Source organism: Sardina pilchardus, chromosome 2, assembly GCF_963854185.1.
Source record: "Sardina pilchardus chromosome 2, fSarPil1.1, whole genome shotgun sequence".
Lineage (NCBI taxonomy): Eukaryota > Metazoa > Chordata > Actinopteri > Clupeiformes > Clupeidae > Sardina > Sardina pilchardus.
This window is the reverse complement of record NC_084995.1, coordinates 34,523,870-34,594,546: the sequence shown is the minus strand read 5'-3', so window position 1 is coordinate 34,594,546 and position 70,677 is coordinate 34,523,870. Positions and strand designations below refer to the sequence as shown.

At 42.7% G+C, this 70,677-nt stretch overlaps 6 protein-coding genes across 10 annotated transcripts in view; 4 read left to right on the top strand and 2 right to left on the bottom strand.

Annotated features, from left to right (window-relative positions):
- The first annotated feature begins 11,321 nt into the window (after positions 1-11,321).
- LOC134102369 (homeobox protein Mohawk-like) lies at positions 11,322-19,001 on the top strand. 2 transcript variants are annotated; one of them, XM_062556465.1, is made up of 7 exons: positions 11,322-11,538; positions 11,673-11,916; positions 12,756-12,915; positions 13,267-13,420; positions 13,623-13,952; positions 17,869-17,902; positions 18,169-19,001. In XM_062556465.1, exons 2-7 carry the CDS (start codon positions 11,741-11,743, stop codon positions 18,368-18,370), a joined length of 1,056 nt encoding a protein of 351 aa, XP_062412449.1. In that variant the 5' UTR covers positions 11,322-11,538; positions 11,673-11,740; the 3' UTR covers positions 18,371-19,001. The 2 variants fall into 2 exon arrangements, with proteins under 2 accessions (XP_062412449.1, XP_062412441.1); XM_062556457.1 differs by having other exon boundaries at positions 18,166-19,001.
- Positions 19,002-21,642: 2,641 nt separating this feature from the next.
- rab18b (RAB18B, member RAS oncogene family) lies at positions 21,643-27,461 on the bottom strand. Its single transcript, XM_062528253.1, has 7 exons — positions 27,312-27,461; positions 26,449-26,504; positions 26,183-26,244; positions 25,638-25,710; positions 24,338-24,456; positions 24,142-24,208; positions 21,643-23,380 (listed from the first exon to the last, which is right to left on the bottom strand). Exons 1-7 carry the CDS (start codon positions 27,377-27,379, stop codon positions 23,199-23,201), a joined length of 627 nt encoding a protein of 208 aa, XP_062384237.1. The 5' UTR covers positions 27,380-27,461; the 3' UTR covers positions 21,643-23,198.
- Positions 27,462-28,867: 1,406 nt separating this feature from the next.
- On the top strand, positions 28,868-33,643 carry LOC134099458 (patched domain-containing protein 3-like). The gene is made up of 4 exons (XM_062552337.1): positions 28,868-28,894; positions 31,207-31,334; positions 31,851-31,996; positions 32,091-33,643. Exons 1-4 carry the CDS (start codon positions 28,868-28,870, stop codon positions 33,641-33,643), a joined length of 1,854 nt encoding a protein of 617 aa, XP_062408321.1.
- A 272-nt stretch (positions 33,644-33,915) lies between these two features.
- On the bottom strand, positions 33,916-44,499 carry yme1l1b (YME1-like 1b). 2 transcript variants are annotated; one of them, XM_062528234.1, is made up of 18 exons: positions 44,362-44,499; positions 43,487-43,609; positions 43,085-43,265; positions 42,864-42,962; positions 42,621-42,724; positions 41,435-41,585; positions 41,108-41,191; positions 40,695-40,868; positions 39,997-40,149; positions 39,769-39,901; positions 39,579-39,641; positions 39,371-39,483; positions 38,193-38,348; positions 37,773-37,924; positions 37,172-37,298; positions 36,504-36,577; positions 35,897-35,983; positions 33,916-35,665 (listed from the first exon to the last, which is right to left on the bottom strand). In XM_062528234.1, exons 1-18 carry the CDS (start codon positions 44,392-44,394, stop codon positions 35,522-35,524), a joined length of 2,151 nt encoding a protein of 716 aa, XP_062384218.1. In that variant the 5' UTR covers positions 44,395-44,499; the 3' UTR covers positions 33,916-35,521. The 2 variants fall into 2 exon arrangements, with proteins under 2 accessions (XP_062384218.1, XP_062384227.1); XM_062528243.1 differs by having other exon boundaries at positions 40,695-40,847; positions 44,362-44,479.
- Positions 44,500-46,980: 2,481 nt separating this feature from the next.
- Positions 46,981-60,133, top strand: diras1b (DIRAS family, GTP-binding RAS-like 1b). Its single transcript, XM_062528223.1, has 2 exons — positions 46,981-47,094; positions 54,381-60,133. The coding sequence occupies exon 2, from the start codon at positions 54,414-54,416 to the stop codon at positions 55,008-55,010; it is 597 nt and encodes a 198-aa protein (XP_062384207.1). The 5' UTR covers positions 46,981-47,094; positions 54,381-54,413; the 3' UTR covers positions 55,011-60,133.
- A 2,805-nt stretch (positions 60,134-62,938) lies between these two features.
- The window catches only part of gng7 (guanine nucleotide binding protein (G protein), gamma 7), a 24,773-nt gene continuing 17,034 nt past the window's right edge, over positions 62,939-70,677 (top strand). The window contains exons 1-2 of one of the 3 annotated variants that reach the window (XM_062528201.1): positions 62,939-63,024; positions 65,494-65,539. The gene's annotated coding sequence lies outside the window, so the exon portion shown is untranslated. Of the gene's footprint in view, positions 63,025-63,292; positions 63,359-64,566; positions 64,592-65,493; positions 65,540-70,677 lie in introns of those variants that run through there. The other 2 variants (XM_062528193.1, XM_062528210.1) reach the window with 2 other exon arrangements.

Sequence of the window (70,677 nt, the reverse complement as noted above, 5' to 3'; positions counted from 1 at the left end):
CAAATGTCAGCGTGTGTCTGCGGAGTTGTTTTTCTTTTCCCCTTCCTGGTAATTGATTTAAAAGCATCGGGAAGAGAAACACAGACTGAAAGAGAGCGAGAAAGAGAGAGAGATTGACAAAGTCTCTGGGAGAGATGTGCATGCTTTTCTCCATGTATAGCTGGGGGGTGCGGTGGGGGGGGCGGGAGAGGAGGGGGTAGCACCATGCTTAGTGATTTTAACAAGGGGTCAGGACTCCCTCACGAGTGATGTCATCCCCAATAAAGGGCTATCTGCGCAGCGAGCTGGGAGAGTGTCGAGCAGACGCGGTCGCTCCGCGCTGACCGTCTCGCAGGTCCGAGTGATATATGGGCTGACCAAACGGCACAGGGCAAGTGAGTGGGGAGGAAGAGATCTCTACAGGTTGGGCTGGGAGCAGTAGGACTGGGTGCGCATGTGTTTGCAGTGATGTCAGTTGACCCTTGGTGTTACGGTGCTGGTGGTATGCCCAACAAGCAAGTAGTAAATTGGTGGGAATTGGTGTCAGAATAAAAGGACTGTCTGTACTACCCGAAACAAATACTGGTTGTACAGACGTGCACATATTCGTTCCAAAATCACAGTGTGTGTCTGACTCTGAGCTAAATCAAAATGTCCAAATCTTCCTTCTCAAATATTCCACCTCAAGCTAAGGCACCCCTGTTTTTCAGGTGCATCACTAGTAACCTGCGGTTTCCAAATGTCCATGTGAAACTATGGTAATCCTCTCATCCTGCTCCCACAACAGAGCTCAGTTCAACTGCAAAAGTCGATTCTGGAAACTGGGTATACTTGAGAACAGAACACAAGGACATGAGATACGACACAAGGAGTTTTTCAGAAACAAAAATGGTTTATGGGAAATGTCTCCTCTCCCCCATAAAGACTGGAAAAAGAGGCTACTCGTAAAGGTCATATTTTAAAAATATATAAGTGTAGTTGTTTATCCATCTCTCCATGGGGCAAATCTCACAGCAAAGCATTTTGTAGAAATGGCTGCACTCTGTAGTAACTCTTTTAATAGGCCACAAAATGTCCAAAAATGTTTTCCTATGTTAAGTATTTGACTATGTGGATGGCTGAGGCATATTAAGTTGGATCTGAACAGTCATTTATTCATATAAAGTTATGGCACTTTGAGTTTACAAAAGAATTTACTCAGCAGTATGCCACGCCAGATTTCCAGCTTTTATACAATGATTTGTTCATGTTGAGTAACAAAAAACATATACGAAGCATAACTCATGGATTTTTATAAATACAGAGAAATCAAGAATTAAAATAATAAGAGGAGGAAAGTTTGCTTACCACCGGCCTCCAGTTACAAGGCCAAGCTTGAGTGACGGGGAGACACAGGGCTTTTTGTGCCGTCAACGGGTTTTTATTTAGAGCTGCACGGAGCCCCGCTCCGCTCCGCTCCACCCCACCGTGGTTCTGCTGGCTCAAGGTTGAGTAGCTTAAACAATGATGAACACTAGAACTCCTTAAACGTAGAGAGGGGAGCTGTAGGTAGACTGTGGAGGTGGTTCCAGGGCGGCTCTCGAAAGAACGTTGTCTGTGATGGAGACTGTCTGCCACTTCATGTGTTGGTGTCTGAATCTAAATCTTTGTTGGGTCGACCGATGTCCGCAGGTGTTTGTCATATCTTGCTTCAATGTAAAGTTTTCCTTCTTGTTTGTTTGTTTGTTTGTTTGTTTGTTTGTTTGTTTGTGTGTTTGTTTGCTTTATCCACCGTTTGCCCTGGCTGTGTTGGCTGGAGACAGGAGAACACCCCTTCAAAACGTGTAGTAAGCCGTAACAGCAGCCACCTAGGCAGCCTCTCTCTTGGCAGAAGGCACCCAGTTGAAAGCGTGTGATGACTCGGACAGCTGGAGCGCTTTAATGAAGTGTTATTTATGAGGGCATGAAGTGCAGGAGTCACACAGAGGGAGCGGAGTCTCCAAACAAGAGGCCCGGCCAATCACAACAGATCCCCCGCTGGGGGAGACCCTCAGTGGCGTGGCCCATTTGGGGCGGACGAGCGCTCGAAATCTGGAAAAAGCCGACCGCTCGACCGCCGCACCGTGCCGTGCCGAGTTTTGCCTGTGTGACAGGAGCGAAGGGCCCCCGACGCTGGAACGGGCCTGGGGACAGCATCTGTTCGGACGCTGCGTCCAGTGATCAATATTCCACACTGGCATGTCTGACGAATGAGTCACCAGAGTGTCCTAGTTATGCGAGGGGAAATAATCTGTCATTAAGTGAATCTTTATGATGCTGGGTTATGTGTCACGCACACATGCGCCTGTGCACACACGCAATCACACACACACACACACACACACACACACACACACATAGCTTTGCGGTGGAACTGTACTCGGAATTTCCAATTGGATGCTGACATGAGTGGGCAAAACACATACTTCCACTTCCCATAATCCTATCGAATTAGACTAGCAGACTGTGATCCTTGTGTATTACTAAACATTAAACAACACCTCCACAAATCCATTGTGACTACTGTGATATATACAGTATTATATTTATATATATATATATATATATATATATATATATATATACTGTATATATGGCATGTATATCTTTTGCTGCTTGAAAAGTATTTCACCCTCCGCTGGTGAATAAGAGAACTGCACCCATTTTCTTCTACTCGACATTCCTGAAGAGGTCCTGAAAAGCTCTACCACCAGCTGGGCCCCGCTTTTTACCAGGAGCGCTCCCACCTCTCTCTCTCTCTGTGTTCTGTCTCTCTCTCTTTTTCTCCCTCTCTCTGTGTTCTCTCTCTCTCTGGCTCTCTCTCCCAACAGACACTGCATTGTTCTTTCTCCTACGCCGACCTCCACATTGCCAGCGGTGGTGTGTCTGTCTCTCTCTCTTTGCAAGTAATATTGAATAATAACACCGAAATATGCTCATCAATCAACCTTCTCCAAATAACCTCTGCGTACCAGTGCAGAGTGATCAGTGGCCCTCAACACGCTCGCGCTCACGCTCGCGTTTCACCTCCTCCAGGCCTGCACCTCCGCGGCAGCGCCACAGGAACAAACATCTCTTGGCTAACTCGTTTTCGCTGTTCCTTTTTCACATATCCTCAGCTGGTGATTTATGGCGATTTCCGATCAGGTCTTATTAATGCTGAACTTCCAGGGCAACGTGTGCATGTGTGTCTGTGTGTGAGTGTATGTGTGTGTGAGTGTGTGTGTGTGTGTGTCTGTGCTTTTTTTATGGAGCAGAACTGGAGGGAGCGTAAAGGGCCTGGGAGACCTGCCGTTCACCTCTGACCACAGCGCTCACCGGGCCCTCTGGCTCCTGGCGTGGGGAGTACAGGAATGTGTTTTCCTTACTGTACCTCAGGACCTGCCCCCGTGTACTGTACTGTATGTATGGACTCCATAGGCTGCACGGGCGGCGTGTGTTTGCTGCTGCTCATCGGGGACTGAGCAGAGTGGGTGTAACAACAGCAGGATGCTGGTCCCCGGGTGACAATGATGGAACTCATTTATGTTATGGGACAAAAGCAGAACACTGTGTGGATGTGTTGAAAAAGAAGTCGTAGTAATTGGAATATTGTGGTAATGATAAGGTGCACACTGCAGTATTGTTTGTATATTTTGTATTTTGATATAGTATTCAAGAGGTAAGAGGTAAGAAAAAAAAAGAGCAAAATTCCAAGAAGGAAAACAGCTCAACAGAGAAGAAAAACAACATATTTTCCAGAAGTACATAATGGATTCTTTTCAGTTTATGACAGAGATTTCTATCATAATGCCTTGTTTTTGATATTGAACAGCAACAACACAAAAACACAAATAAGAACACTGGAAAACTGAGGGAAAAGCAAAGCAAAATATGAGTCAGTTGTGTCACGTTACCTTGTGAACTTGACTGATTTTGACACTTTTACTACACATTTATTGTTATTGCTTGCGCCGTTATTTATCCATCGTGCCTTTGCCAGCGACTTCATTAAGTCGCAAAGGGCTGCAGGGAAGACAGGAGGGATGGTTATTAGTCAGAGCACAACGCAAGATTTCGACTCTGGCACGGCGAGCGGCCCAGAGCAGCCAACAAGGTCAGATGTGGCCTACAAACTCCGCAAGCTGCGTGGAAGACACGGAGGTGGAAGCTGACGGTAGCTGATCCTCCATGGGAACACAGACACTTGAAGATAAATGGGACAGTCTCACCGAGGAGACCAAAATTCTGTACGGGGCAACCACGGCTAAAACCAACCATGGGGTTTTTTTTCCTGTTTCAAAAGAGTTGCAAGGTTGCAATTAGGTCCCTTTTTAAATAAAATTTCCCCCTAATGAGTTCTATTTACGTATAGAAGTTTATTGCCAAGTTAACAGCCGTCTATTTAAGGCACGTCCTTTCCTATGAACTTTGTCACAGCGCCTTTGGCCACTGTGCAGACTTACACTTCAGAGGTTTTTCCAAACACCCAACATTGTGTGTTTTTGTGGTGGTGCTTTAATTAACTGGGAACAAACAGATGGTTTTAAAAATAGAATATTTCCTCTGAATATGCCATAGTCCACACTGTACAGTATGTGCTCAAAGAAAAAAAAAAAGAGGTGGGAGCTCACAGGTAAAGCGTAACACTGTAGTGGGCATCAGACTTCATAACCCCCCATCACATGCCTGTCACTGACAAAGGCAGTTCACTCAACACTCACAACCTCTGGCTTTTTTTGGGGGGGGGGGGGGGGGGGTGATCCATTCCTTGCCGTCTAAGTGCTGTTCTCTGAGGAGGTGCGACTCCTTGCATGACTTCAGTGTTTTTTGGACCTCGAGGAACTCCCATCATGGTGATTTAAGGATGTTTATTTTCCTGCGCAAGGAAAGGGTTAGTGGCCATCTGGACCGATCCTCACTTGGGCATTAATTCACGCCGCCCCGTTAGCGAAATGGTACAGCCCGTGTTTACACTGCGCATCAGGAGCTTGGGAAGTTGCTGAGGCCTGCCAAGACCGGAGCGGGAGTTTTTATGCGCGAGGGCTGCAATAATTTAGCCAATCAGGGTTTGATACCTCAACTGAAATCAGAGGGTGTGAAATGCCGCTGCAGTCCCAAGCAGAGGTGGAAAAATAAACTTGTTTCAGTTTTAACACGTGTTGTATAAATGGTAGATTTCTTTGCAGGATTGTCGAGATGGAAAATCAAGCGAAATAAATCTGCTTGAAATGAAGGCCAGTGAGATGAATGTGTAGGTTTTAATTTGGTCTGTCACAAGTTCCATGAAAGTGGATGCCTGGGGTGAAGGCATGCACTGCACTGCAGTGTGAAAGGTCTTTCTTTAATTAAATGTGTTTGTGTGTGAAAATGTTGTTTATAATCAAAATCATTCATACTCTATTGTATTCAATTAAATATACATGGATTCATTACCCTAATCATTTCATTAAATCCTAAGTGGTAATTTATTGTGTTAATCCCCAAGTACATTAATTCAAGTAAATGTGACAATTTGTAAAACAGGTACAAGTAAAAGTGATACCTATTTTAACCATTTTTGTGATCTCAACATGGCTAAAACATCTCTCTACCAGTTCACCTCCAGCAACATTTGACCGCCGCATGAAAGCACCTGTGAAAGAAACCAGTTAAGATGGCGGCATGGAGCCTTGGCTTTCTTGTGTTGTCACTGATGAGTTCCATACGCCGAGAGGCAGCAGCTGGGTCTAGCAGGCGGGAGCAGGGCCATGCTGAGGTGGCAGCTGTGTCACACGTGGAGACCACTGACACACTAAGCACGGTGACTCATCGAGGGCGCCCGCCAGGGAACCCTAATTCCACTGATGCCCTCATTAAGGCCGACGTAACCCGTTACGCCCCATTAGTGTCCACTCACCACTCCGCCGTCGCGCCACTCCGGTCAGGGCGGAAAGCGCGGTGCCGATGTCAACAACGGCTACAATTATCACAGCGGACGTCGTCCTGACATGCTACCTGAAAGCGTGACAGATCGTTAGCCAGGACCCTTCCACGGGCACATTAGCAATCAATGAGTATGAGAAACAACTGTTTTTTGGGGAGAGCCATCTCCTGTGCGTAAAGCAGTCAATTAGGTGTGACTGGCGTTAAAATTGGCCATCACCTGGACTAACGAAAGTCATGGGACCCCAGCTCGCTAAGGAGACGCCTAATGTTCTACGAAAGGGAATTGTGATGTACAGCAGGGCCTGGAGTTATTACTGAACATAAACCACACGGACATAAAACCTCAGGCCTCCACAGAGGGCCAGCCTCATAGGCAGGCGGGTGTGCGGAGAAGATGGAGCTATTGCCTGTCAAATTAGATTACCACGCGCAGGGACAGAGGAGTCTGAGGTGGTGTTTACAACACGTGGTCATGCTGCAGCTTGCGTCAGCGGAGCAATGAAGTCAGCGAGAGTCTCCGACTCGGAGCAGATTATCAGTGATATCCCACCCCAACAAACATGACCCAATGGATGAGGCCTCCAAAACATGACAAAGGCCAAACAGAACCCAGGATCCCTGCTGTGCACTGCTGAAGGACTGGGTGCCGGGGGAAAGGCCTATGGAGGACAACCAGGGCTTGCATGGCGCCGCTGGGCAGAGAGAGAGAGAGAAAAGAGAGAGAGAGACATATGGGAGCGATTTGTTAAGTTAATGATGCATTAGTGTGAGATGGTGATTGATGGCAAAGTCATAATTAGATGAGAGGCACTACGGTATTTAAACACCCGTAGAGTTTCACAGCAGACGTGGCACAAGCACAGCTCATTCACAAAGTGATCGATCAAGGACAATTCAGCCTGGGCACTTGAAGCAGCTCTCCGGCCCTTTCTGACCAGACTGAACATTTCAAACAGAGTGGGTGAGAAAATGTATTGTTTTTCAGTGGAATACTGAAGACAGGTGGCACATTTAAGATCAAATTAGTACATACAGAACTACAAAAACTACCGACAAAAGGTCACACTATTACCAATGTTACTGTAGGTGAAATTATTAAACCCCATCTGTGTACCTTTTCCCAAAATAACGTTAACAATCCTCTCTCTATCTTTTTATGATGTTTACTGGCAGAGGTATAGCATTCGGCTATAATCCTTGGATGGATTGCATAAGCATTCAATAAACTTGTAGCTGCAGGCCTTTACACTGGTACCTTTTATACATCGCATGTTTGGGACAGAAAAAGGTGGCTTCGGACCAAAAGTCAAGTGACATTTGGACACTCTGCACAGTCTCTGCCGCCAGGAACCGAAACAGTGAGTCAAAACACAGTCGTATAAATTAACTGTACAGCAGAGAGTTCTGAAGGCACCCTCTGAAATAACAATTCCACAGAAAAAAAATTATAACGATCCCAAATAAAAAAAAATAAAAAAAAGTCCCCTCCTCGTGTTTACTCTAGAGAAGAAGTCGAAAGCCTCCATTTGAAAGAGCAGCATCTTATAAGTATTGGAAAACATGGCCATTTAATGTCTCTGAGCGGAGGCTGGCCCATGGTAACGTCTGTCCCTGGCTGTTTTTTAAGAGCGACAGTAAAGGAGTGGGTCTACCATTCTGCTGGGATGGTTTCACTGACATGCAAAAGGGTTTCAAAAACATCATCAAGTCGCTGGGTCCGGTTGAGTGACAACATAAAGATCCCGACAACACATGAAACCGAAACGGCAGGAAGTGTCAAAACCCCAAACTCTCTTTGGTGGCGGGGGCCCTGGGGTTGGTTCACGAGGTCATCTCTGCTGAAAGGCTTCAGAAGGCGGGGTCCTGTTCTGTTTTTCTCCGATGGGTGACCACTGGGCCAAGGGTGGAGGCACTGAAAGGAGCGAGTGACTTCCAAAATCATTAAATTCCAAAAGTGGGAATTGTGTGATGATTTATATGAGCGTGCTCCAATGACACGCTACTTTTAATGAAACAGATTCCATAAACAGCCTTTTAATCCTTTCACACCTGTTTTTCTCAGTGGTAGGTATATACAGTACACTGTACTATGTCAACGACATGACGAGGTGATGTCCTATGGCAGACTGGCCAGTGGCACACTTTTCGACTGGAGAGCAAACTGGAAGGACACTCGGAGAGATTTCAGACCTCCTCCAAGGCTGAATATGCAATCTTGCAATGTTAATGAAAGAAAAAAGTAATTTATGGACCTGCCACCAATTCAGATCCGCTTCAGAATTGAATGGATTCTTCCTTGGCGTATGCTGAATTCCTCGCAACAAGTTTCATAAAAATCGAGCTGGTAGTTTTTCAGCCAAACAAAACCGACTAGAAAACTTAACCTCATTGGCCATGCTAATGAGGTCACTAACCACCAACCACACTGAGGAATAACAAGCTTGTACTAAGGTAGGCAGATAGTTGGTTCCTTTGCCAAGGACTTAGTACTTGTCCCAATTTCTGAAGATCCTTTGCATGAGTGTAGCGCTCTGCTATTTCCATTGCAAAAGACCCTTAGCAAGGTGGGTCAAAGGGAAAAATAAAAGACTCTGACAATTTGCTTTTGGTGCCATTAATCTCATCGTGTAGTTCCTGTTTGGCGATGTACTGCAGAAGACCAGGGCAGCTGTGCTGCTCCTGAGGTGAGAAATGAGGTGAGCTGCTGAAATGAGGTTTGGACCCTGTGGAGTTAGCCACCAACAAAAACCCTGGACGGAATTAAATCTGTCCCACTTAGTGTCCTTACCCTCAATACCTCAATAGACATGCCAGCAGAACCTTCTCAAGGAAGGAGTGGGTCAAAAAAGGAACACAGACCACTACTCTGTGGTACTATGTGTAGGCCATATATTTATGATTATTTTGGGTAATCATTCAGCTCCAACACACATATGAGATATAGGTCAAAGCAGAGACAAAAACAAGTTAATAATCCAACTTATTTGGTCTTCTGACTCTTTTCGCAGAGAGGGATTGAATCTCACTATCTGTTTGGGGTCTCTCAAGTTGATGGACTAAACAGCATGCAAGGATGACGCTCACATTGGTGTGTCATCAGGGTCAATTTCATAGACCCCACAGAGATCAAGAGTCCTTGGTTGACTTGTTAAAAGAGCAAAAAAATACATGACGTAAAAGCCCATCCTAATGGGACTAAATGCTCTGTTAGTCATGGAGACATATTGATTAGAGAGTGTTTAAGTAATTATGACAGCAGACAATGTTAGGTTTCTTGGTTGCACACATGGAAATCATATTGGTCTTGTGATGCGGCTGGCATAATACTTTTGTTCACTTCATACAGCATGTCAAGTCTCCTACGCTTTGGCTCATAGTACAAAAATGATGAGCTCTTCAGAAAGCATGAAAAAAGTGATCAAAGTGCCTCTGTGTAGTGGTGCCTGCTTAGTTTTCAGTGGAGAACTGATGTTTGTGTTCACTCGCTAAACACCTGGTAGGAGTGAAAAATCGCACTGGATCAAAATCCTGCTTTGGCTGAGGTGTAAAGCTTTTGTGCAGTTAGGCTGTCACTGGTGTTTCTCCCGCAAGTTTTACAGCTTGTCAACAGACAAAATGCAATGATATTGTTATAACCATTTTTACAATAGCCTATGTAAAAAGTCCCACTGAAGATAAGTTGTGCTGTGATGGTTTAAATAAATAACATTTAATATGTCAGTGCCAATTTGCCGTACATATCTATGTCTAAACCAATGACAAGCTAATCCGTATGTTTGGCATACGCCATGAAGAAACATGATAGTCCCAGGCATGCTGGTTATTTAGATAAGACACATGGATTTGGTTAAGGGTCTCAGAAACAGTCTGTGGCAGGGTTAGACAGCAGCTGATGATGCTTCTTCTGTAGACCAGAGAGAATATTTGACTGACTCATTGTGTGTCAGAGATAAATCAAGTCAGACTCATCACCACTCACAGTGATTAGACTGTGACTAACCCTCTCTTCGAAGAATACATCGTATTCACCTTTGAAAACATTTTACTGTTTACCTTTGTTTCGAAATGGAATCTGGATTGTCATAAACAGGTCTTTTTTTAATATAACGACTGAAGCTCATCCAGATATTTATTAGAAATGGAGGTTATGCCAAATGTAGAGATGACTTATTTTCTTTGACTCTGTTATTGAGTACTGAAGCTTAATGGTGGGTAATAAACATGGAATTTCAAGGTGAGACACATTTCTTGAATCAATCAGTTTTCAAGGGAGCATTTTTGAAAATGTCTGTTGAATCTGGATGAATGGTGTCCTTGTCTGAGAGTATCAAAGGAAAGACACAGACCACATGATTAATGGTTTCCTTACTCTGTGCAAACATATTCAGCTCTATCAAAATAGGCTTGGATTTCCAAAAACAAGAGGGGAAATCAACAGTTGCCCATCATGTGGAACGCTTTTCAATTTCAGTGAATACACGAAATGCAAACAAACCTAAACCTGAAGGTTTTCCTGAAATTGTCTCCTGTGCAAGTCATACTGTGCATGGTTAATATCAACAAGTGGTAAGGCCAGTGGATCACCAAGGGAGAGTAATTTATGATGTGTGTGGTTTGTGCCGTAGCCTATGCCTCTACCAGTGCAGTGAACTCGTTGGAGTTTCAGGTGTTATGGGGGAAGTTTTATTTAACTGAAATACAAAAGACCTCTGCCATAGCCACCACTACAAGTCATTTAATGTGAAATGCGTCGATTGCGCGTGCATTGCAAACATTTTTGTTAAACGTAGGCTACCACCATCAGATCATTCAATACAATGTTTTGATTAAGTGGGCCTTCAAGCAGACGAGCCATCTAGCCTATACCATAGAATAATGAATAGACTGATCTCACACTGTGTGGCTACCACTTATGGGAATAACCTACATGGAAATCTCTTCCAGGAAGTTGGACATATACCTTTTTGCTCTCTTTCAGATGCTGATACAGTGCAGTAAATGTTACACTTGCATTTCGAACGATGCCTGCCATTTTCATCGGCACTTTATTCCCTTGTCGACCTGTTGGAACTGAGCTGGGCTGATGCTGTCCCGAAATAAAAAAAAATGTTCTTCATAAAATAAAACTAGGACTAAGTCTCCCTGCTGAATTGCGAACGCTCCCCTGAGCTGCTAATATTTGGCCGAACTCCAGCATCCTAACAGCCAGACATGCAGTAGCTCGGCGATACTCGACTCCCTCACCTGTGCCGCGGAACACGCATTCATCATTCTCATGTAAATTCGGAGGCTGCTCATTTTCGCTGGGAAACATGAGATGGGCACCGTATTCATATTCCGGGGCGCATTACCACCATCGTTATGTTGAATAAAGTAGAGAGACTGTCGAAGATTGCACAGTACACGCACACTACCACTCTGACTTCACAGAGGGAGGATGTTCAAAGGGGGTCTGACCGCGCGCTAGGACTCAGTCCGTGACAGGATTACATTCAGCTCATTCTTCAAGAGAGATGAACAGTAGCCCATGTTGTGAACTACCCTGATTATCCTGGAGTACAAATCTTGCGGATTCTATGGGATGTGCCAAGTTAGAAATTGCTCTGATGAATTTTCAACGTTTGTGAACTGAAGGTAAAAGTTGGTAGACTTTTATTAGGTACTGAGCATGCTACCTTTATTTGCCCTCTGTTTGGCTTAGGCGCACAAACGAAAATGTAAAAATTAAAAATACGTTATAATACGTAAATTATCTCTCTCTTTCGTAGGCACGCAACCTGGAGTGTGACACAACTTTCCATCTTTATATAAAAAGGCTTTGCATTTTGATATCAAAATGAGTGCCGTGGTTTTCAATAAATTTGATAACCACATTATGTTTGAAAAGAATGCCAAAGAGGTGGAAATGAAGAGTCTAAACTATTTGGAAGTTATCGAAGGACAGCATTCAGATTTGTTGTCAAATCACAAAGTTATTGATGATGACCCTTCTATCAAGCACAGGAGAAATGGGTATGTAATGGATGCTGTTGTCATCTTCAATCAATATGTGGTAGCTTAATGCCAGTTTCAGCATTCAATGGAGAACAGTAAAAAGACAGAATGATGTGTTTTATACAGGCTTCTTACCATTTTCTTGATAGAACTGTTTGTTTTAATTTTGTTTTGATTTGATTTAATTCTAAAAAAGTATGCACATGAGTGTGTGAGTCTGTGTTTATGTGTGTGTTATTCTCCATGCTAAATGTCAAAAGGGTGACTAATGTTTGCTATAAGGGTCTGCCTAGCAGAGACTGTAGGCTACGTCAGGTTACAGTTTCAGTGGTGCTCTGGGAGGGTATGAAAGAGCCAGCAGACTATAGATTCAGCCAGCAGAGTATCTCCATAGGTGGGCATGCATTAATATAAATAGATATGTGTGCCAAATGCTTTACATGAAAGTAAATGGTCTTCAGGCTGTGCATACAGATCAGGATTACAAGGCAAATATTGGCAGAGTGGTGACCCCTTGGCAAGCCAGAGGTGGAAGGGAATGTGTTGCATTTACATAGCATTGTGTTGCAGTCAGAGCACCAAATGCCACAGCAATGTGCATGGTGAGCTAGCTCCACAGCGACCTCTACTGATCATCTAACATACAGAGGCAAAGTCATGCACAAGCAGCTCTTATAAAAATAAGTTTGAACAAACATCACTCTCTCATCACTACAAATGTTGAACACTTTTGCAGAGCAAGTGTTGAAGTCTGGGTAATCAAAATTATTGACACAGTCTCTGAAGTAAAACCTAACTGAAAGAGTGACATTTTGAGAGGAGTTTGTGAAAACGAATGCCATCTGCACTGCTCACAGGTCGCGGTCGGGTGCAGGGAAGGTTCGACACAAGCGTCAGGCTCTCCAGGACATGGCCCGTCCCCTCAAACAGTGGCTGTACAAGCACAGAGACAACCCTTACCCCACCAAGACGGAGAAGATCCTGCTGGCCCTGGGCTCCCACATGACTCTGGTGCAGGTTGGTAGGGATGTGGGTTACGTGGGCATGGCCACATCTTCACCCCCTTGAACACTCTCTGGAGCATGTTACACAGCATGAAACCACCTTGTGGTCTTTGACATCAATTTTCAGAGAAAAGAACAAAATTGTTCACGGAGGCTTTACACATTTAAAGGGTGATCCCATGAAAGGGGTATTATGTTTTATGGAGACACTCTTGAAAATGAAACTGAGAGGGAGCTCTTGGAAATGAATGGCCTGTGTGCATTCGGCACAGTTCAGCATATGCCTGTATTGGTATCTTGCATCTTGTGCCATGTTTTTCTAGGTGCATGTCATCTGTGTTTATGATACCCTTTTATATTGCAGGTCTCTAACTGGTTTGCTAATGCACGACGAAGGCTGAAGAACACTGTGAGGCAGCCTGACCTTAGCTGGGCTCTACGCATCAAACTGTACAACAAATACGTGCAGGGCAACGCCGAAAGACTCAGCATCAGCAGTGATGACACGAATTCCGAGGGTAGTGTGCGTGTATGTTTGTGTGTGTGTGTGTGTGTGTGTGTGGTAGTGTTTGTGTTTATGTAAGGTTGCAAGTGCACTGGTTTAAATCAACTTTGGGTGACTGTGTACATTTGTGTGTGTGTGTATGTGTGTGTGTGCGCGCATGGTCATCTTATGTACTAGCTTAAGATGAACATGTCCTGTCCCGTGCCGCTCCTCAGATGGTGAGAACGCCTCTCGGATGCCGTCCGGCGACGGCGAGTTCAGCCGGCCGTCGTACCAGAGCGTCATCCAGCAGGACAGACGGGTGAAAGGGGTGGGGCTCAGGACTGACCCCGCCCTTTGCGACGACTACGTCTCCCCGCCCAAATACAAGAGCAGCTTGCTGAACCGCTACCTGAACGACTCCCTGCACCACGTCATGGCGTCAAACAAAGTCCTGGACTCCCGACGGAGGAACCACTCAGGGTCCTTTAGCTCCAACGAGTACGACGATGACCTTCTCTCGCCCTCATCATCTGAAGTGGAGGCTAACGGTGTCTACAGAGCTGGTAAGCGCTTTCGCTGCCCATAGCAGGTTGTGTGTTTTTTTAAAAATACCTTTGAGGATTCAGGGAGTTGGCTGACAGTGACATATTGATGCTGTTTGCCCTCTGACACTCTTGAGTTGGTGGGAAATGGCGCGCTCGGCCTCAGGTGCTATGCGCCTGCTTTGAGTGTGGAAAGTTGCTCAACGGCCCAGCGTATAGGAACACCTGCTGGTGTCTGACGACCACGAGAGTCCCTTTTTGCCAAAATAATTGGGCCTAATTTATCGTTTGCATAATTTCCACCCTAGCAGCTTAACATGTTCCCCTGTCTGTTGGTTTTGTACTCCTGCCATCATGGAACTGCCCTCTTTAGGGACAATTAAGGAATGCCTGAGATTACTATTTTCCACTGCCAGGTATAAGCTGCAAATGGTTTGAATCACCAGCACCTCCTGTACCAGTGAGCCAGGGTAAGCAAGTCAGGCAGAAAAGAAAAAGCTATAAGTGGCAGAAACACGCTTAACACTAAGACGTGTCATTAGCCATTCGGACCTTTTTTAGCTGAATGCATTGGTGTGTCAACATTCTTCTTGCATCCACAATTATACTTCATGGGAATATGCATTACATGCACTCCTGATTGGTGCACATTACAATCAGTTGTAATACAAATGTATGGTTAATCCAATAGAGGATGATGCAATGTTATACAGGTTTTTATTGAAATTGTTAAATACTCACTGTGAGAATAGATTTTTGAGTATGTTACGTACTGTATAATACATATTGAGCATATTATTCTAATAAGAATATTGTCAACTTAACATAAAGAACACTTCACGCTGCCCATTCAAATAATCACTGTAATGATTATTAAAAGAAAGACTGTTGGCAGTTGTAGGGAATATGACGTTTCAGAGATATTAGGTCCTTTTATAAGTTGCTGTCTGTTTGTTGGGGCAGTGTGCAAAGGCCTTAAGACGGTTGTGTGTTTATGTGTAAATATTTTTCAACTGTATGAAAAGAGGCAAAGACTGAGGCAAAGACTGACAGACTGGTAAGCTGACTTGACACATTACACCAGTCTTTCTTGTGTGTGGCATATCCCTTGTCACTAAATAATAGTAAAAACATAATTATGACTCTTGGCACTAACAGATACAGACAACCAAAGACTTATCATTAAGTTTTGTACTTAATCGCAGCAACACAGTGTTAAGAGTGACACTGTTTGGAAATGTGTTAAATTAATACTAGTATTTGACTGGGCTACAGAGACTTGTATGCGGCATTCAAATTTGGTTGCTGCTTGGCAGTTATTGAGACCTGGGGTATTTTTGCCATTGCACTTAACCTGCTAAAATTTCATCATCCCGGAATGTCAGTGGAAACATTTTACTCGAAGCAGAGTGGAACTATGGCACAGGAGAACTATGAAAACTTTCACACTGTTTACTCCAAGCATTTACTCTACTCCGGGGTAGAAGGACCGTAAAGAGACTTTCCATATATCTGGGACAGCAAATGTGTTCTGTTGTGCAAGCATGTATGAAATTAGGACTGACACCACACAGACACATAGTTTCCTGTGTAGCATTTGCGCATGGAAATTTCTGAAGAAGGATGTTGTTGGAGACAAGAATTTGTGAATTCTTCACATTTCCCAGCTGACAACTTATGCTTGAGATCATTTGAGAGTCCATTGGAAGCCAGTCCCTCCAAATTCAGAAAATGGAGTGAGTAACGATTTTGAAAAATGAACTCTTTTGTGTCACCTACATGGGTCCACCCAGGTCTGGACCCAGGCTCAGTTCTGCCCTTTTATTCATAGGCTCCTACTGTCTGAGGAGAACAAGAGGGCCACAGACAGCACTTCAGAGGAACAGAGTAAACCTGGAGGTGCAGAAAGCCATTTAGGGTCATTAGCGAGCTCAGGGGAGGCAACACGAGACCCCACAATATGGCCACTGTTTAGTTAAGGCAATAGGGTGTGAAACTAAAGGCCAGGTCAGGTTTTGTTACGTGCTGTATATGCTGTGGCGTGTGTGTGTGTGTGTGTGTGTGTCTGTGTGTGTACCTATGCTTGTGTTGGATTGTGTTCAGAGGCATTCCTACTGCACCACTGTTACCACTGTCAAAATCAACTGTTTTTTAAGTTATTCCCTAACAAGGGCCTTTGTTTTTAAATACGGGAGATTGCCTAAGATTGCTCTACAGAACCAAAGAACAAATAAAGCATTTTATTCATGTTAATTTATTCAATTAAATATTCATTAAAAGGTAAAGTTAAGCAATGAACTGGAGGGAAAGAAATCTTTTTAATCTTGAAATTGAAGAGGAAGTTTATTATGTTTTAAAAAAACATTGTCTCTTCCCTGTGCCCAAAGAAATATTTTCCCCTCCAAGTAAAGTGTGGCTGAGGTGCAACAGAGCTACAGATATTTAGTTTGATCTGTGAGGCATTCAGTAGCTCATAGAAGCAAATGGTAAATGATTTATTAATGGTTCACAGTAGTTCTTGGCAGGACAGATGTTTTAAGAATCTGAGTTGAATGTATTTCAGGCGAAGAATATTGAAAACTCTGTTTTGTTTTGTATTAGTTTCCAGCTTTTCTCTCTATGGTTCCCTAAAGATATTTTCCCCTCCACCGATCTGGATCGCTCTCAACCGAGCGCAGAGCTCTGAAAATCAAGGAGCTTAGTGTAGCCTGGCCCCCTAATTGTATCCCAGCCAAAGAGGGGGCTCAAAACGGTTAGTCTTGCATGGCAGTGCATATTAACCACACACTTTGAAGGACTTTGCGGGTACAGAAAGGTTGAGATTAAAGGTAAAGCCATTGACTCCGTGTTAAGTTTTTTACCTGGTGGCCGAGTTACATCATGCACAGTGACCCTAGAGCAGTGTGTCTAAGCTTTAAAGCAGGTGCAAGTCACCAGAGCACACAGATGCTCAGCAGTGCTCAACACAACTGTATCAGAATACACTGTCCTGTCCTGACCGTATTCCTCATTCAGCTCAAGGTAGAGCATCCTTCCCAAGTCAATAACTCATTGCATTTAACGGCTTTACCATGGAGAGGTCAACAGTTACCGCTATTAGCAGAATACAAAAAGGACAAAAGTGCAATCTAGCGTGAACATTTTTCCCACATTAATGTGTGCAAATTTTGCAACACTTGAACTGTGTTCTGTGTATATGCAGACTTCATTAGATGTGTATTACATGTACACTGTCTTGCTGTGTTTATATTTCTCAGAAGTGCTGTCTGTGGCCCTCTTGATATATATATATGCCTATGTACACATACATACATACATACATACATACATATGCATATGGAGCTATAAGTGTGCAAGTGTGCGTGAGTTCCTCTGCAGAGCCAAAGAGTGAAGTGCGCCAGGCTTGGCTGGACTCAGGAGCTCCCGCCAAAACAAATGCAATTATGTTTCTCCAGTGCTTTAGAGATGGAAAAATGATATCTGCTCTGTGTCAGCAACACAGGCATTTTGTTCCAGCGCTGCACAGCTCATTTGCATCCCTTAAGTTATTACAACATTTTTCTTCAAGCCGAAATCTTTTCAACTCTTGAGTCCTTTGTGCGCTGTAAAACGTCACCAGTGAGATGCGCGCTGAGAACTAACTGTCCCTTATTTTTCCCCGCTGTGTAGTTGTTCAGGAATTATCCTGACGTAAGGCACAGCCACCTGACATTAGTTGTTAAAAGGCCATTCTGGGAGCATTCTGGCTGACCAGCTGAAATAACTGAACCGCTAATGTGTATTGATTACATTATACTTTGAAATTTTCTGTAAGTGATTTCGCTCTTAATGAATAGTCCGTCTCCCTTAATAAAAGCTAACAAATTAGACAGAGGACATGTTCACGGAGCCAAATCTGTATGCAGTAAATTTAATCACTCCTCTGTTTCCTCCACAGAGCCTTTGGACTGCAGCTCTAACAAATGTGACAGGTGAGAGAGAGAAAGCATTGCGTGTGTCATTCCCATATTGTCCAGAACCAAAATCCAGAGATCCTCTCCAATGTTCAGTGTCAACTAGGCATTTGCCCATAGTTATTGATTTAGAGGGTAGAGCACAGCAGATCATTTGGATTAGTGCAAGTGTGCAAGATGTTGAGATAGCTGTTTGTTCCATATTAAATTGGTTTACACTGTATAACATGAACCCTAAGTGATGTCTAACTGGAGTGTATTGTATTATTTCCTGTCCATAGCAGTAATAAGCGAAAGGAGGGTGGGAGAGGAAAAGACGAGACGTACTGGAAGGAGATCCACGCCGCCATGGCCTTGACAAACATGGCCGCCCAGGGGAAGGAAGGAGGGACAGCAGCAACGGGGACAACCAGCTGTATCATCCAGAAGTCCTCTCATATAGCCGAAATAAAGACCGTCAAAGTGCCCCTGCTGCCCCAACACTAACTCAGCCCTGTCTTGGGGAGAAGACAACTAGAGAGAGGGGGAGAGATTGAGAGAGGAAGAGGATTTCTTCTGCACCGCAAAAAGTCTTTACAAAGGGATTCTTACAGAAAATGAGAGAGACAATTCCCTCGGTTCTTTAAATAAGATTAAGTGACATTTTTCAGAGACTTGACTTCCTCAATTCCTCAAATATGAATTTATTATTATTACCAACTACAGTGTTTTTATGAAAAGCAATAATTTTGTGCTTGACATGCATTGCATTCACTGGCGTGCCTTCCCATGACAGAGCTCAGAAAGATGAAGAGGTTTCTTGGGTTTATTTTTCTTGTTGGTCCATTTGGTCATCTGAAGTTTTAGTCATCAGTGTTATTGAACCTGAATGCACAGCAGCTGACTCGTTGGAGGAAATGTTCATCTGTAGAACCTTTTCTCTTTAATCTTATGGTCATTCATCATACATGAACACGAAACCTCATGTCTGTGGTCGGAAAATGTAATATATTCTTTGAATGTTCACCATTTTCATAAGTTATATGACATTCAGTGTTGGTACGGTAGACTCTGGATTTTTGTCCTATGACTGAATGCGTAAGACATTTTCAAGTTTCATCTTTTGCATAAAACCAATGTTCTTGTAAGTGTTCCTATTGTGGATAGATTAAATTGTGTTCATGTCAATTTCATTTCCTTTAGTCTGATGTAGCACTATATTCTTGCAACATCCAGTTCTGTTAATATTTCTTTGCCTATTTGCATGAATACCGGTCTGGAAATAACCACTAACCACATGTTGCTTTGATAACTGCTGCTCCTCTCCAAAGAAAAGTTGAGTGATCTCCAAGAATGACTACTCTGTCTCTCCTAAGTATGTCACATAATGGGGACTGGAGTGTTCCATTTTGGACACTGTCACTGTCAGTGGTCAGGGCTTCAATATGGCTTTGGTTCCTTCGAGATTTCACTCCCGTCTTCCATAGCCACTTTTTCCAGAGAAAACAATTGTCCTAGATTTACACCACTAGCCTTGCTTGTGTAAGAATGTGTTCCCACAAGACTTGCCACTGGAGAGACACCAGTGTTGTGGACGGTTGCATGGAAAGGGCTAATTATTTCCACTTTAAATTTAGTTACATGTAATGTGGAAAATAGAGAGCGTGCAGGACATTTTGAGTGGTAATCTAGGAAAAAGCCACTTCCAATCTGATAAACTGCTCATACTGAAACAGTTAGCCCCTGCTATGTCTGAACAGCACACTGACGCTGGTATGGCCTGGTCCGGTATGGGTTTTGCACCACCGCTACATCTAGGCTGTTTCAAGCTTATGTTACTGATCTACATCTGAGCAACACATTGTTGGCATGGCCAGGTCCACCAGGCTGGAGTTGAAGGTATTTCCATCTGATGTTGCAGATATCAGATATGATTCACTGCCGTAAAATGGTCTTCCATATGCTCATCCAAGGCAGTTAAAAGGACAGTCTCCAAGAGATAAAGTGGGTGGAAAAGAATCGTCGCACCGGAGCTGGCTATCATCAGCATCGACTTGTCACCTCTCCTCACAGGACTCTTTGTGTTCTCATTGTCCTCAGAAGAAATCAAAGGGGCATCACTCTCACTGACCCCTTCCATGCTGATAACAAGCAGTCACCATTCACAACCCTGTCAGTGATGAAGCACCTGCACCTCGGTCACACACCTGCAGAAAAGCGACCACTAAAGTCATCAACCTCTATCATCATCCTTCATAGGATCAGCCCTATACAGTGAAACAACGAACGCATATCACATACTCAGTTCAGGTGAGAAGCGTTAGACGTTTGAAGGTAAAGGCAGTGAAGCAAAAATCCACAGATGGATGTGATTTTACAGACACAGAACACCATTCCCAAATGCTGTAGTCTTGTGGTGGACTAAAGAGTATGGACTCCATATCTGATCACATGTCTTGGACTTACAACCTTCACTATGCAGGAAGTATGTTCCACCACTTACGTGGAATTGATCAACTCAATTTCATACAAAAACATGTATCCATATTACACTCATCCATCTTTGGGAAAGGCTAGAAAACAGCTTAGTATGTCACCTAGTAAAATAATGGATTAGGCAAGGATAAAATGATTTAAGATATGAGGGAAACCTCTGGAAGAGACAAATTACAGATCTGTAATTTTGTACATGTTAAAGGGAAGTTCACTCAGGAGGACATACAGATCTATTTCATGAACTTTTTGGGTGTCTAACAAAGACAAGATCAGGCTCCCGAAAAACATAAATAAGCTCAGCTGTGTTATAGCAGACAGGAGGTCAACCATAATATCACATTTATTTTCTTACGGCTAACATCATCTAATCACCGTCTTATTAACATTCTGTAAATAATCAATGGCAATGGAACTCCTCCAACATAAATTCAAGGAGGAATACCAGCTTTGACTGACTTCTTCTACCCTCATTTAACAAAACAGACAACTCTAATGGGTATGTTTTCATTCTGTCGAGAAATGAAATATGAAATCTGGGGGTTCTCTCTTTGATGAGCGGAATGACGGATGACCTTCTGAAAGAGACACTTGGGTGTGTGCATGGGTGTGCTGCCTGTGGCGTGCCACACATGACTTCAATAACAGAGGGCGCACTGGAACATGAATAGCTGTACTCATGTCACTATTTATTTCTCTAGCATGGCTGGGTTTAGGGTCACTCCTGAGCTTGTTGGCCCAGTAAAATGATACTGGACACACAGTATGGGGTTCCTCTGTCAATCGAAATAATTGGTTGTGAATGAAAAGGCCCAGTTCTCACTCTGGTGAGTCCTACTGGTTCGGAGTGCATGAGGCTTAACGTCGTGAGAGCCGAGGTGCACATTCTTCCATTGTCCAGGCATGTATTAGACACACTGTATATCAGTGTACTGTAGGTATTGTCAGTATTGTATCTGTTATCTCAGCATTAACATCTGATGGACTAGAGGAAATTGTCTTCATAGCTTCCAGAGAAAAGAAAAAGAAAACAATGTTCTCTAACTGGTGCTTGTCACAAATGAAAGGTCTGGAAAGAATTACAAGCATGAGCAGGGATGGCACTCTTTGTTATGTTAGTAACTCAATCATGTTTTTCAAACTTTCAACTACAAGACAGGCCAAAAGGTCTGTGATGCCAGGTCCCAACTAACCGCTGACATGATTGTGGGTAAGAACAGAATTCAATTACACATCCCTGATCATCAAACATCATAGAACTGCACAAAACAACGACAACTGCCTGGTGAACATCAACATGTTTTATTGCAAAATAAAAGAGCTGATCTAATGTTCCAACAAACATTGTTTCCGGCTTACAATCCACATCCAAATACAGGAATGGTTCAATCAATACCTTTCTTTGACAAGCCAAGGCAAGTATTTTTACAGCATTGGCCTGAGAACCCGCAATTAACGATGCCTCCATTTTATGTCCAAACTGCTCAGTGAGGCAAAAGACACAGATCCATAATCTGTTCAGACAGGAAGAAAGAAAGTAAAAATCAATCTACTCTGAAAATGTCTTTGTCTACCACCCTTCCTAGCACTGATGCTGTGCCATTACGTGACATCAAGTGGTTGTAGTGATACAATGATTATTATGTCACAGTCAGACGTTAAGGCATAATTGTTTTAAAGAGTCAAGTATGGATGGAGACAACTCAAACAAAAGTAACAAACAGAGAATATTGCTTTAAATAGGATGTGCATATACGCATGAATGAACACCTCTGTTCAAATCATCTCTAACTCAAAAGATTAAAGTAAGAATTTGCAAAATTCATGAGTACGAAGTGTCTATGAAGTATGGAGACAATATGGAAAGGCTTTTGTTGTGGGCACAACTATTTAGATGCTTGCCTTGAGTAACTATGCCTCTTCTTTATAATACTGTATGCTTGGGGCATGAGCTCTGACAGCCAAAGTGGCCTGACAGAGGTATTCGTCATGATATTTTATCTACAGGTCCTGGATATAAGAATTGATATGTTTCAAAACAAACATTGTTGAAATGCAAACATTCTTTTGAAAAAAGGAAAAAAAAAAGAAATTATGCTCTGACATGAAAGGCATGCAAAATACAACAGGCATGTTCCTAGAGCAGAATGCAAGACAGCACGTTTTTGTGCTTGCTTAGAAAAGTGCCTATCATAACAACTACATATTTAAAAATCTAGACAGAAGAGGCAAAGTATACGGAACTAAGGCAACGCTTTCCAATGCCGAGAGAAGCATCGATAAGCAATATATTAAAATGGATGAAAAGCAGGCACTCTCATAAGTCAGTGAGTGTGTATGCTGTATCTCTGCAGTGATGTCACCTGACCTAAAACTCCCTGTCTACTGCTTCCCCATTCCCTCCTCTCACTGGCCTCAGGGCTGGAAGGTACAGGCTGTATGTGGAAGAAACACAGGAGATGAAGCCACCGAGCAGTGGCATCCACGGCTGACTCTGGAGATGCAGGGACACGACAGTGAAACTGAAACTACACTGTACATGATCTATTTAATACCGAGCATCCCACAGGATTGTAGAATAACAAGAAGCCTGTTTTTGTTTTGTTTTTAAATAACACCGATAAAAGAGAAGAACAAGAGGCATGGCCCATACAACGTGATGTGCTAGGGATTGAAGTGTGCAAACAGTAGAGCCCCCTCGCCTCGGCACTGCGCCTCAGAAGGAGCAGATGAGGGGAGGAGGGGAGAGGAGGGAGGTGGACACACGGTCCGTCTCAGTTTGTCTTTTTTTTTCTTTGTTTGGGTGGAGGTGGAGATGGGGGGCAGGGGGGTGAGGGGGTGGTTAGAGGACGGAGCAGTACCCCCCGCAGCTGCCGCCGGCGCCGCCGGCCGCCTGGTTCTGGTCCGTCAGGCGCACGCCCTGGTTCTGCACGCTGCTCTCCCACAGGCCCGGGGTCTGCAGGATCTTCTCCACCAGCTCCTCGAAGGCACACTGCACACCGTCACGCGTCTTAGCACTCGCCTCTGGAGCAGCCAGACAACACAGGAGACAGAGAGAGAGAGAGAGAGAGAGAGAGAGAGAGATAGAGATAGATAGATAGATAGAGAGAGAGAGAGATGAAGATGAATAAACAAAAATAAGCAGACAGCAGACGGATACATGTCTCAGTCTTACCTTGCCTACTTGAACATGAAAAGATGGTACAATTAGGACAAAACTTTGAGAGCGTCTTGGAATAACTAGTGAGAAATGAGATTTGCTAAGTGAAGGAATTCACTAAAGCAAATGATCTGTTAGATCACTACCCTTTGTGAAATGCAAACGGTTTACTTCAATGTAAACGTGGACCTGCTAAACGTGCACCTCGAGTTTGCACTGATGTACTGGCTGACACTGTGTCAGAAGAGAACGTCCAAATATTGTGAGAAACAACCTCAAATGACAGCTCATGTCAGGGCAGGTCATTTAAACATGATGAGAGAAAAACAGTGCATGCAGCAAAACAATATAATGACTGGCTTTAACTAGCATGTAATCAGTGTCCAGCTCTAAACTTGAGTAATCTAAGAAGGCGTATACTTATATGGCTATAAATAACTGAGAGACCTGTGATTATTTTTATGTCACAGGACATGTGAGCCACGAGCCATTAACCAGATTTCATTTAAAGTGTGTGGAAACAAGGAGAGCCAACACAGACAGCCAACAGGCTGACAATGTCTCAAAAACAAAATCCCATCTGCACATGCTATGCATTTCCTGAAAGGACACACAGCCGACTTACCTATGAACAGCATTGAATGTTTCCGTGCAAACTTAAGGCCTTCATTTCTGTCGACCTCACGATTGTCCTAAGACAAAAAAGGGGAGTCAAACCACAGAAGTGTTCCAGGGTGAACAAGGTCAACACTTGGGTATACATATATTTTTTATTAATTCATTAATTAATTAATAAATAAATAAATAAAAACTGAACAAACCTTATCAATCTTGTTTCCAACCAGCATTTTCACAAGGTCATTACGTGTACAGTATGTCTCCAGTTCATTCAGCCAGTTTTCCAGCCTGGTGAAAGTGTCCCGTTTTGTAACATCATACACTACAAGAGAGAGAAGGCAAATATGGTGAGACCTCAGGAAACATTAGGAATTCTTCTGGTTTGATGTCAGACACTAAATATGGTTGAACAGCAAGTCAGAGAGAGTGGGAGAGAGAGAGAGACTGGCAGTGCAAGTCTTTTAGCTGACTGGCTGGCATCAAACGAGTAGATATTTGGCTCAGGCCTTTTGAAATCTTGAATATTCATTTCAGTTCTAAAGAAACAGACTGCCAAGGAGTATCAGCTTCAAACATGCATGACAATTACCCAATAACTACAGACCGCAGAGGTTTTGAATTTTGTGTCTAGCTTAAGCTGTTCATGAATTACAGCAACCGAAATATGGAGTCACTTTTTTGCTTTTGAAAGAAACACATTCCAAATGATGTAGGTGCTAAAAAGAGCTTCCTTTCACTTCAGCTAGTCATTAGTGTAAAGAGTCAGTGCAATCCATTTTGATAACAAAAAACTCTAATTTGGGGACGAAGCAGTGAAGCTCTGTAGGCATTCATTGTGTTTCTACCTTCTCTTATTAGTTTGCATTTTCTAAGGCAGCCCTTCAAAGAGCATGGTAAAAATTTAGACATTTATCACACTGAGGAAAGTCCCTTGATTCTTTTTCATCAAGTTTAATGTCTCAGAGTAGAGTTCCAAGTTCAGCATCCTATGACATCAGTTTCTGTCAAATTCACATTTTCTGCCACATGCGTGCTTTAAGTGTGTGTGTGTGTGTGTGTGTGTGTGTGTGTGTGTGTGTGTGTGTAATTGGTATATGAACTGTGCATAAACACACTTTCATTAACCAGCAGAAGTTATCCACTAGAGAGATGAATAAAGCTAAATGTAGCAAAATGATAATCTGCACAATAATTTCTTCTTTACTATTTCAAATTAGCACATCATTCTGAGAGCTCAATATCAGCAGATATAAATGTCAATAGCGGACTGGGAACTCAACAAAATGACATATGTAATTTTCCAACTACAGTACATAATTATGTTAGAAATACTGTTAGCATCATAAATGCATCAATGTGAATCAATCTGCATGTTAACATATCTGTATGTATGCATGCACCTGTTTGCAACCTGCTGAGGGAATTAATGGCACACATCTGTGATACCAAATACCTAATTTCCAAACAAACTGGTTTTCTGAAACAAGTCAGAGCTGAACTCACCCAAAATAACTCCTTGCGCACCCCGGTAGTAGCTTGGCGTCAAAGTCCTAAACCTCTCCTGTCCTGCGGTGTCCTGCAAACCATGACACCAAGAAGAGAATTTGTTTAGAATTAATATTACACAGAGACATACTCCAAAATAACCTAAATATGTTGATAATGTAATAAAATGGTAGTGCCATATTGAGAAAACGGCGGTCACCAGATTGTCATATTAAAAATCCTGCACTGTTGGAACTGGTTGAAAGGGAACAAACCCTGACACAGGCCTACTATTTTATTATATCAGTGGTAATTTAAGCAATACAGGGAAGAAGAGACGATCTGGATCTTGTAAGACGATCTTCCAATCAGTACCCTTGAGAGTGGAAAACTGTGTTTTGGCGCCCTCTAATGACAATAGTTAGCTGTGGGGAATGTGGCCCACCTTATTGCTCAACACAGTAGGCTACATGACATCATGCAACTGAGTCAGACAGCTGACTGATGCAAGTGCTTTATAAGTCTAATTAATGAGTTAATTATGGCGGATATGAAAGACTTACCCATATTGCCAGCTTTGCCCTGTTCCCATCAATCGCAATTGTTTTCACTTTAAAGTCTACACCTGCACAAATTCAACATATTAAGGTTACATATAATGTTGTCATGCTGTTATCTCTGTCCACAGCTATTTTAAGTCACTACAGGTAGCCACATTTACATGACATCACATCTTCATTACCCTAAATAGCTTAATTTAACCTACACATGTATTCAGGCCATGTTATTCTTTTCAGTTGTTTGACTCAAAAACATGTTTTTAACTTACCTATAGTTGCTGCCAGCTCAGGGTCAAAGGTGTCATCAGTAAATCTTAGAAGAAGACTGTTGCAAAGAGGGGGCGCAAGGTTTAATGTAAATGGATAGTGTTAAGCAACAGAGAAACCAAAGTTTCTTAGAACAATAGTTAAATACTTAGATAATGTTAGTTGACGACCTTCTAGCAGTAAACCAACGGTGTAAATGTCCTGAATTGGCTAAGTAACGTTGTAAATTGTATAGCTGCTACGTTGTAACTTACATAATATCTTCACAACACAAGGCTTGTGATTATGGTAAACACCACAGCAACTGTTCACGTCTCAAGTTCAACATACACAATATTGACTGTTGACATCATGAAGATATGTAAGTTAACGTTAATTCATAGGACCTATGCCTTCTTACGTGGCCAGAAACGTTGACGTTTAAACTCCAGACAGCCTGCTTTCTAAATAAGTCAGCCTTTGGTCCTGATGCACTGAAAAATAAGTTAGCTTGTAAGGTAACGTTAACGTTTTGATAGCTAAGCTAAGTCACATAGAACAAGACAGCTATCTCAGGTAACGAGTTGTTGCATTGATTACACAATCCAAAAAAATGAGGATTGAGGTGATTACACGATGACACTAAGATATCAGACACACGTGTAACCATTTAACTGACTGTCAAGCTATATTTTAGCCTACATGATGTCCGAGGACCAATTTACTAGCCAACTACATTCCAGACGTTAGCTATCGATAGCTAGGTGGGACAGCAAAGGGATAGCTAACGTTGGCCAGCTAGCCACCAGATATCTCCGTTGTTCTGACAATGTTTGTCATGGCAAAAACTAATGATGATCAAACAACATATAGGAAAAGTACTTACCTCGACTTCCCAACACCGCTCTCTCCGATAATTAATATTTTTAAAGTTGTTAACACGTCGTCGTCCATGTTCTCTCGCCTGTTTACAGATGTCTGGTTACACGCTGCTATGCTACTGCTGAGACTTTCGGACCAGAAATGTGACGTCGACATAAACCCGTCATCACCACCAGATGTGTTGCATAACAGGGATGCTGATGTTAAAGTCTGAATCCAAACCAGAGAGGCCACATGTAGCCTGGGCCTAGTAGAGCTAGATATATGTATTTTGTGTTTTCTTCATTGTTTTATTTATTAGACCAACCATTAGCCTATTTGTAGCCTAATTATTAACTCTGTTAATAACTCTGCATTGGCTTCCAATAGAAGCCAGAATTAAATTCAAATCCCTCAATCTTGATGTGCACCTTGCTCTTTTCTGATCTAGCTATAGCTCTAGCCTACATCAAACATATAACTTAAATAATGAATGAATTATCTTACAGTTATGTGAATGGCTTTTGATCATATAAAACTATAGGCTACTTTATTACTTTATTATTTTCATTATTGATATTTGATTGATTATTATTGATATTGTTGACATTTTTACCGCTATTATGCCTGTCTTTTCCACCTTGGGGTTAGGTTTATGCAGATGATTTAATTTTTGTGTCTCTATATAGTTCTGGCCTAGAGTGGCTATCACCATATAAGCTCAATCTTTTAAGATTGAACATTAGTCTGGGGAGTCTGCACTTTAATTACTGCACAAGAGGCATGATCAATGGCATAGTTCAAATGACTTTGTACAGTATGCTTTTGGATAGTCCTTCAACCAATCAGACCAATGATCCGGGGGCACCTTGGATAAGCTAGTTTGTGATTGGTCTCAGAAGATGGACAGGAAGCAGGAGATGTGCAGGTTTCCAGCCTGAGCTGCAGGGCAAAATCCAAATCGCTGGCAGATCAGGTAGGGTTTTAACTGCTTAGAGTCTTCTCAAACTATGATATCAACTTACTTAACAAAAGTTAAGCGTATAGGCCTAGTTACTAAAGAAAAATACCTGGGCCACATCATCAGGGATGATTTCTGTGATGACAATGATGATGCAGTGCCAGTGCAGTAAATTATATGGACAAGCAAATATGCTGGCACGCAAATTTCATATGTTATGGTTATGGTTAGGCTATAGCATTTCTTTGTCCAAAGAGATATTCAAATAACGATAGTTAAATGTAAACAACTCAAAAAGTTGGTAAAACTACATTAAGGAGAATAGCAATAACAAACACAAATGTCCAGTCAATATGTGTGAGAAATGAAAACATCTCTTTTCAGTACATGCAGTACTGTAGGCTACTACATTTTCTACAGCTCACCTATGGTTAAGCTACAGTAAAGCAAAGATAAATAAGATATGGTGCCATAAAGTGATGCATTTGCAATCCTGTTGAAGTGTCCAAGACGGACCATTGCTATAGCCATTTGTTTGCGATGTGTAATGTTACCAACCCTGTACCAGACATCCCAACTCTGGAAACACTGAAACAGCTTTGGTATTGTGGTCAAACTGCATGGGCACCATCAAAGGTGTGCCCAATGTACGAGCTGTATGAGGGACCCCCGGGATAGGTTGACCACTGTGCGAGGGACCACAGAGGTGGGTGAAGCACTAGTGTGAGGAGCACACTGGGATTAAAGAAGTGTGGCTGGTGGATGTGTGAAGGACGCTAGCGTGCATTTAGCGTGTGGACATGCTTTCCGAAGGGGAGGGCAGTGTGACTGAGGGCTGTCACAGAACATGCACTCTAACTGCCAGAGCCTGGGTCTTTCTTTTGGTGTGTTTAGTACCCTGGAGACCCGAATTTGACAGTGGAGTCCTTAGCCTCTGTTTTCAAGTCAGCAGAATGCCTTCTTTACTATCATTACTGCATTATTGCTGGCACCCCCTTCGTTGTTGTGTATATTACTTTAGCGGTTGCCTGCTGTTACTGGTTATGGTTTTATAATGGGAAGAGTAAAATTATATGATCATTTGTTCTCACTTCCTGAACTTGGTAAATACAGTCATGGTTCCTCTCTCCATGGTACTAAAACTAGATACTTCAGATCAGATTCCAGATATTTCAGAAACCCTTACCAGTTAGACTAGCATGTGTTCAATTTATAGCATACTTGCCACCGTGTAACTGAGCATCTACATTTTCAGGCATTTAATCCACTTGTGAAAATGGGAGACACAGTACTTACAGCTCATTAGAGAAAATAGAGAAACATTCCAAAATCAGTCAAATAAAATAAAAAATAATTATTAAAAAATATATAGCCTATATATGTCATATATATAAAAAATATATGTCATTCCATGTTATTCCATTCACATAATAGGCTACAGAAGTATCAATGAGCATCGTAATTAATCTTCTTACACCTTCAGGCACATTTCTCCTCCTTTGCCTCATAAAAGTGAGGAAAAAGTGAGTTGGAGGTCTTTTTTAAATGAGACCTGCAAATAACTAAATATTATGGCTTTGCCAAAAGATATGTTCGATAAATAGGTTCAACCCACTGAACATTTGGTTTAGAGAATTAAGGTTTAGTATTAATTGGAAATAGGGAAAACCTATTCTTAAATTTCCTTCAGATCATTGAGTGAGCAGCATCTTTTCCTCAGCTGTGGAGGATGAACTGTTTTCATTCAGTATTGTCTAAGATGAGTTGCCTGTAGGCAATGGGAAGACAAGGGGTAAATTACAGTGTTTTCAGGTAATCCTATATCTTTTAAATAGCAGCCCTGTGATGATCAGGAAGAAAAGACAGCCTCCCATCTTCAGTCTCACTCTCCCATGCCATGGCAGACTCCTGTCAGATAGGCCTACTGCTTTGAAACATTTTTCCAAAGAAGACTGGGTAGATAAATAGAACAAGGACGTATTGTCACTGGATGTACACTAGATTTTTTTTTTTTTTTTTTCAAAATAGCCCAATGTGTTATCAAAGCTCAGGTGTTTTAGACAGTAGTAGCTTAAGGCTAGAGGCACTGAGACTGGAGGAGAGGAGGAACTTACTGCTATCAGTTTAAACATTGGAAAAGAAGAACTAACATAGCCTATCTGGAATGATGGCCATACAAGTAGATTTCATCGAACAACCTGTGCGCTTTTGTTTTGGGATAATGGGCAAGTTTATCGGGAAGCATCCTTGGTATTTTCTTTTAATTCCCTTGTTTTTGTCGGGAATTATGGGAGTAGGATTCTACTTTATTGAGGAGAGCAGGTCAAACGACATTGAAAAAGAATTCACCCCTCTGAATGGTGATGGGAAACGGGAGAGGAAATATATCCAAGAAACGTTTCCTGAAAACGTGTCTATGTTTTCAAGTGTGCGACTAAGCACAGAAGGAATTTACGCAACAGTAATACTTACGCACGAAACAAACATTTTAAGCAGAGATTCATTGGAAGAAGTCATGCGCATCGAGCGCAAAATACGTGGAGTGGCAGTCACGTCTGGCAACAACACTGTTATCTACAGTGATATTTGTGCTAAAGTGAACAATAATTGCGTTTCAAATATCTTACTTGATATGGTCAACCCGAATAATGTCGGATCGATTCAAATCAAATTTCCAGTGCATCGTTTTGAGAACCGTAGCACTCACATGGGCTATTTTATTGGAGGTGTGAAAGTGGACAGTGACGATGTCGTTGAAAGTGCAAAAGCGATACGACTATTTTTCTATTTACAGGATAATGAAGAGTCAGATACATGGCTGACTATGTTTAATGGTTCACTGTTCTCTGAGTCGTCTGACACGGTAGGTGGTAAAATCATTTAGCGTTAACTTAGGCTACGATTATCTGGATAAAACATTATTAAACTTAACTTAAATGAACTATCTTTTTTTTCGTAGATAGGCCTATCTTACTATACCACAAAGTCAAGACAGGAGGAATTTGAGAAAACCTCAAATGATGTCATCATATTCTTTGCCATTGCATATGTAATTGTCATCTCATTTTCAATAGTTGCTTGCATCAGGTTTGTACATTTTATTATAATAACTGCATTAAATATGAAAATACAGCTAAATGAATATGTTCTATACCTGCAAGAGAAGCAACCCTTATCAGAACCGTCATCAGAACCCATGTTTATTAGGGAGATTTGTTTGGAAACACCTTGGGGGTATTCCAAGTATGTGGCTGCAAGTAAACTTTAACCGGCTAAGCTGGGTGAACCTCCTAGAAGAGCTGTACCGCTTTATTCTTCTAACAAAACAATGTCATTGGGCTCTTGTTGTATAGGAGGTTACTCTGAGTTAATTTACCTAGGTTTGTCAGTACTTACTATACTCCTCTATAGGTTAGAAGTAAACTATTCCCGAAAACATGTGAGTTCAACAAGACCTCCTAATTTATACCATATCATGTTTTGTCTGGGCACTTAATGACACCATTTCTGTGATAGGCTATATTAAACTCATAACATTTTGGATTACAGGGCCTCTAATAATAAAAGAAAATACATAAGACAATGCAACCTCTTTTTTTACAGGTTTGACAATGTTAGAAATAAGGTGTGGATGGCCTGTCTAGGTGTCTTTTCCACTGGCCTTGCTGTGCTGGGTAGCTTTGGCCTGCTGCTTGCCATGGGTGTACCCTTTGTCTCAACAGTTGGAACATCCCCTTTCTTGATCCTTGGTAAGAAGAAATATCCTCTTTCAACTTTGCATATCCACTTTCATTTCTATAATTAGTTTTCTTTTTTATTTTAAACATTTTGTTAATTTTATAGGAATCGGTGTTGATGACATGTTCATCATGATCTCAAGCTGGCAGCAGACCAACGTGAGGGACAGCGTGCCGGAGCGGCTGTCCCACACATTCGAGACAGCCGCCATCTCCATCACCATCACCACCCTCACCGACGTGCTTGCCTTCTTCCTCAGCTACAGCAACCCGTTTGGCTCGGTGCAGTCCTTCTGCCTGTACACAGGCACGGCAGTCCTGTTCTGCTACATCTACAATGTCACCTTCTTCGGAGCATGTCTGGCACTGAATGGGCAAAGGGAGGAGAGCAACAGGCACTGGTTCACCTGCATGAAGGTTCCAGAACAACCACCACAGGGAGGCTCTAGAGCTTCTGGTGTTTGCTGTGTGGGAGGGACTTACGACCATGACACAGGGACAGAGGTGGAGTCGCCCATACAGAAATTCTTGAGGCAGTACTATGGGCCATGTCTGGTTTCAACTTGGATGAGGGTTTTTGTCTGTCTCCTCTATGCTGTTTATCTTGCTGTGGCGATTTATGGGTGTGTAACCATCAAGGAGGGTATAGATCTTGGGAACCTAGCTAATGATGAGTCATACATACATAAATACTATAAGAGCGAGAAGACATATTTCTCGGAGTATGGGCCGATGGTGATGCTGGCAGTGAAGGACACGTATCCCTACTGGGAGGAGGGGGCACGTCTCAGACTCGACATGTGCATAGAGCATTTTCACAATCTGACCGAGGTCAACCCAACCTATTCTGTGTCATGGCTTCAGTCTTTTGAAGAGTTTGCAAATAATACTCAAGGAATTGTAAACTCAGAGGCTACATTCACAGAGAGCCTGTTGTCCTTTTTGGACCGAGATCCAATGTTCAGAGAGGACCTCAAGTTGTCATCTAACAACACGATTTACGCATCACGCTTCTTCCTCCAGACTGTTAATATCACCTCTTCCGAAAAGGAGAAGAAAATGCTTGAGAACTTCAGGAACACCAGAAATGACTGCCAATTATCTGTGGAGGTGTATCACCCAACCTTCATCTACTATGACCAGTATGTTGTGATCACGGCCATCACCATTCAGACCGTGGTGGTGGTTGCCGTGGTGATGCTGATCATATCCTTGCTGCTCATTCCGAGCCCTTTCTGTGCCCTCTGGGTGACCTTTGCCATCGCCTCGGTCATCATGGGCGTGATTGGCTTCATGACCTACTGCGGCGTCAGCCTGGATTCCATCTCCATGATCAACCTGATCATCTGCATCGGCTTTGCCGTCGACTACTCTGCTCACATCTCGTACGCCTTTGTCTCCAGCCCAAAAACGAACGCCAACGAGAAGGTGGTGGAGGCCTTGTCCAGCTTGGGCTACCCCATCCTACAGGGGGCGCTCTCTACACTGGCAGGTATCGTGGTGCTCTCCGTCTCCAGGAGCTACATCTTCAGGACGTTCTTCGTGATCATGTCTCTCGTAATCCTGTTTGGGCTGCTTCATGGCGTCGCCTTCATTCCTGTATTTTTGAGCTTTCTGGGGACATGCAGCAAACAAAAAACAGAATCAGTGACACACTGAGTCAGGCAATCATTTTTCAAGAATGTGTAATACTGGCGACCGGATACTTTAAAACTTTTAATATTTTCTTTTACAATAAACATACATTTCATGTAGTAAAAACAGCTAAATTATAGCTATTGTAGTAAAATGTCTAATGCTTGCTCATGTTAATGTATAGCTTTAGTTTTGGTGCAGAACCTTTTAAAATAAAGATTTAAATGACAAGAGCGCACACATGGCGTAAAGACATCATAAACACTTGTATACCATTTTGTGGACATTACAAATAACCACACATGCTAGATGGGGTAGGAGTTGTTGTATACTTTATTTATAGCTTGGGTTTGACAAATCTGTCAAGTTTGGACACAAAAAAGCAAATTAAAATTAAAACTAAATACTCAACTTAAAATACCTCTATACAGCTATATACAATGTTCCCATTGAAGTGCTTTAAATATGTACAATACATAGCATGGGTAAAAAGGCAAACACAAGGGCAAGATGCAGAAGCCAGGACAAGAGTTGTGCACTGAATAATGAACAGAACCAGATTATATTTTGTGGATTTAACATGGCAAACTACTAATAAGTTCAAAGCAAATGAACCAAGACATTCATAATGTGTGAAACATGTGCTCAGTCTTACAGATATGGCTTTTTACCCTCTCACCCTAGGTAGCATAAATAAACCATCATATCTTTCTAAACTGTATGTCACCGGGGGAAATAAATCAGCAGTTTCATATGGAAGGGGAAAAAATCCATAATACTGAGCATAGAATAGTTTCCCTTTAAGGACCGCAGCTAAATGAAATTAAAAGCAGTCACACTTGAATTGCCCAACATCTCACACTGATATGCATGAAACAGGGAGTCTGTATTACACAGCCACGGTCAGCCGTTCACCAGACACCAAGCTCTCCACATCCCTGAGTCGCTCATTTAAAAAAAAAAAATGGATTCAGTCATTTCAAAGACTTTCTATCACCCTCATCTGTCCTGTGTCATTGTGTCACACACACACACACACACACACACACACACACACACACACACACACACACACACACACACACACACACACACACACACACACACACACACACACACACACACACACACACACACACACACACACACACACAGCAGGAGAAACATACAGAGGACATGCCAGCATTCAGATGTTGATTGCAATTTCAAATGATCGAAGAGGAAGCAGCATTTTACATGTGTTAAGTCAAAGCAGGATTATACACTCACGCACACTTACAGTTTTGCTTTGACCAAAGTGCTACGAACGACGCATTGTTTTGCACCTCCTCCCAAGAAACAAATACCTTCACCTACAGAATTCTGAAAGGCCACCTTTTACAAGAAACACACACACACAAAACACAACTGGCGTAAAATTGATAAACCACCAACCAAAGGACATCAGATGACATCTGGAAACAAGTATTTACTGCTGGCCTTATTTCTGATTTATTACTAGTGACATGATGCATAAGCTTGCGGCTTGTTTGCTGTGGAACAGACGACTTGATAAAGTGCAGAGGGCCAGCGTGGGTATAACAGGTAGTGTGAAGTGTGCAGACAGTCAACAAACAGGCCGAGTAGTCACAGGACATACTGTACGTGGACAGACTTAGATTGGGGTGAACATTTCCTGGGCCCTGTCCGAGTGAAGACCTCATGCTCCAGCATGACCTCATGCTCCAGCACACGTCTTCCAAGGCCCAAAGGATAAAGTGACGAGATGTGTAGCCTAGACACGTGGTCAAAAAACACTTTGAGAAACTAGCTTGTGCGGCTTGACGTGTTGTTGTTGTTGTTTTTGTTGTTGCACATGTACATTCAGGACTCGTGGCATTAGTCTCCTAACGCCTCCAGAGCTTATCTGGTCTGCAGAGCCTTCCCCTCCAGGACCATCTGGATCTCTTTGGCGTCCAGGGTCTCGTATCGGAGCAGGGCCTCGGCCAGGTTCTTGTGCTCCTTGGTGCGGCTCTTCAGGAGTGCTTTGGCCCGCTCGTAAGAGTCCTGGACAAGGAGGACAAGCACATGCCTCAAGGATTATCAAATGAAATAGGCAGAAAATGGTTTCATGGTTTTGATCGGAACTAAAATTCATGTACTATTTCATTCCTGGGTCATGTTTTGGCTTGCCTAAGCATGACTTATAACATCACTAATATTTCCAGAATGACTTAGGGCTACATCATGTTTTATGTTCCTGAAACTATTGAGCAGCGTCGGGGCAGGATCACTTACCCTCAGCAGTATCCGGACTTCCTTCTCAATAGCTGCTTGTGTCTCTGGGCTCTGCTTTGTCTGGTCTGCATAGGTCATCACACCCAGCTACAGAAATAGTTCACATGAAATTACCGACTTAAGAGTCACTTGTTTACAGAGAATTGTATGGTGTACATTTTACTTAAAGGGGAACTGTGGTGTTCTTCCAACTCGCGGCTCTATGGTTTTGGTCCAAATGTTTTACTTCCTTTACATTTACAGCAGTGCACACACACATGTAATGTCATCTCTGTCTCCATGTTGCCAGACATGTTTAATTGCATTTTGGGATAGTGTGTGTCCATATGCTCATCATGCTCAACATGCTTCCCTAGTCTTTTTGAGGTTGACTATTTTACCGCTCTAACTCAACACTGGACAAAATTGGTTCATTTCCATTCTGTGTAAAAATGCAAAGATGCAAAGATGCAAAAATGGTCTAGAAATCGGGTCCAGGTTGAGAAATAGTCAGTGTGTCAACTCCAGTTGGAGGAAGCTACAGCATATATGAGTAATGAACACAATAGGCATGCAAATTCATGCAAGGGCACAAGTGTCTGTGAATTAGCAGGAATGACTACAGTACCTTTTCACTCATTCCATATCGAGTCACCATCATTTTGGCTAGCTTTGTTGCACCATCAAAGTCACTCGATGCACCTACAGGAGGGAAACAAATGTTTTGGTTTTACACCTTATGTGAAAACAAAATAAAACGAAAGAAACAATCAAATCAGATCATGATGGAAGAAGTCTTCAAGAGAACTGGAGTGAGCACACTCAGAAATAGTACCCACCCTTACACTGAACATAGTCAATCAACCTGTTCTGCTCATCTACCTCATGTGCTCTTTAATCTTAGTTACAGTATTGCTATGGAGTGGACTGCCTTGCAGTATACTGTATTTAATCCTAAACCTCAGTCTATACTGATATTGCACTATCCTCATTCACTATTCTCTTAAATTGTATATTGCATCTTGCTTGTGCCTGTTGAGGTGTCCAGGAGGTGTCATGGCCACCTTACAGGGACAACAAGGCGGCGGACATTCCCAGCCGCACTCTCCCCTGTACATGCTGTATTTATTCTTATACATAGCCTTATTCTACTGCCCTTAATTATATTCTTACTGTTCTGTGTTTGTATTCTTTTTATGTTATTGTTGAGTGTTTAACCGGAGTCAAATTCCTTGTTTGTTTACACAAACCCGGCCAATAAAGCGGATTCTGATTCTGATTCTGAGCTGTGCTAACCTGTGGTGATGTTTTCGGCCCCGAAAATGAGCTCCTCTGCCACGCGACCTCCCATGCTGACGTCCATCTGGGCCAGCAGCTGGGATCGGGTCTCGCTCCAGCGGTCGTTCTCTGGCAGCATGGACACCTGCAGGGGGCAAGAGGGTTCATCAGCCAACGCACAACTTCCCCTTCAATTTCTGATGAAGACCAACTGATTACAGGACCATTATAGGGCCATCAATGTGAAAGCCATTTGCTTAACTCCCAATGATTATATCCACTAAAATAGGCCATGCAAATTTCAAAAGCAGAATACAGTTCACAAGAACACAAGCTCTCACAGACTGGAAGTGAATAAATAACTAATAACCACCTTTGCTCAAAGGCCATGTTCTACAAATACAAATTCAAACTCCACAAATACAAATGAAAACACACAAGTGAGTGTGGTGTTCTGCCACGTTTTCACACTGCACCATAATGAATTTCCCTCACAGGATCAAAAAAGTATTTATTCTATTCTTCTATTCTATTCATTAACAAGTCGTCCATTTTAAGCAACAGACCCCTCAGACAGCCATGCTGAGCCGTGACTGCGAGGTGACACTGAGGAACTCACATGGCCCAGGGTGGGGCCTCGTGGCATGATGGTGGCCTTGTTGATGGGCATGGCGTCTTTGGTGTAATATGCAATAATGGCGTGTCCAGACTCGTGGTAGGCTGTGATCTTTTTGTTCCTCTCGTCGATCTCTGCACTTCTCCTCTCTGGGCCTGAACAATAGAGAAGACAAAAGGGTGAGAGGAGAAACAATGGATGGAAACAGCTACCTGTATAAAGACAGGAATTTACTTCAACTAAAACACCACGTCTAATCGACCCACTAAAAGTACAACTCTCCTGTGGTCTGTGACTGCTTTCAGAAGAGTTGAGCTTCATGTTCTACCTTTTATCTCATAACTGGTGCATATGTGGACAGTGGACAGAGGTGGAAGTTCATACTACCCCCGATACTACTGCAACGTTACACTTGCTACACACCCATGAGGATCTTGTCCTTGGCAAACTCCAGCTCCTTCAAGGTGACCATGTCCTTGCCGTCCACGGCCGCCTTCAGCGCCGCCTGGTTCACCAGGTTCTCCAGCTCCGCCCCCGAGAACCCCACGGTTCCCCTGGCGATGATCTCCGCCTCCACAGCTGCAAGAGACAGCACACAGTCTTTTTCATTACAGTAATTTCCCGACTTTTCCCGCCGCGGCTTATACATTGATTTTGCTAAATTTCTTCAGCTATGAGGTTAATACACGGGGGCAATTAATATGGTATTAATATGGTTTCGTTTATTTTAACTTGCATAAAACACGGTCCTGCGGCTTATACACAATGCGGCTTATATGCGAGAAAGTACTGCAAGTACTTTCACCAGCTCCCTCCATCTATCTGAAGGGTTTTTGCCTCCTCTTGAGGTTGTGGCTGCTCGGCTAATGTTCTCAATTTTTGAGTTTTTTCAAAGTTTTCTATTTTTGAAATATAGTTCTGATACCATAATTTCTCAGCTATTAGCCACGGCTTATACATTCCTTATGCAAAATATTGTTCAGCTATGAGGTTAATACACGGGGCAGTACATATGGCACTAATATGGTTTTGTTTCTCTTAACTTGCACAAAACACTGTCATAATACATAATGTAGCGAATACACAGGAAATTACTGTAAATCAAAATGCATTTCACTATTTGACAGTTCTGCCAAGTTAGGCTACCAATGTTTAAATTAAAACAAATAAAATAAAATAATAATAACAATGTGATAGATCTCGCCCAAAAAGAAACATAAGCACACACACATTTGTACAGGAGTACAATTCTCTCTCTCTCTCACTCTTGGTATGGTAGTTTGGTAGCCTACTTGGTATGCCAGACTTGTTGCATACAGCTTCAAACCTGGAAATTTCCCAAGAGTTTCCCAAAGCCACTGACCTTCACAAGTACAAGGTAAAGGTAGCCTATTTAAACCTCATTCAGCGACGGAGAATTTGTGATGTGTCTCAGATATCGTTGTAGTTATTTACACTGTAACCTTATGTCTCATAGGCCTGTAACTGTTGTAGTGTGGGCATCTATTTCGTTGTGCGGCTCTTTTGAGATGTGTGGAATATCTGTTTGGCTCTTCACGCTGTACTGGTTAGCCAGCCCTGCCTTAGACAAAGAGACGTACCTGGGTCTACCTTGATCTTCCTGAGGTACCACTTCAGGATCTCTGTGCGTCCTTTCACATCTGGCCTGGGGACGGTGACCTGCATATCAAACCGACCCGGCCTTATCAGGGCACTGGTTCATAGGGGGGAAGGAGGAGGAGACATGGCATTAACCTCGGGTCAGTTCGCATACCAGCTAACTATAGGGCTCGTTCACAAGAGACTTACTTATCCAAAGCTTCCGGGAAGTTGGTGGCTCCAATGATGATGACCCCCTCATTTGGTTTAAACCTGAGAATATTCAAATTAGTAATCAGACCGAGCCAAAGCCAACAATAAACAAAGGCTCAAGTGTTTCACTGAGCGACACCTGGGTGCCATACTGTGAAGAGCACAAAGCACTTTTCACAAAGCTCACCCGTCCATCTCAGCCAGGAGCTGATTAATGGTCTGTCGGGAATAAGGATGCATGGGTGACTCGATCCTCTTGCCCCCCACACTGTCCAGCTCGTCGATAAAGATCACGCATGGAGCATTGCCCTTGGCTTCCCCTGAGGGCAGACACATGCATAGGTAAGCCACTGGGGGAGGTGCTGGGGGGGTGCACTGCTGTTGTGTTGTAGATTTCTATTGGTAGATCACTCACTGAACAGGTTCCTGATGCGACTAGCTCCAACACCCACAAACATCTCATCAAACTCAGATCCAGAGGCGTAGTAGAAGGGTACATCGGCCTCTCCTGCCACAGCCCTGGCCAACAGAGTTTTGCCAGTACCCGGAGGGCCGACCAGCAAGATGCCTGCACAAAATGAATGAAAATCAGAACAAACACAAATAACACACACACTCTACCATGAGAAACCATTAAAACAACAAAACAAAAACGTCTGCCAAGCCTGGGAATACCCAGATGCACTTTCGGCAAATTTGGGCTCTGAAAGTCTGTCTGGCGAAGAGACCATTTAAGCCCAATTCCCATGTCCCTAAAACATGGGGATGCAAATACAATCACTAATCCGGCATGGATGTGTATTTATTTGGAACTAAGTAAACAACTGCATTTAAAACCTTCATTTACAAGATTCAATTGCTAGTTACGCCCCTGCTGGAAGTCGTAAATCAATTAACCCTTTCCAGACCCACTCCCAATTGTACAATTGTGAGGGTCTGAGTGTTCCCATGCTAATGTCCCCAAGTGCGATTCCCAGAGTTTACAAGCCCTGTTCGGAAAAGCACATCAACAGCACATCTACACGTACTCAGTTATTGAACCGAGTACATGTAGACTCTACGCACTGGCTCATGAAACTGGGGTTATAGGGATTATAATAGGTGAAGACTTGCCTTTGGGCAGCTTTCCCCCGAGGACAGTGAACTTCTGCGGGCTCCTCAGGAACTCCACCACCTCCTGCAGCTCGTTCTTAGCCTCCTCCACCCCCTTCACATGCTCAAATGTCACATTCTTCATCTGAACAGGGTCCACCGCAGAGTCCAATCCTGATGTGGTTCGGAATCGCACTGTCCGGAATGGTTAGATTAAAAGTTCACACTCAAACGGCACTCGGGGAACACCGCATGCGTGGATTTCCCAATGGCATGCCCGGGGGCGGGAATGAATCGTGAGAAAAGCCAGTAAACACTATCCAACATAAACAATTAGTGTCCGCACGCTTAACTGCAGTCAAACATGCACTAAGTGTGGTAAAACGTGCACTGCAAAGCAAGGCAAACTGTGGACCAAGAAAGAACGTCTTTACCTGACAGAAAGGGTGTCTTGGAGAGTCCGTACAGGCCCACCAGTAGCAGCACTAAGAGGATGAGTCGAGTCCGCCTCAGGGCTTCTGCCATACAAATAAAAACATGCACATGAACTCATGCTAAGTTATCATAGACAATCTAAACATGATCAGATGACAGGGCACACAGTGATCAATAAGAAGGCTATTGTAGCATAGTGACGATCACAAAAGACACAGTATTGCTACTACCATACATTTGGCTAACACACAGACACACACAGACACACACAGACACACACAGACACACACAGACACACACACTTCAGAATAAGACAGGGGTCAGACCTTGTGTGCGCTGAGAAAGTGCTTGGGCTTTCAGGAAACCTTCAGCAAAGCCAGTCTTGAAAGCGTCGTGCTGTCCAGTGGGAATGTTTCTGTTTTTAAGCATCTTGTCGAGAGTTTCCACCTCTTGTCCCTTGTCTCGTGTCAGGAAATTCTTCAAAGGAAAAGCATAACTCAAGCTCATTCATCACAGTTTATGTGAAACTGGAAGCACTGCTTTCATAATTATTCTGGATTATGTTTGACTGAATTAATTCAGTTGAAGTTCTCTGCCAATTTCTCCAACAACTATAACTAAATGATAAAACTGGAGAAAAAGGTATGATGTTTATGCTACATATAATGGGTTTGTGAAGAGCTATGATGCATCTCTTGAACAGACATTCTTCCATTCCTCATCACCAGCCCTGCTGTCTCATATTCACATCCTGGCTATGACTATACTTGCTTGTCAACAGGCAAACAGCGGGCACGTAGTTGATCTTATGCTGTTAAGTCCACTTGGAGTACATCCAAGCAGTTAGTGCCACTTAACGTTATGACCACGTGGACTTGTCTGCGTGGTGATAAAAAAAATTAGAAGGTCAACGTACGTCCACGCAGAGCCACATGAACACCCTCTGATGACGAGAGTAACATTACTAACTCCTCAGCAGACACTGGCGTACTCATGAAAGCAGTGGTCTTTCTCATTAAAGTAAGATGGAGTTGTCTAGGGAACTGGTTCAGAACTGGGCATGACACATACCAACCTAAAGTATTTTCCTTACGCTATTTTTTTTTTTTTTTACTATTTTCCTCCAAATTGTGCACCCAGATCGTCGACAACCATGGTATTTGAGCTCCTGAAATTGAAAGATTAGAATCCGCTGGCAACCCTATAATCATTTGAAGACGAAGGCGTTGCGTATTAGTGTGGAAGATTGAATACAGAAACATCGCATTAGAAGTCCATGTTCCGTCCTGATTGGACCTTGTCAGTCTGAAGTTTCCTTCCCTGATTTGTTGTGCTCCTGTCATGTGATAATGGCCATGTGCCCCTTTTCAAGAAGTCAACGACAAACTCCACGACCAACTTCCTTCATGTTATAGTCTATGCTTACTTTGACCTCCACTACCGGTGAATGGCAATGGATTTATATACAACTTACTTCAAAGAAGCGGTATACTGCTACTGTACTATACCAACCTTCATGAAAGAAGGAGTAAACCCCTCAGGTTCCACTGAGCGATCGAAACCTTGCAGTCGTCTTCTAGACTTCAAGGTTTTAAAGCCCCGACTCTGCTGCCATACTGAAAAAAAAGAGACTTCACAATTAATCCATCCAATAAACAGCTCCAATTAAATGTCCATATTAAGTAAAAAGTTTGTTAACAGGTAAAGATTGAAAGTCAATTAACAAAACATGAGTACTGATGATGAGTGACTTACATGGCCAAAACTGCATATCTACTTGTAAAGTCTGTAGAGGAGAAATATTCTGTCTGCAGAAGATTGGGGAAGGCCCACAAATAAGTCCTCCAGAAAATCCTGCCATAAGGAGATACAGAATTACGAGGGCAAGGCAAGTTTACGCGACAAAATTGACATTTCAAACCATGCATGCTTATATTAATAATGCATCACTACAAAGTATCGCAATCATTTCTCACCATTCTTGTTGAGGAAGAATGACTCTGTGGAACTATGGGAGGTTTTCCATGGGCTTTTGGTTGGGTTTGAGGCTGGGAGTGCCCCCTGCTGGACAATGCTAGGCAGCAACTTATTCATTATTTCGTCTAGTTGTCCAACCCCTAGGTCTGTCAAACCTAGCTCCCTCAGGTTCCAGGTAGTCTGTAGATTACAGTACACAATCTGATAGGATTGGGGGAAATTGGGGGGAAGTCTGCAGAATACTTGCTTGTTTTCAAAAATTTTAAAATAAGCAAACACATAGTGGGGAGGACAGATCACGAGAGAGAAAGAGTTGGAAAATGCATGCAGAGGAGAAGGTGGTAAGAAAGAAAATTGTGTGTGTGTGTGTGTGTGTGTTTGATTGAAAGGAGAGTGATTACCTCTGCAATCTGTACATCTTGTTCTGGGGCCTGATCTCGATGCTGAACTCTGCCAGACGTGCTACTAACAGAGCTCTTGAGAGAATGAAAGGCATTGATGAGATGGCTCAGTTGGACTGTAACCTGAAACCACAAGTGAGTCCATCTTATTAATCACCATAATTGATCCAGCTTTGTAAAAGCCAGGTAATACAAAATATACAGCAAACTGAGCTCGTTCAAACGTTGGAGGATGGAGAAAGTACGTGCCAAGCTGATTTAATAAACAAACATAACGTGTTGTTCACCTCTGGAATTGTATCAAACATGCTAAATCAGATGGCAGATCCTTGCTTTTGTGGCTCTGACTTTCTCATGAACAAGGTTAAATGTCATCCAACATTAACTGAGCTGGCTAACTAACGTTAGCTGGTCAACACAGCTAAGACAGCTGGTCACCTTATCACATTTGTATTTTAATGTTAGCTGGCGTAGGTATTAAGGTATCCTATTTTCCTCTCAACTCCCATGTTAATGTATTCACGATGGCATCGCTAACACTGCGAGATTAAATAACGTCACATAGCTGACAGATTCATGAACAGAGGCCTTCGGATATCGAAAGCGTTTAGCGAGCATAAGGTTAACGTACTCGTCGCGTCCTCGGATTATCTTGTCAACAACATAGAGGAATCATAGCAGCCGTTTAGACTTATAACATTGTAGAAGAGTGAGAGATTAAACTAACTGAGATTGAGATTAAATGGCCATCATATCGAGCAAACTATCGAGGTGCCAGTTAACATCGATAGCTTGTGCTAATTTTAAAAAGGGGTTAGCACAGCAAGCTAATCAACGCTTTTCAGACCAACCACCAAGTTTCACCACTGTCATACCTGTGGTTGCAATGTAGAAGACAGGGAAAACATTTCTGAAATAGTTTTTGTTGTGCCCTGTCTTGACTTCGTATGCCCTCCACCAATGTCCTGTCCCAGTCAGCTTTCTCTGCGGCTTCTTGCACGCAAAATAGCAAACACCAACGCTAGCGTAAACAGTATCAACGTAATTTCCGGTCATTTTAACCCTTATGTTGTGTTCCAGTGAAATATGACCGTTTTGAAACTTCAGTCTTTCAGTAAAAAAAAAAGAAAAAAGAAAAGCCTATATTTTCTTTAATCTCTCAAAGACGTCATTCACTCAACCATTTTAGGCTGATGAAACTAAATAGCTTATGTGAAATAGTTCAGATGTTATGACATGCCAGCCTTTGTCTAACCATGCTCAAGTTATAGCCTATGACATTATTTAATTCTGATCTATTTATAAGCATTTATAGAGTGTAGGCTATAAAGTATTCTATTTATTTGTGTGTTTGTTTGTTTGTTGTGGCTTCAAAATACACACATACCCATCTGTTTGGTTATTGATTCTGTATAGGGCATGTTTTTATTTTATCTTTGTCTATCTTTTTTAACTGGATGTACTGCATAGCATGTAAATGGCATGACCGCCTCATGGTGTGTGTGTGTGTGTGTGTGTGTGTGTGTGTGTGTGTGTGTGTGTGTGTGTGTGTGTGTGTGTGTGTGTGTGTGTGTGTGTGTGTGTGTGTGTGTGTGTGTGTGTGTGTGTGTGTGTGTGTGTGTGTGTGCATGCATGCGTGTGTATACAGTGAGTGTGTACGTAGCCTATACATGCAACGTTTTGGAAACACTTACTCTTTTAAGGGTCTTTTTTCCAAACTATTGTATTCTACATTGTAGAACAAAACTCATGCCATCATAAGCTTCATAAGATGATCATCTAGAATAGGCTACTCCTTGATCAATATGAGTGAACGAAAAGAAGTCAACGTATAGGCCTATGGGAACTCCGCATTGTTGGAAAACCAATCCCAGTGGTTGAGACTGGAGAATGGCAAAAGTGAAATGCTGCCATAATAGCAGACGTTTTGAAGAGTCTAAAATATTAAACAAACCTTTACATGGCAAACATTCATTCATTTATTCAATCTGAGTCTATCACGGAATGCTTTTGCTTACACCTTACTGCTTGCTTTACCACATGTGCAACACTGTGCATGCACTCTTGTTCATTGTGAGATTCCATTTTCAAACTCGGCCCATCGTGTCATATGGGGGGGGGGGGGGATAAGGGGATAAGGGGAGAAAGATAAAGATAAATTCTGGCGGAAGATGTTCATAAAAGGGACTCAATGAATTGAATAGGCTTACAGTGCTTTCAGGAACCTGGGCCCTTTCCACAACTGAATAGGCAACATATTCATCATCCATCAAATCCATCATGCCATCAAAATGGATTTGATGAACAAATAGGCCTAACAAATAATTTCCACATGATTACTGATGTGAGGAGTGAGGACATTTGATAATGTTGGGTCATTTCGTTGACTTGAAGGCACCTTCCTTAACGGCATAAACATAAATCCTATAACCTAATCTATGCCCTAAACCAGACTCACCTTGAACATCACCTCAGTCGGCGACAGCAAGCAGCAGTTCTCTCCACAAGGAGTCGGTCTCCTCAGGGTTTGGCACCTGTTTGACCAGCTGGTGATAAAGTTCTCATCTTCCCACCCTCAGACCCCCCACGGAATTGGATTTGTGGAGGACTCAGATGGAGCAGGTAATGGGGACTGGAGGCAATTTGAGAAGCACCATGCCATATTAAATGAATGAGAGCCATTCATTTCCAGTATTTGAATATAAGCTTTGGAGTCATATGTTCACTTAGGCCTAAAGCCATTTCTATTTACTATTATTTCTATATACGGCCTCTCTTTTTCATTTTATCATTGAAGATCATTTTAGTGCACGCAATTCAATCTGGGTGTTTTATTTGCATTAACTCTGAGGCGGTTTTGTCATAGTTAGTGACAATCGATTATTTATTTAGAATTCAGAACCATTCATTTGCTTCATTGCGTTCATGTTATACTTGATGAGTGAGTGCTCTCCTCGTCAGACGCTGGCAGATGAGCATGTGCTAACACAGACATGTTCTTAACGGGCAGTGATCAGGCAATGAGCCTGATTTGGACATATCTGACTCATCCGTCACTCGCATAGACGAAGCATTCTCTGCAGAAATGCTGCAATGAGCAGAATGACACACTGTACAGCAAGAATGCATCCTAACATTATCAATTGCAAGCCCACCCATTCAAGTATCAGTGTTAAACAATAATTGGCCCGATCTCTGAACACTGATGGGCGAAGCGTCATGGGATTGTTGAAGGACTTGCATATCTACTCGCCACCGACCTATCACCTCGTTTGAACGTTGGAGTGAAGTGTGCCTATTTAAGAAAGATGGGAAATGGAAGTACCTCCCACCTTCTATCTTTGGAATCAAAAGGTTGAAACGAGTTGAGAGAGCGAGAGATAGAGAGCGAAGAAGAGAGAGTGAGTGAGAGAGTGAGTGAGTGAGTGAGAGAGAGAGCGAGAAAGAGAAAGAGAGGGAGCGGGAGAGAGAGAGAGAGAGAGCCGCAGTTGAGACCGGGACTATAGGCTATCAGGTCTTCATTATTTCTGTAAAATGCGTTAGGACACGATTGGTCTGTCATTCATCTGTTTATTGAAGTCATACGGGGCGATTAAATATAAGTTCAGGTAAGTAATTTGAATAGACGCTGATTTACAAAATGTGTTGCTATTTTCGTACGAATTGGTGTGGCTTTTACAGTTACGCGCCTACTGTCGATACGTCAGCGCTAGATTTTGTTTATTGTTGTTTTATAGTTCTACAGCATATCATCTTGTCATGGGGCAAACATACATGCCTGCGGATAATGTTTTACTGTGATTATGATCATTTTAATAAATGTAACAACGTGTGATTCATCGTTTAGGTGGATGAGTGGTGGGGCAGTTTACAGGCGGGGGTTTAAAACGCATTCTGTTCATGAGCGGAGTATCATGGCATGCCTGGAAAATAATGACAGTAGGCTATGAACGTGATGGCAATCCTCACCTATTTATGAATGAAACGAGCTGCGTACGATATACCAAGGGTGGATCGACAAACTGCTGCAGATGCTTTAGTGGTGATGCTCAAATCATGCTCTAGCCTACTCCAAAACCAAGTCATTTATTTATCAGGACTGCTAAAAGCCCCTTGTATAAAAGTAGAGGGAATAAGGCACGGAGCCTCTGGGTAGGGCTAGGAAATAAGCTAGGTTTTGCCCATGCACACAAAAAAAACAATAGCCCACATGCGTGCGCGTCGGACTACATTTTCAACCATGCGTAGGCTAGTATACCAGCCACGGAAAAGGTTGTAGGCTATTTGTGTCGACAGTTTCAAATGGGTCATCACAGCAATATTCGCTGAATCGATGTCGGTTCTGTGAACGCTTCCAGTTTGTGTACGGATGGCAGTCAGCGCAGCCCTCTTGGTTAGGTTGCCGTGATTGTCTTTTGTTGAAAAACAAGACCAGATTGCATTACACATTATCTTTCCAACAACGGAGCAATTAAGTATGCCAGTAGTGAGTTGTGATTACCATTTCAAGCTCATGGTTCGCCTGAACGGGTGTAAAAGTGAGGGCAATGCACACATGTCAGTTTGATGTCCATGCTCGCGTTGTTGAATGATATACGACGTCACAGTGTAGACGACGTGCATTCACAATAATGGCTATGATAGTACCGCAGACGTAAGTGGTTTGTAGGGACATTATCTTCGGTTATAACACCTTCAGGAGCAAAGGCCCAGTATTTTGAGCCGCGCAGTACTCTGCGTTTGGTGTACATTCATTTGGCACAACATGTTAGACGCATGGCGCATGTGGAGTAGTGGTAATGGCGCAGAATATTTGCTGGTTGAATTTCAGAGTGTATCAGAAGGTATCGTGTCCATAATGATCCCTGCCTTTCTTTTGGTATTTCCGTTTATTTGTGGCATCAAACCTTGCCTCAAGGTAGCTCACTAATCTGTGCGTTGTGGAATGTTAGTCATATTAATTAACCTATAGCCATAATGGGTGCTGTGAGGTAGAAGATGCAGCTTGATAGATGGTCATTGGATCTATGGGACATCAAAAACAAACAACAATCAAAAACACCAACACAGTGCCTGAGTATCTAAGAGGCTTTCCCTGGAACAGAGCACTTGAGAACACGTTCTGGTCTTCTCTTAATTTACAATACCAGCAACCATGGCCCTTTCTCGAGCCAGGATCAAAGGGTGCTCTCCTTCCTCTCAGGCCATTCCATTAAGCTTTTTTTCTCCCTTTAATCAGTGGTATATGATCAGCAAGGATGTATGTGACAGTTTTTACAGCGCTAACATCATGCTACCATGACAAATAGGCTGCCCAAGGCTGCTAGAGTGCCTTTCCTTTATACTATTTAGAGGCTGAATGAGTTAAATCATCCTTTAAATCCTCCTTTAGAACCCAGTATGACAGTAAGTAGTTCTTAATTCCAGCCCACTGATCATCCATCAAGTGCAGGGATGATACTCTGCGGAGTAGAGATGGGAGGCTCGTCAGGTGCTCCGGCCTCTAATTAATGAATGCTGTTAATGAAGAGTCAGACTCAATAACCATCTTCATTAGAGATGAACAGGTTAGACCTTGACAAATCCTGGATATGTAACTATGCCCTGCCCCTCTGTCCATGGCCCTGTGCAAGGATTGTTTTTTCCAAGAACATGAAGACTGCCCATGCTACTAGCATCACACAACGGGTGAATGGAATATTCTACAATGCTCTAGCTGTTGGTGATATAGATTTTACATGGCATACATCTGTATGTAGAGCTATCTCCAACTTCATCATCAAATCAATTCAGCTTCAATTCAGGAACATTCTCCACAGTTTACTTTGTAAAGTTTTAGCCCATATGTGCGTCATGTGTAAGCCATGTGAAAAACATGTGCCTGGGAAAAATAATTCACCAGCAGCAGTCCATAGGAATGCTTGCAAAAAGATGTGAGCTTTGGTTAATGTCTTGGTTGCATGCTAGGGTATTAAATCCTCTGAACTGGGTCAGTGGAATCATGTCCAGGAGCACAGACGAGGTTAAGCATGATGATTAGCCAGTAAGCCCTGCCCACAGTGGGCCAATCTGTTTGACAGCCTGAAAATGAACCACATCAGGACCGGTGCTGTCCTTTACGCCGACAGGGAGGGAGTCTCCAAACGGCCGAATCCGTAAGGAAAGGAAAGCATGCAGGCCAGGACTTCGCACAAGACGCTCTCTGAGCCGGGGTATGCTTATTTGGCCGTGTTGCGCTTGGCCAGTTTAGCCTATCTGTGTGCCTTTTAGTGAGAGCTATAGCAAAAATAATTGCTGCAAATGAATGCTCTGCTTAGCAGTAAAAAAATGAAGTCATTGTATTAGTATTTTAATCTGCACTGATAATGATGCTCTACAGCAAAGCTGGAGGATTCTGTTGTGTAGAACTATTAGAATGTATATACGGTTTAGGATAATAGCACAACAAATATGGCTGTCATGGTTGTGTATGATGCTGGTTGTGCTTAATGCAGAATTTTTATTGCAACCCTTTTTTTCAATAGTCCATGTGAAAGAAATATCATGGTGCTGAAATGACTGAAATCCTGCGCCCTTGCTACTGTATTCCGGCTTGTGGATTAATGAAAGCTGACTGCTTGCTAGTGTCAGGGAGTGTCTCAAAACTCTGAAGCACCATTTAACTTCTCACTTGGTCTCTACATGGGCTACATCCCCCTCATGCAATTCAGAGAGGGAATGGCTTTGTGTTAATCCACACAACATTTGGTGCAGCGAGATGGCAGATGGATGGAGGGTATTTTTAGTCTGTGGGTTTACTCTCACATTAAGGCCTGCAATAGAGGTGCGTTTACACAGCCACACACACGCTCATGCACATGCACACACACACACACACACACGCACACACATGCATGCATGCTGTTCCAAGATAGATAGGTCCAGTTAAACAATTCAAAAATAAAGGAAATGTGTTAATGTTGGAGGCACATTTTAGTCGCTCAGAGGATTTTGGCTATTTGTTTGGTGCTGAAGCTGATGACTCACTTAGCCCTAGCAGGCTGAGATCTCCCATCTGGGCCATTAGAGCATTAGCTACTGTATTAGATACTGTATCTCTTGAAATGAATGGGATGTTTACATGGTGCCATGTTTATTGCTGTAAGCGTCCAATCAAAAAAAAAAAAGAAAAACAATTTCATGGCCATACGCTTCAGTTGCAATGACAAGTGTGCTACGTCCTGTGCTCCTGATACAGCATGAACCATCCCTGACAATCGTGATGTAAGACCAGAGCCTGTGTACGTTTCCTTCTCTCGCCTTGTGCATCTTGCTCCTTCCTGCTCCTCCTATCCACCCCCCCACCGTCGTACTCGCTCTCTCATGGCCATGCCCCAAGGGCCCGTTCCTGCAGTAACCAACGTTCTCCCACGGAGCGAGAGAAATCCCCAGCGGATGTGCGGAACTGGAGTATCTCCCGTACATGTGTGCATACACACACACGTACGCGCGCGCACATACACACATGCACACACACACACACACGCACACACAGCCACAGGATTGCTCTCACTCGACTGCACATACAGACTCCAATGTATACACACACAGATGCTTCCTCCAGCTGCTTACGCACCCCCTAGCAATCTAGGGCCGTGGGAGGGGGAGGGGGAGCGGAAGGGGTCAGCCTGCTAGCCGAGTCTTGCCTACGTTTGCTGTGAATGGCCTACTTTTTGTGGCAAAAAAAAAAAATCAAACACACAGTAATTAATGCTTCTTAATGCCGCTCTTGATGAGTTGAGGAGCCCTTTTTATGGGCAAGGGAGGCAGATAGCGCTCCCTGGGTGGCTGTTGTGCAGGCTGGTATATGTGCGATGGCGTGAAAGCAGCTCTTTAGGCAGAATGGTGTGTGTGTATGTCATAAAGCTCCTTGCCGAGATTAGTGAAGGCTAAGGTCTAATCGACTCCAGTTGGATGACAAACCACACTGCTTTTTGTCTTAAAGTGAAAATAAAACACTGACTCAGTCTAGGAATCTGTCCGCTGTAGGCAACAACATCATCATCATGATTATACTGTACGTACTTTGTTTTTCTTCTGCCTTTGATTTATAGGAGTCCTATACATATTGCTATGCTGTCACTGTCAGCTTATGAATGTTTGTGTTCACATGACTGCAAACCATGTGTAATGGGTTGTATTGTATGGTTTGCTGTGTGTATGTGAGCGTTTCTACTGCATAGTCAATAGCAACACCTTAATCAACAATAATTGTACTGAAGCTCCCTGTGTCAGCTAAAGCCATACATTAGTGGTTGGACTAAAATAGGGTTTGATGTTGGAATGGCACACTCTTTATTCGTCCACTCTCAAAGCTGGCACTTAAATGCAAGGTTATTCCCAAATTCTGCCGCATCAGCACAAACCGTGGGCGCGATTTGGAGGACCTTGAATGAGGGACATGCATAGCAATCTCCGCTAGTGCCCAACTTAATCTATAATGGAGTCTGGCTGGATGGATAGATCCGTTAAAGCCATTAATAAGTCACCCGGCCCCTCCGCCTTGCAAAGGCAAATAAATAAAGAAGAAACCCTTGCTCTTCGGAGGATTGACATCAATCACAGGGAGCAGCCTGGCATCCACAGCTCCCCTCACTATGGGGAGAAGGAGGAAGTTGGGGGTGGGGGGAAGGGGGGCGTGCCCTGTCATCAGGCTTAACTCCGCAGACACAGGCATTGATCAAAGCCTCAGTGTCTTTGCTTATTGATTGGACAGCGGGGGAACTGGGAAGGAGCGCACAGCGGTGTTCTCAGAGCAGATAGGCCGCCCATCTGCCTGTCTGTTCCTGGGCTTGTTGCGCCTTAGTGAGCACGTCCTGGTCCATTCCAATGCAGAGTGTGTAGACTTGAGCCTCATCAGGGTGGACACAGCAATTCTCTCCCCCCACGAGGAAGAGAAGGCCGGGAAGGCAGGCAATGTTGCCAGCTCGGAGAGATTACCGTCAGCAGCATCACGCCACAGTGAGATTGGAATGTCCCCGGGTTGTACATTTGATTTGAAATCTCACTGCCACTCTTTGGACACCATGTCATTTCACTCCCAATGTCAATTTTCAAGCGATGGGTAATGTGGGCTGTTGTAGTAACTGAAGCAGTTGTTGATTAGCTGTGATGATAATGCATTCAGTGGAAAACAATGCCCAGTTTGTCGGCCCCGCTGTTATACGATTTCCATTTTCCTTTTCCACCTATTTTGGTTTGATTTGGCACTGGAATTGGATGAGGCCACTGAAGTGAATTGAGCACAGTAGCTATTGCCTTTGCTCTTCTGCTCTTGATCTTGCTATGCTTCACATGTGATTTTGTCAGTGTCTCTTGCCAGTCCTTACAAGTCCGGGTCATTGATACTCCTCAGTCACAATAGAAAATGGGGGTATAAAGTGTGATCATTGACTCCATCTGTGTATGGGAATATAAACGTCAATGCTTGCACGTCATACAGAGGTTAGCAGATACACACACGCACAGTCACTGTTTTATTGAGACCTTTCCACTGTGAATACATTTTTTGTCGCCTTGGATGTAATAAATATTTCACTGGCCTATTCTGCAGAGGAAGCGAAATGTTATTTTAGGGCTTAGCACAGATGCATAATGATGAACTGAATAACAGTGCTAAACCATTTCATTTGAGGAACATGTTGCTAGTGTATCAAATGCTCTAGAAATGAATCCAGGTGTCTATATTTGAAATCTAGATAAGGTTTATGGCTAATGATTATAGCACTGTATTGTTGTATAAAGAATTAGACTATTAATTCAGTAAAAGTGTATTTGTGTACTTTAAAGTACAAGTATACTTTAGATAAAAGACATGCTACACAAGTCACAATATACAAGAGAGAAGAGACAGAGACACAAGACATAAGAGACAGTATATAATACACAATGTATAGAACTCATAAGGCACAATATGCAGAAGTATATTAATGATAATAATAATACTGTAATACAATAATAATAAGCGTTATTTGTAAAGCACCTTTCATACACAGAATGCAGCTCAAAGTGCTTTAAATTTGGAGAAAAAGAAGACAGAAAAATAAAATGTAAGAATACAAACAAACAAACAAACAAACAAACCAGTATCAGATAATAAGAATTAAGTAAAGATGAGATTCCACAGGATGGTAAGAAGATAGATACAACAGCGTATATAGTAAATCCAGTGCAGTGAAATTGGAAGACCAGTAGCGGCTGTCAAATGTAAAACAATGTGGAAAAAAATAGGCTACAAGATAAAACTATTAACGGAAAGATCTCAGGTGTTTTCAGGTCTTTTAAAAATATATTCACTGAACTCACCTGTTTGATGTACGGAGGCAGGGTGTTCCGTAGCTTTAGTGCATAATGGATAAAAACAGCTTCCCCACATTGCTTGTGGAGTACAATTAAAATATTTGCATTGAAAGATCTAAGTTTCCTTGGTTGATAGGATATTAAAAGCTCATAGATATATTAGTTGCTATGCCATTCAGAGCTTTATAATTAACATAACCTTAAAATCATAAAATAATTGGTATAAATCCTACTTTAAAATAAGGTATTAAAAAATACAAATACAAATACAACACTGATAGGGATACCTTCATGGCAACTTTTACCAAATGTATGTTTAAGAGATATGTATCCCATCCCAAATCAATGTTTAGTTTTGCTGTCAACTCCACAATTACTTCTCCGAGCTCACTGATAGACCCTACAGGACCCTGACAGGTGCTATCTGTAGTAGTCTCTTGAGGATCTCGAAAACTCATTTTCCGCAGTGAGCATTATTTTTCTGTTTTAGTGTTTTGTTAAACAGCATGTTTATGCTGAAAACTGTCACGCTGATCTTTTGCTATCTGCTCGTCAGGTGTAGGAACCGAAGGCCCAGGTAACGCTCAAGATGCCAGAGCAGAGTAACGACTACCGCGTGGTGGTGTTCGGGGCCGGCGGCGTCGGCAAGAGCTCTCTGGTACTGCGCTTCGTCAAGGGGACCTTCCGAGACACCTACATCCCCACGGTGGAGGACACGTACAGGCAGGTGATCAGCTGCGACAAGAGCGTCTGCACCCTCCAGATCACCGACACCACCGGCAGCCACCAGTTCCCCGCCATGCAGCGCCTCTCCATCTCCAAGGGCCACGCCTTCATCCTGGTCTACTCCATCACCAGCAAGCAGTCGCTGGAGGAGCTCAAGCCCATCTACCAGCAGGTGCTGGCCATCAAGGGCAACGTGGAGAGCATCCCCATCATGCTGGTGGGCAACAAGATCGACGAGCCCCAGCGCGAGGTGGAGACCAAGGACGGCGAGGCCCAGGCCACCTCCTGGAAGTGTGCCTTCATGGAGACCTCGGCCAAGACCAACCACAACGTCACGGAGCTCTTCCAGGAGCTGCTCAACCTGGACAAGAAGAGGAACATGAGCCTGAACATTGACGGCAAGCGGTCTGGCAAGCAGTCGCGAGCTGACAAGCTCAAGGGCAAATGCAGCGTCATGTAGACAGATGAGAGCTGGGGATCGCAAGGGGAACGCTAATGGCTAATGGCAGAGACTGGAACCAACAAAGCGAGAAGAACGTCAGCCTCACAGGAAGAGGGATGAGGAAGTGAATGGTTCACCATGGTTGGGGACCTTGTTTGTCGTCAGTCTAGCCCCACTCATCCGAATGGCAAGCATCCCTTTCCCTCTCCCCACTGTGCATTCACCCAGCCATCTTTCTCCATCTCTCCTTAAGGGGGCCCACCGCCTGTTTAAACTCACACAGGTACACATGTACATGCTCTTCCAAAGCCATATCATTCTTATTGCCTTGTCTGTGTAAACTACTGTATGTAAAGCAACTAAACCTTCCTCATGGTTTTGGGTAGAATAGAATTTCAACTCACCCCCCGCCCCCCTCCCATATCTCCCCCTCCCACCGGAAAGGAATACATGGAAGATCCATTCAACCGAGATGTAATGCCATGGGCCTCCGTTTTGTCAGGATGTCTATGCTGGGATGAGACTGGTTACATTATGCAAATTTTGTTTGAACTCATAACTGCTTAGAAACCCAACTGCACAAGCAACATTTTGTGCAGTTGGGTTTCCACGCTGTCATTCAGGCTCTGTGGCACAGACATCATTGCAGGATGGGTTTCTGAAACTCCATGAAAGTTTCCCTAAGAGGGACGAACAGAGAAGATGAAAGGGCATCCAGCAGAAATGCACTTGTGTTTTATTTTTGATTTTTTTGCCTTTCACATCTTGCAAAAATATTTTAAAATGTTCACAACAGGTTTTTTGAAATTCAAAGCACAATGACAAAAAGATCACGCGTAAGATTTTGAATATTATAGCAACCTAACTCTTATTGGTAGATTCGATAAAAGGATAATTTCCTTTATCTGTTGGCCTAAGAGTTCCACAATTCCATTTCATGAGTGTAGACAGAAATATTTATGACAATCATTTCATTCAAGTATAGAAGATAACACGTCTATCTGCATGGTTTTCATGTTAGAGATAACAATAAGATAGTGCAAATACTGCAATTAGAGTAGGATTATAAATGTGTCCAAAAATGTCCAAGCTTAAGGAAAATTCTTCAGACTTGCTGATCTCTCCTTCTTTGTGCTTTTTAACATAAACTCGTCACTGCTTCTATTCATTCTACGCCCAGTTTACTAATGTTTGTTTTGACAGTATTGTAACCTTTTATAGTGTTCCCTAGCCTGTATTTAACTGTGCAGTCATGTTTGACTGAAATCCTCAGGATCCAGGACCATTATTGCTGTTAGACCCTTCTTCACTCAAGTTCAGTGGTATCATTTTGGGAAAAAAAGAATAGTACAAAACAAAGTTTGCTTGGAACAAAAAACACTTTACATAATTATTGGACATGTTGTCTTAGGCTTGGACAGCAGGTCAGTCTATGCCCATTGGGCCACACTCTCACTCTAACCACTATTACAGGCTTGTAATTTGTCAGGCAGTTAGTTTCCATCTCATGATTGCGATGGTAGATATCATACAGACAGGATACAGGATACACAGTGCCCAGAATGAATTGGACTTTGTTCTTGGCTTGTGTCAGACCAATTCATCAGATTTGGCCAGTATGTAATAATAGACCATGTGTTGCAAACAGGTACATCTAGATTATTTACTGCTTGTCAACTAGTGCTTGCCCCGACAGAGAACATCATTACCTTTTGCGAGAAAGAAAAATGACTTAGAATTTTTTCAAAAATATCTCAAAATAGCAAAACACTGGTTTGTGTGAACTAACAAACACCCGTCCAGATCATTTGGCAGACTGAGCTCTATTTATTACCTATTTATTCAAATTTATGTTGCACAAGGTTCTATAGAGTCAGGACTGAAGTGGAGAGACAGACTCCATGACGTCCCTGTCCTGAAACAGATGGGCTCAGTTCACCATGCAGATTGTGTGTCCCAGATGACTAATGAGCCAGTACCTGGGCAGAATTCCTAACCTGTTTCAAATTCAGTGTGAGAATTTGCTCGCATTGCACTTTATTTCAGTCAAACTCTTGAGAGGCTGAACGTTGTTCGTCTCTCTGTGTTGTGTTGTTGTCTTGTTGTGTTTGATCAGAGGGTGATGGCCTGGCTGGACACAATGCATTTGTTGAACAAAATGGCCCCTGTCATTTTACCCAGAGTAGGATGGTGATATGTTTCAGCACTAAGTCAAAAGCACAAGACTATCTATTTATTTATTTATTTGTTTGTTTCTTTGTTTCTTTCTCTTGCTTGGCTGATGTGACCAACAGGGTATCGTGATAACGGAGAGATCTTACATGTTTTAATGGCACCTTTTAAAAAATAATGTTTCTTTTTGTTTGTTTTTAACTATGAGATGCAATTAGATATTGTTGTGTTACGGCTTCAGTCAGTGTGTCAAATGATTAAAAATACCAAACAAATCTGATGCTATACGTGTTCGTTCTGATGCCGAAGAGAAGCACACTACTATTTTTTAAACCAATTTCCCCTGGCGCTGTCATTGTATACTCATTTAATACAAAACAACTGGGCACTTTACTAGATTCTAATTAATGCCACTGTATATTGACCTCAGTGTGTAAAATAGGTTGGTGGAAAAAGGTACAATGAAGTACCCTCATGTGTAAAATTGATATCTGTCAAGTTCTATTCTGTGTAATCGTACGGTAGTGCAAATTGAATTTTCTTGTTTGGAAAATCATTCAGAAGCAAAAGTAATATACAGTACAACATGCTATTGTGCTGTGTCAACGTATCTCTGTGTCACAATGTTTTTTTGCCATCGACATTTTATGTACTGAATCCTGTAACATAATGTACGGAGCTATTTTATTTTGACAGGCCGGTCATGTGAATTTGTGCAAAAGTACTTTTTTTTCTCACTGAAATCTCATGTACAAAGTCAGTGTAGAATTCACTCTCCATACAATCAATTTTGCAGTAATGGTATACACTGCATCTCAGATGAGAAGCAGAGATGATTATGGCAAATACCAATGTAAACATTGTGTACAAGGCAAAAACCAAGCATAGAGCAATGTTAATGCCAAATATAATACTATTATAATGAGATAGCCAAGGAGTGAGATAGCTGCTCCCTCTTGGGCCAGATATGGCCTGAAGCTGGTCTGGGTGTGGAACAGCGACAGATGCTCTCTAGGGTAAACTCATGCAGTTTCAATCTCTAAATGCATTCGTGAGATGCACAATATGGTCATTGCTAAGACATTTGGAACTATTTGCTCTGATCCTGTGGATTCATATGAAGTTGTAGAGGTAACAGCTACTGTCCACCCTGTTGAAACATATGTTTAAATGTGTTCGTCTGTGGCTGTTTTTTATTGTATGTTTAGCATGTCATTCAGCAGGATGTTGATTCTGATAGTTCTACTTTAATGGTGCTATGAGTGAAGAAGTCGTCACCTTGCAGACACATCTGGTGATATTGGTTGTACTCCACAAGGTTTTATGCAAAAATATTATTGTGCAACCAAACCCTCTCCTGAGTCCTCCAGTCCTTTAATTCTAATCCTGCACAGCCATGTCTCCAGTGTAAGCCAAAGTGAAAATGAATGAATTTGATAATATACATTACTGTGAATCCGGACTAGCCTTCCTCCACTTGCTCTCTTTGACTCCCACGTGAGTCATGTGGAATTGCCCAGGTTGTAGCTCGCTCTGGAGACGGCTCTGGCTCAGATCTTAGCCCAGAGCCGGCGCCTTCCTGGGCCCCTTGCCACTGTGAGATGTGAGAGCGCCTCAGTATCCGCTTCCCGTAGAATCCCCATGCAGCTCTGAGCGAGTGCGCGAGTGAGTCATCCTCGAAATGCCTCCGGAGATGATGGAAGGCTCAGGATCAGGGGGTGGAATGCGCTCGGCAAGATGCAAACGTGTCGTGGGAGGGGAGTCGCACAAGCGCCGTTGTCAATTTCACGCTCATTTGGACGCACCAGCTTATTCAGACAACACTCGACAACAAGGACTGACACAGTTATCACCAAACTTTCACTCTTGGGTTTGGTGGCAGTGGAGATGTGCGCCACTGATTCGACTGGGGGACATGGGAGTCTCGCCACCCCCTACATCTCTCATGCCCTCCGGCGGCAATCCCATTGGCTTTTACATGGCAAAAAGTGTCTGCAATTTCCAATCCTCCACTTCCCTTTAGGCCGTGGCCAGTCTGGTGGAGAGGTAGAGAGCTAAGTCACAAGACAAAGACTTATAGGCTTGCGTTCACAACAGCTCTTCTGTCACATCACTCCGCAATGCATATAGCTGGCCATCTCCCTCCGTCTCCTGTTTACGCAATGCTAACCTACTTTAACAATGTCTGTCAGCAGGCTCTAAGGCTTCAACTGTGTCGGTGTCACCTGTTTTTCAACCTTTTCATGATTGTAAATAAGTGTAAAATTGTATGTACATGACCCTTTCATAAGATTTCTCACGTTCCCACACTGGAAACAGAGGAATTGGCATAACACTTCATAATGGCTTTGGTCGTTATTAGTTGAGGGATCTAAAGATATTTCCTTGGCCTTTTTTTCTTTCTTTTCACAACTCTGGTTATAAACACACCTTAAACAATGGTCATAAAGGACCTTAAACAATGTCTGATGACTTGGATGCATATGCCAAGCTAGCTTGTTGGCATAGAGAGCACTTTAAACTTGTATGGGTTAAGGAATGTACTGGGTCCTGTGGATGGTGAGGTGCTGGAATCGCGTGTAATGTTGCAATCCATACGAAACCTGTACAGCATGGTCCCTATTGGTGTTCACCAGCATGAGGGCAAGGACAAAAAAAAAAAAAAAAAACACAACTGTGAAGTGACTTCTCACTTTGATTCCTGTGCATTTCATTTGTTTGGGAAGTATATTGCTTTTACTGAATATGTTTTTTGTACAATATTATGGTTTGAGTATTTTTTAATCTAGCTGATATACAGTATACAGACATTTCCTCTAGCAATAGTCTTCCTATTAAAAATATGCTGTCCTCATGCATCCCTCGACAAACAAAAATATGACATATAAATATGATATATACTTAAATGATATTATATATGATAAATCTGCAAACTGATTTTCATAATAAAATGGTATTAAAATTCACATTCCTCTGACTGACAGTTGCTTTGTTTTGTTTTTTACATAGTAGCCTAAGATATGCGCAACTATGCATGTATAGCCAGTGTACTGTATATGTATAGCTACCATGCTTTTGAAGTTCTATCCAGATAATCCACTCCGCTCTGAGATTCCATGTGCTGTTTCCATGGCAACGTCATGCTGGTCTCCCCATCCTATGCTTGGCTGGCTCAGGACAGGAGCATGTGGAGGCAGTGAACTTTGCTCATCGCTGACACATTAGCCTAACATGACGCAATTACTCCAAAGGCCCCGGCACCCGACAAATAACAAACGCTTCCGTCTAACAGTCACTTTACACGGAAATTACCAAAGCACAGCAATGAGCGAGAACAAATGTCAAGATGAGGAGGAGCCACGCTTTTTTATGGTGCAAGAGATTCGTCACCATTAACAGCTTACATAAAAGACACAGAAAAGGCAGAACGAAATGAAAGATTCTAAATTGCAGCGAGTGGCATATTGATAGTGGCATATTCAAAGCATATCCCCCCTTGTTGGATGCCTTCCAGCTGCACACACATACTGATGTCAATCCTGAGACAGTAATCTCTTAACAAGAAGACGCTGACTCTCGTTGTCGTGATAAGAGAGAGAAGGGAATTTCATTATGATGTTGTACCAGCACATGTCCAAGGCCTTGGCAACCATTTCTTTCTCTGATCTCTGCTGAGCCACTCCCACCATACAATGCCTACAAGAATAGAAGCCCTATGCCCATGCGTAAGCGCAGAGATTACATCGCACTGCTTCAGCATTCCAAGTAGATGTTACGGCATGAGAAATGGACTGAAGCACTGATTTAAAGAGCAAGCGGTGGCTATGGCTCAATCAGCAAGCTAATTACGCGCAGTGACAAAGGCCTCTGATCCACTGCTGACCAGAAGCACACGTTAGAAAATGGCTGCTGGGAGCCGGCATGAAATAACTCAACTCCCCTCTGACTGATCCTCTGGCTGCCCCTCTCTCTCTCTCTCTCTCTCTCTCTCTCTCTCTCTCTCTCTCTCTCTCTCTCTCTCTCTCTCTCTCCCTCGTTCCATTGCCGCCTCTCCTTCCATCCTCCTCGTTTTTTCCCCTCCCTCTCGCTTTCTCTCCTTTCCTCACTCTCTCTGTTTCTCTGCTTCATCTTCCTCTCTCTTTCCTCCTCCCCTCTCCCTTCTCTCTCTCCCTCTCTCTCTCTCTCCCTATGTCTCTCTCCATCCTCTCACTCCTCTCTCTCTCTCCCTCGCACCCTTTCTCTCTCCATCTCTCTTTCTCTTCCTCTCTCCCTCTTCCTCGCTGTCAGAGTGCTGTGTCGTGAGCGGGGCTTTGTGTCAGCATTAATGCAGTGTCTGCAGCTCCTCAGCCTGTGCTAGATGCACTGCTGCTGCTGCTGCTGCTGCTGCTGCTGCTGCTGGCGCTGCTGGTGAGAGGGACTTCAAAGGGAGGGAGAAATAGAAATGTATAGGCATCAGCATAATTTCATGCTCCACAGGAAATTAGGCCAATGCAGTAGAAGCTATTCTCTCCTCTTCCTGTTCGCTATAAATAACATCTACTGTGGAGATGCTGGTTGTCCGACAAAAGTCAGAATGCCATCTCGCGTGTTTTTGTGATTTTGTCCTCACTAGCAGTAACTCTGATCACCATAAATGAGCAGCAGATGAGAACATCTGAACCGACAGGATCTTTTGCACAAGAGCTAAGGCACCCGTGTTAGAACTACAAGAACACATCATGCATTTGCAAGACTGGTGTACATACATGCAGAGCAAAACATTGCTATCTTTAAAGTGGATTATCTATTGTAGAAGAGGCAAAGACAAATATGTGATATTATTTTGATAATAATGCAGAAAGAGTTACCTTGGATCAAATGTAGTTTTATGATATTGAAAACCAGATCAACACATCTTCTAGTGCTCCATCTGTGCTAAGAAGCACGGTATAATTCCAGTCTTAACTAGATCACAAGACATCACAGATATCCTGCCCCTAGTTCCTCCTGGAGGTCTTAGGAAATGTTTGATCAGGTGCCAAAGAGCACTTTTCCCCTTGAAGAGTGGATCAACCAACATTACACTCCACACAGCAGGCTTAGTCAAGCAAAGATTTCCCAAGCACAGGGTGTCTTAACTTGTATAGGCCTACACCAAGCCATCTAAAAATTAGATAGGATCTCTACGCAGCTGTGAGAAGGCTTCTGATTATGCATGATATTGTGTCGACAGATATTACACATTAACATGGCTAATGTAAGATAATTAATTCATGAACTGAGTGACATACTATATTGGAGCCTTTTACCCCACCCCATTTTACATCTATACTCACGAAAACACCTTCAGAGGCACATACAGTCCAAGCTACTGAGAAACAGATATTGAGTAACGGCGCCCTCCTGGGTCAATACCAGATATTGCATATTGCGGTTGGAGAAATTAATGGTTTTCTCTGCGCAGATGTGTGAGGTGATGAGAACACCGCGTCGCATAGCAGTTCAGATTTATTTCGACAAATGATAATACATGCACATAATAATAATAAAAAAACGTTTGGCATTTCGAATTCAGATGAAAATAGGCTGCAATCTTTACGCAGTATATCTATGTTAGGTGTGATAGGGCGCTGCGTAGCCTAGTGATTGGATTTCAATATCTAGTTAGAGCCGCCTATTTCACTTGGAATCGAGTCTATTTTCCCCTGGAGAGAAAAGCAAGTTTGTGTGTGAAAACGCTGTCACAAGTGGTGGGGAGAAGGGGGATTGGGTGGACAGTGGTAAACGGAGGGGGTGGTGTTTGGTAAGGGGGAGTGAACGATCGAGGGGAACAATCTGCGCGAATCTGGCCCTTTAAATTGCACATACACCGTATTCGGAGGTAAGTACCGAAAAACTGGAAATGTTGTCCATTCCTTTAATTGAAATGCAACAAGCATGCTTTTCTACTGCACGTTTACACGCTTGTCATTATAAGGCTTTGGCACAGACAGGGCGCGGGTGTTCAACTCCACCGGTGTCACGAATGCGATAGGGCTTGAATTTTCCAAGCTTTGTCCGGAGGGGTGGGGAGTGGGCAGAAGGGAAACGTTTGATATCAAGAGGTGTTAGCACTCGAGCATACTTTGATTTCATATGTAACGGGGATTTTCCTACGCGGAACTATGTGACAGTCCGTATCGTTAAGCATTAATGGTGGCATGTCTCGCTATAAGGTAGAATTCCTACCGTATTAGACCGAAATTTCAATATAGCCGAGCGCAGGCTTCATGCGCCTCCTGTCAACACCTCTGCGCGTAAAATGTATTCGTATGTTAAGACGCTTGTGCGATAGCTGAATGTGCATGTTTGCAAACATGGATGTAATATTTATTATACGTTGTCGATATCTCAACAAAACGATATTCATGATGTTCCGTTTGTTAGAATACCCGCATTGTCTTCCTATCACTCTCAATAAGGCCTAGTAGTAGCAACAGAAGGCATGAACGGAGTACAGTAGACCCATGTTATACTGTTGCATTGAGTTTCAGTTAGCACATATTGGATGATTTCTCGAAATAATCTCACGACATGCTCGGTAAACATTTCCTGTAGACTAAATTGGCTTTGATCAATATTCAGTGGCCACCCGTAGATAGCATACTTCATTTGTATTAATGTGTTATTCTGTTTTACCAGACTACTGCTGTTTAACTATGCTTTTGACCAAGACTTGTAGGCCTTCTCTCAGTTCTCCTGCGGTATTGATGACTTGCTCGGGAGTAGGCTATAGCCTAAGAAAATAGTTCAGATAGGCTAGGCCTATCGATTGAATTGTTTTATCCCACCCAATCATTCTCTTATTCTGGCTTCACGTGGTATTATTAAGAATCCTTAAATCTCAGAAGTCGTGGGAGTCATTCTTACATAGTCAAGTTGAGTTTTCTACAATATCAGCTGACATCTTCTACTCGTATCACCGTCCAATTTTAGCACACCTCATTGTGAAATTATTCACTTGCTGTTAAGTTGTGCTTTTAGTTCATTCTTTTGAGTGAGGCATAGGCCTTGATAGCCTTGTTTTTGTACATCTATTGTACTAATAAAAAAAATGCTATTATGTTGTTAGACCGGAAAATGTAGATCGGATATAAGGGTTAAAGGGTTACTCTTCAGGTCAGAGAGAAGCAAAATGTTAAAAACATCAATGTCTAAGTCAATCATCTCACCTTTAAGCCTATTTCCCATTATCCAAAAGCCTAGAGAAGCCCACATTTTCTCTCTGCGAGGTCCTCTGTGGGACAAGAATGTAATTACATGTATTGGCCCACTAGTCTAATTACAGACACAAGCCATTCACCTATTTAATAGAAATGTAATTAAAAGGGATTTTTTTTTACTAATTGTAGTTCCCCTACAGGTGACCTGCGCACAGTTTAACATCTGTGACCCTATTCCATCTGGATGTTAGTGAAGTGTTTTATTTTGGCCCCAAAGCCTCTTGGTCTTGACTTCTTGTGCAGTAGTGCATTCATTGTTTTCCTGCTCTACAGATGTGTAGATGGGTGCTTCATGTTATTTACAAGATTTTACTGTTTGAACATTGATTCTTTGATATTTTATGGAGAAGGAATCTTGTAAGCTAGAATAGGCCTACCGGTAGGCTAATTCTTTTCAGAAAGGGAAATTGCATTATAGAAAAAGTTTTGTTTTTACTGTACATGTATATGTCGCTCTTATTCAGCTTTTCAACATGTATATTATTTGATTAGCTCAGTTAGTGGCTGTTAGTGGCATATACAAAGATATATTTTGAAAGTATGGCTATAAGTCCTACAACAAATCACTACCAAAGCAGAGAAAATCTCAATTAAAAGGTATATTTTTGAAAACATTTGTTTACCTGCTAAAAGGGATTATTTCTGAGTTCGGACAGAAAGTGTCACCAGACCTCAAACCCTTTAAAGTGAAATGTACAAATCCTTCAAGGAAATCCAGTCGTTGTTCCATGCGTTTCTCCTAATTTGATCCAATAACTATGAAATGCATGTTTCATAAAAACAAATATTGATGTTTAGTTCACAATCTTCTGTACGGCCCAAATGTTCAACGTGTTGCCCTTATCTTAACTGTTACAGCACTGTTATTGTTTTAGTGATCACATAGTCCTCCTCCTATGGCACCAAAAACAGTACTATGTTTTTCCCCCTAACCTGAGAGTAACTGTATTCATATCAAGATGCCTCCTAGTGGAAGAAAATGTTACACAATGTCACAAATTATGTGACATAATTTTCATTTAGCATTGAATGTCTCTCTTCTTCCTCCCTCTCCCTCTCTCTCTCTCTCCCTCCCAATATGTGTGCAGCAGAAGAATCGAACCCCTGATCAGAACAAGTCACATCACCACACAGGTAGGCCCAGATCACATCCTCAAACACTCTCAGAACATCACCCAGAGTTCAGTTCAGTACCATACCATGGACACTATGGGGGAATTGTTTCCGTGCAGTGCATACTGTACATGTTTATCAGTTCCATAGGTGTCAGAGCAACTCCATCTCGTGTCTGTATTATTATTGGCCGGGTTTCCCCGATTTGTTAAGAAGCTCTTAAGTGCTAAGAACTTCTTCGGAGTGCTCTAAGAACGTTCTAAGAACACTCCTGAGAAGTTCTTAGTACTTAAGAGCTTCTTAACGAATCTGGGAAACCCAGCCAATATTATTATTATTATTATTATAGTGTGAAACCCAGACCTACCAATTATTTACTCAGCAACCAACATAATACTCAGTATAGATAATATCTGAATGTATTGATTACAAGTCAAGTGTATTAGAGGCTTGGGCTCTGTTGTAAGAATGACTACAGTTTTGTTCCAAGAACTGTGGCACTTGCAGCAGATTTTTGGGCAGTGCATCAACTTGAAAGTAGTCTCTCTGTCTACAGCTAGTGTCCCAGCCCCTATAAACACCATACTAATGTTGAGGGCATGACACTTTTGAAAGAAAAACCTGTTCTGTAAAGCTTATTTCAGCAAACCACTGCATGCCCGTGCATTTCAGCTGACCAGGGCATGTGAAATATATGGCACATGAATAATACCAAGCAATGTATTAGGGAAAGGTATATGTAGATGTGCCTGCTTAAGAATCGGAGAGTAATTAATGTCTGGTTTTTATATGCACAGTTTCCCAGGCTGTCTGTTACACACCCACAGCTTTGTGAATTTAATAAATGCTTAATCGGATCTTAAAGTCAGTGGAAAACAAGGCCTTCGCTCCCTCCTTTACAACAATGACTTTTCCATTCCTGGTGATTTTAAAGTGCATGGTATTCAAAATATGGAGTCATATATGTTGCATGTATACACATTAACTTAAAATATTGATTATTACTTTGCTATTAAGTGCATTTATTCAGACAGACATGTCAGCTTGCTTCACTGACTGCTGCTTGGTGAGCAAAGATTGTGTGACATGTAGAGTATATGCACTGTGTAATGACTGTGTGTGTGCTATGGGTATTTAACATACCGCTGACATTTGGCACGTACACTCCAGTAGCTATAGTGAGACAGAACCCCCCCTCATTTTAAGATTTGATATCATTACTTCTCGCATGGATCCAGGCATTGTAGCATGGACCCAGGCTCTTATCATCAGCATTGCTACACCGATAATAACAACCTCACAGCTTTAACGTAGCCCACAGAAAAATAGGACTGTGTGTTATGGAACAACTTGTCTAACTCAGATGCATGTTGATATAATCATGAATGATATTCAGCAAACATACACAGTTGCAGCGTTGCTGTGTTTGTTGTGATGAGGTACTCACTCTGTATAGAACCTCTCGCTTCAGCAGTCGGACATGCTCTCTACAAGGTGAATTTCAGTGCAAAACAGAGACCGCTGACACATGGATAAATGAATCGGGCTTCCGGTCACACTCAAAGTGTACACATCAGATTTATTTTCTGTTTGCCAAGGTAAACTTAATACCAAAGGAAACATTAATCACGGGGTCGTTTATTTCACTGACATGAGTTTAACCATGACTGGGTTCTGGATTCCACACATCCTTGAAATAGCAGATGTGGCAAACCTAGTCAGTATCCTGCACCCGCTATCCTTGCTGCATTATATTGTGAGTGTAAGTGCTGTGGCATACCTGTGTAACTGTGAATGCTACACCACTGTCTATTTTCTTCAGACTTATCTGACTATGTTGGAGGTCTGCAGATCCCTGGGTGTTGGTGTACTGTTGAATATGTTTTAAGATCTTTGCCCCATTTTTGACATGTTTTCTAGGTATTGTTTGTATCTGGTTAAAGTGAACACCAGAATTTGTTAAAGTTGGCATGGTATCTGAAATAAAAGCTACAACTGTTGCAAAATAATAATAATCAAAAACGCACAATTCTAAATGGTTTCCCCACAGCACTGACCGTGCCAAGTGGATATTCCCAAGATTGTCTTTTAACTAATGAGTTGGCAACAAATTTGGTACTTTCTGATAAGCACTATTTTACGACACTAGAAAAGAGTCATGCTCATCTTATTTAATGTAGTCCACATCAATTAACCTGACATTTCTTACATGGACTGGTCTAACAGGATAGAGTTCCATCATGAAAAATGCTGTGGTCATGTCCACACCTTAACTAGATTTATAGGTTATTTTCAAGTGGCTGTAGATTTTTTTCATTACATCAACTGTGCACCATTCAAAAGTTTCCCCCAGAAGTCTTCCCAAGTAGGCAGATCTAGCTGTGTAGTAATGAAGGCAAGCCACAAGGTGGCAGCCTAGAGCCGTGGGTGCAGGGCGGCAACCTTTGGGTTTGTTTTCTTAAACCGTCGAGGAGCACGACTGAGGTCAGACATGCCACCGCATTCCACCCCTCTTACGTCAGCTCTTTGACTCACAGGCTGTCGGGGAAAAGTTTTCGGGGTCTCATCTGGAAAAACAACCCTCCGGAAACCACCGTTGTGTGGCGCGACTGCCGGCCCACTGTCAGTCTGCGTTTAGACTGTGTTATTTTTTTTTCCCTGAGTCCCACACGCTCAAATTTCCCACCCCCCACCCTGCCACACAGGAAAAGCTGGAGTTATATTCATTCAGGGGGGAAGTCTGTGTGGCTTAGGGACAGTCAGCCATGTTGACATGTCTACTGGAAGCATGGCATACCCCCATATTATCTCTCTCACCTGGACTATACCACTGTCTTGTAGGAGAAGCAATATGTAACCATGGCCTGCCCACTATTAACTAACGGGGTTATCAAATGTAGGTGAACATGATCACGAGGTGATGCTCATTGCATCATAGACTAACAGGTCCTACTCTACCTGTAATTTCCCGACTATTAGCCGCAGCTTATACATTGATTTTGCAAAATTTCTTCAGCTATGAGGTTAATACAGGGGGGCAGTTAATATGGTGTCAATATGGTTTTGTTTCTTTTAACTTGCATAAAACACTGTCCTGCGGCTTATGCACAATGTGGAAAATTACTGTATAAGACAGCATGGCTGAATTAATTCAAGATAACGATATGGCTGGATGGTGCCTACTGCTGTTGTGCAATGGTTTTGCAATAGAAGGTGAGGGGTAGGGCACTTTGATTGGTCGAGGTGTTGCTAAAGGTTACAGTGGATTTGTATAAGCTTTGTTTGCCTGGCCTCTCAGGATGTCAGGAAGTCCCAGTCGAGCAGACGAGGAGCGTGTGGGTAAAAAGTGTGGGATCATGATGACTGTGCTGTTCTGTCGCTCTCTGCGCGCAGAACACGAGTCAGCACCTTGCTTTGTTTGATAAGAGTCCTTTCGTGCTTAACATAGCAACTTGCATCAGATTAGTCACCTTCTCCTCTGATGATACACACACATTGGTATGATTTCAGATTTCAGGTTTTTTCTGTCGATGAGTAACTGCAACAGAAGTGCTAAATTGAAATGTGATCTTGTTGCAGGACATGATTTACTCTGGTTGCAGGGCATGTATTGGCTGGAGGTCATTCAGATAGTATTTCGACCACTTGTAAACAAATCACCTCCACTGTGGTGCGCTCCCAGATCCTGCCTCAGATCTTGAGTTCTTGTGTTCTTGCGTTCCTATTGCATTCTTTCCCCTCTCGTCGTTTCTGTCGTTGAGAGAAGGAATGTGGTGCGCGGGAATATGCGCGCCGGTGGCCGTTACTCTCCCACGTGCCTCCCTCGTGCACACACGTTTTTTCTCTTTTTTTTCATGCCACCTCTCCACCACCACCCTCTCCTCTCTCCCCACTGGCGAGCACCAAAGAAACAGCTAATATGCTGTAGTGATGCTGCATGTAGGAAAAAATAACGTCTCTGCCTCCTCGTTGTTCACCTCCTCTTCCTCCTCCTCCTCCTCCTTCTGACTATTTTGAGTAACAGTGGGAATCTCAGGCATGTTTGTGGGTGTGAATTTCAAATACTTGCACCATGAGCAGTTATGCAGCGAGTGTACTGATAATCGGTTTGGGTTATATAGTGGGTTCTGGTGCACTTTTTAGATACACTTATTTCATTTAACAGTTCTGCATAGAATAGAATATCTTTATTGTCATTGTCACAGGTGAAATTGAAAGTGTTTATTGTATTATTATTGTAATAAATAATGCTATAGATGGTGGCCAAATGCACACAGACATCACACACTCAGTTCAAGCATCATACAAACAGTTCCAAAAGCACACACACCTCATGCACACAGTTCAAACACCATGCATACACACAGTGCAAGAGATACAAACAAAATCTTTTACTTCCTATGAGGGCAGACTTGCTCTGTGGTTTGGAGAACAGTTTGTAAGGGGTCAGTATGTCAGTCTCTGCAGGTCTAACTGAGAACAAGTGGCGTATGTGCGGTTACAATGTTCTAAACAAGATGTTTTAGATTAGGAAATGTTTTTGTCTAGCAAACACATGTTGCTACATGAAATCAGACTGATACTTAATCTTTTTATCTTTTTAAACAAGTTGTCTCCCCTGCTACTTTATTTTTTCAGATTTGCACGTCTCGTCTTTCAACTGCTGTTTTGAGATGTAAGATGCTTTTGTCCTCCCATTCGAGCTCCCTGTACACCCTGTTTTATCCGACCCTGTGCTGCGTGCTTGTGTCTCTGTCCTTGACTCAGCATTCCTGTGCGCTATGACGTCCCCGACTGCACTATCAAAGGTGACCTGAATGGCGGGTGGCTGTGGGTGTCAGGACAGTTTGTGTCCCATGTACCGTCCTGCTGGCACGCTACACAGGCAGATTCACCCATATCATGGGGTTTGAGTACATAGAGTACATAGACTAAACTTTTCAACCTAGTCTATAAGTGAGTGTTGATACTGTGTTATAACTTGGTCACCATTGGTCAGCCTTGGCTGAACTCTTCAACTGCGACCTCAGGCTGTCAGGCTGCGTGAGAATCCCCCCCCCAGGGCTCCAGTCGTCCCGCCTGATGCAGGGAACTCCTGAGCCGAGGCGACACCTCACTCACGGGGTGGGTGCTGGAATTTCACACCTGTGCCCGTGTGT

Excerpts from the sequence above, each read along its gene's own strand:
- LOC134102369 (XM_062556457.1), top strand. The coding sequence starts at position 11,741 with ATGAGTGCCGTGGTTTTCAATAAATTTGATAACCACATTATGTTTGAA. Across the intron at positions 12,916-13,266 it reads CCCACATGACTCTGGTGCAG|GTCTCTAACTGGTTTGCTAA; the intron begins GTTGGTAGGGAT and ends TTTATATTGCAG. Across the intron at positions 17,903-18,165 it reads AGCTCTAACAAATGTGACAG|CAGTAATAAGCGAAAGGAGG; the intron begins GTGAGAGAGAGA and ends TCCTGTCCATAG.
- rab18b (XM_062528253.1), bottom strand. The coding sequence starts at position 27,379 with ATGGACGACGACGTGTTAACAACTTTAAAAATATTAATTATCGGAGAG. Across the intron at positions 26,505-27,311 it reads AGCGGTGTTGGGAAGTCGAG|TCTTCTTCTAAGATTTACTG; the intron begins GTAAGTACTTTT and ends TCTTTGCAACAG. Across the intron at positions 24,457-25,637 it reads TGCGCAAGGAGTTATTTTGG|TGTATGATGTTACAAAACGG; the intron begins GTGAGTTCAGCT and ends TCTCTCTTGTAG.
- LOC134099458 (XM_062552337.1), top strand. The coding sequence starts at position 28,868 with ATGGGCACCATCAAAGGTGTGCCCAAT. Across the intron at positions 28,895-31,206 it reads CCATCAAAGGTGTGCCCAAT|ATAGGCCTATCTTACTATAC; the intron begins GTACGAGCTGTA and ends TTTTTTTCGTAG. Across the intron at positions 31,997-32,090 it reads ATCCCCTTTCTTGATCCTTG|GAATCGGTGTTGATGACATG; the intron begins GTAAGAAGAAAT and ends TTAATTTTATAG.
- yme1l1b (XM_062528234.1), bottom strand. The coding sequence starts at position 44,394 with ATGTTTTCCCTGTCTTCTACATTGCAACCACAG. Across the intron at positions 41,192-41,434 it reads ACTTTCTCAGCGCACACAAG|AAGCCCTGAGGCGGACTCGA; the intron begins GTCTGACCCCTG and ends TTTGTATGGCAG. Across the intron at positions 35,984-36,503 it reads GATATGGAATGAGTGAAAAG|CTGGGTGTGATGACCTATGC; the intron begins GTACTGTAGTCA and ends CTATTTCTGTAG.
- diras1b (XM_062528223.1), top strand. The coding sequence starts at position 54,414 with ATGCCAGAGCAGAGTAACGACTACCGCGTGGTGGTGTTCGGGGCCGGC.